Source organism: Macadamia integrifolia, unplaced genomic scaffold (assembly GCF_013358625.1).
Source record: "Macadamia integrifolia cultivar HAES 741 unplaced genomic scaffold, SCU_Mint_v3 scaffold944, whole genome shotgun sequence".
In the NCBI taxonomy this organism is placed as follows: Eukaryota; Viridiplantae; Streptophyta; class Magnoliopsida; order Proteales; family Proteaceae; genus Macadamia; species Macadamia integrifolia.
In genome coordinates, this window is record NW_024870589.1 from 101,611 (window position 1) to 173,699 (window position 72,089).

At 37.1% G+C, this 72,089-nt stretch overlaps 2 protein-coding genes and 1 pseudogene across 2 annotated transcripts; 2 read left to right on the forward strand and 1 right to left on the reverse strand.

Annotated features, from left to right (window-relative positions):
* Positions 1 to 17,233: 17,233 nt before the first annotated feature.
* LOC122070557 lies at positions 17,234 to 17,356 on the reverse strand (annotated as a pseudogene).
* A 21,363-nt stretch (positions 17,357 to 38,719) lies between these two features.
* On the forward strand, positions 38,720 to 39,091 carry LOC122070552. The gene has a single exon (XM_042634734.1). The coding sequence runs from the start codon at positions 38,720 to 38,722 to the stop codon at positions 39,089 to 39,091; it is 372 nt and encodes a 123-aa protein (XP_042490668.1).
* A 23,240-nt stretch (positions 39,092 to 62,331) lies between these two features.
* LOC122070541 (transcription factor bHLH96-like) lies at positions 62,332 to 64,262 on the forward strand. The gene is made up of 3 exons (XM_042634723.1): positions 62,332 to 62,955; positions 63,145 to 63,543; positions 64,005 to 64,262. Exons 1-3 carry the CDS (start codon positions 62,482 to 62,484, stop codon positions 64,098 to 64,100), a joined length of 969 nt encoding a protein of 322 aa, XP_042490657.1. The 5' UTR covers positions 62,332 to 62,481; the 3' UTR covers positions 64,101 to 64,262.
* The last annotated feature ends 7,827 nt before the right edge of the window (positions 64,263 to 72,089 follow it).

The window sequence follows — 72,089 nt, forward strand, 5'->3', positions numbered from 1 at the left end:
CAGCAGTTCCAGCAGAGCAGTTTTGTACCGGCAGAATTATGTTGCAGCAGTAGTGGGGTAAGGCAGCAGGTGCAGCAGTAATAACGCAGCAGCAGGTGCAGTAGTATAACGCAACAGCAGGTGCAACAGTATAACGCAGCAGCAGGTGCAGCAGTATAATGCAGCAGCAGAAAAAAAACAATAAGACTAAAAAGAAAGAGAGGGAGGCGAGACAAGCTTGCCTAAAGCCAAGGGGTTGATGCATGTAAACATTCTCTTCAAGATCTCCATTTAGGAAAGTTGTTTTGATATCCATCTGATTAAGTTCCAAATTAAAATATGCTACTAATGCCATGATGATTCTGAACGAATCTCTTGTCGAGACTGGTGAGAATGTTTCCTTGTAATCTATGCCCTCTCTCTGGCTGAATCCTTTTGTTACAAGTCTGGCCTTGTAACGCTCAATTTCACCTTTGGAGTTCTGTTTGGTCTTGAAAATCTATTTACAACCAATCGGTCTGTATCCTTTTGATAATTCAACCAAATCCCAAACATCATTAACAAACATAGAATTCAATTCATCTTGTATAGCAACCATCCACATTAATGAATTGGGATCATTGGCAGCCTGGTCAAAACTGATTGGATCTAAATCCAAAGTAATATCAAATTCATGTTCTTGTAAATAAATAACATAATCATCAGATATGGCTGGTCTACGAGTTCTCTCTGATTTCCTCAAGGGAACATCAGCTGCAATATAGTCCTGAATCTCATCAACAACAGGGGGTGCAGGCTCAGCCACTATATGTTGCACAGGTTCTTGAGTGTGGATATTCTCTTGTTCAATGTGAGGTTGTAATACAGTAGACGGTAGCGTCACAAGCATAGGTACAAGAACACGTTCCTCCTCAAAAACAAAGTTACATGGTTGAGCAGACTGAAAATCTAGATCATCCTCAAAGAAAACTGCCCGATTTGATTCCACTACTCTAGTAGAATGTGTAGGACAATAGAATCTATATCCTCTTGATCTTTCAGAATAATCGATAAAATGACCACTAATGGTTCTGGGATCAAACTTTCTCATCTGAGGATTGTAAGGTCTCACCTTTGCAGCACATCCTCATTTATGAAAATAAGATAAATTTGGCTTCTTACCAGTCCACAACTCATAGGGAGTTCTAGGAATAGACTTGCTAGGCACTTTATTCAAAATATATACTACTATTTTCAAAGCATCACCCTATAAGAAATTAGGTAAAGTTGAATTACTTATCATGCTTCTCACCATATCCATAAAGGGTATGGTTTCGCCTTTCAGCTATCCCATTCTGCTCAGGTGAACCAAGCATAGTGTACTGAGCGTCAATATCACATTCTTGTAAGAATCTAGGAAACAGAGTTACGCCCAGTTTCATCATATCTACCATAAAACTCTCCACCTCGATTAGATCTCACACTTTTTATCTTCTTTTCCCTTTTAAGTTCTACCTCTGCTTTAAAAACTTTGAAAGCATCTAAGGATTCAGATTTTTCTTGAATAAGGTAAATAAAAACAAAATGGGAAAAATCATCTATGAAAGTAATAAAATATCTGTATCCACCCATGGTAGTAGGAGTGAATGGACGACAAATATTAGTATGAATCAACTTCAATGCTTCATCCTTCCTGGTTGCACCCTTCTTTTTAGCTCTAGTGTGTTTCCCCTTAATGCAATCAATATAAATTTCAAAATCTGAAAAATCCAATTGAGGAAGTGTACCATCCTTAATCAATCTTTCTATCCTCTATTTAGAAATATATCCTAAATGTTTGTGCCAAAATTAGAAGAATTTTCATCCAATCTAGCACGTTTAAGATGTGTAACCACATAATTTACAACAAAAGAAGTGTTGGCATATTTGGAAGAACTAATATCCAAATCAAATTTATAAAGACCATCATATAACAAGGCAGATCCAACCATAAGAGAACCAGAATAGAGAGTAATTTTTCTTTTGTCAATATTAAAAGTATAACCACAACTGTCAAATTTAGATACCGAAACAAGTTTTCGTCTAAACGACAATACATAAACCACATCATTCAAATCCAAAACAAAACCAATGGATAAAAGTAATCTAACTACTCCTATGAATTCAATTTTGGTCTTCTCTCCATTCCCCATGTAGATCATCATCTCTCCCTCACTTGGTTTCCTCATGCTTCTTAATTCCTACAAACAATTAGTGATGTGAATAGTTGCTCCAGTATCGATCCACCACGAATTAGGGGAAACATCTACTAGATTTAATTCAAGACGCACTAGAGCTAAAGATGTACTTTTATTTTCAAGCCATTTCTTATAGTCATAGCAATTTGTCTTCCTATGCCCATCCTTTTTGCAGAAGAAGCACTTTCCCTTAAATGCCTTAGTCTTTGGTTTCAGATTCTGATCGATTTTCTGTTCTATTTTTCCTGATTTTTCTTGTTTGTTGCCTTTCAATTTTTCTTGAATTTCTTCTTACCCCCATTATTGGAAACAAAATAAGCTGAATTAAATTTTTTCTTCTTCTTTCTTTCCATTTTCAATACCAATATGGAAGTCATGTCCTCAAGATTTCACTCCAATTTTTGTGTATTATAGGAGGTCTTAAGAGTATCAAACGATGATGGAAGCGATTGCATTATTTGCCACACAAGGAAAGAATCAAATATCTTCACTTCCATCTCGCCCAATCTGGTAGCATAATTGGTCATTTTCATAATGTGATCACGTACTCCACTTGTGCCATCATATTGAGTGGATGAGAACCACTCCAAATATGTTCTCTTCTCAACTTTATCAAATTTGGTAAATTTTGTATTAACAGCTGCAAGGAAATCCTTAGTTTTTTTCGAAGGCACACTCTTCTTAATGGTCTTGTCCATAGTATGCTTCATAACAATCAGGCATAATTTGTTGGACTCCTCCCACTTTTCATAAAGTGCTTTTGCAATAGCATCACTCTCAATTGTGGGCTCAGAAGGCTTATCAATTCTCAAGGCATAATCGAGTCTCATGATTGCAAGAGACACAATAAGAGAGTCTATCCACTCCTCAAAATTGGAACCATTTAGGACTTTGATAGAAGACAATTGGGAAGTCATAGCTGAAAATAATAATTACCAAAATTTTACCAAAATATACAATATGCAATAACCAAAAGCATATCAACATCCCAATAATATAATGAAAACTGATTAATTAGGGCTTATTAATCAGATTTATCCCAGTACCAATTTTAACACTGTATGAAAAATACAAACTGAAAAAAGATTCGGCATTATTGAGGTCACACCTGTGGTGGCAAAATCACCTAACATGCAGTGGAATTTTTCACATGCAAGGTGAGATGCCTAAAATAACACCACATTGTAGATTCCGTCACCTGTGGTGGCAAGATAAGGACCTCCAAAATAGTGAAGCTCAAAATGTCACCCTCACATCATCAAGAAAAACCAACCAAACGAAGACTCACCTGTGGTGGCAAGAGCACATCGTTCATCATATAGTTTTCTTGACTGCAATCCATCCGGATGGTCTACAGTGATTCTACATCTTCAGAAATTAGCCTACTAAGTGGAAGTCTAATCTCTAAAATTATGAAAACTCTATAGACCTGGATTGCTACTGTATGCCCATTATATTTTAATAATTTTTCCATCAAAGAATTGCTGAATAATAATATGGAAAACAAAAGCACATAAAATTTTAATATATAAAATCATAAGTGTTCCTATTATGACAGATCAGAACAACATCATGGGTTGCATACTAATTTCCTATAGTGACTGAATCGAATAGCACAAGAATTAATATGAAATAACAAAATTATATATATAATGTACTAGTGACTAAACCAAATGTCACGAAAAGTAAATCTGTAAATAATTATAATTTATGGTTCTGTTATGAGTCAACCAATTAAAACTCGTGATACCTTTTTATTTTTTATTTAATAAAAAGATATAAATTTTTTGTACGATTTCTCAAAAGAGAAACAATCAGTAAAAAGTAAAACTTTTTTTTTTATTGAATGTACATTAATGCTTGTCAATTCCAAAGCTAATAAAAAAAAAAAAAAAATTGAACTTTGTGTTTTTCTTCAAAAGACAACCAAACCTAGTAACTCACTTTTTTGTAACTTTTTTTTTAAAATTTTAACGTTGCAAGTTTTGTCTTTTAATAATAATATATAATATATTACTTTTCTCTTTTCTTCAAAACAAAACATGGATAAGAGTAAGGGTTTCTTTTACTGCTACTGTTACTGACAGTACACTAATACATACTATTTTCCCCTTTCTTCCCAAAACAAACCGAGGAAAAGAGATTGATTTTTATTACTGGCGGTACAACAGATCTCGGTAGCCAATGGCACCTAGACTCCTGGCAAACGTGAATCCATGACTTTTGGATTCATCCATGGTCGTAACATATATTTATTTATTTGTCTGACCATTTGAATCAACACAATAATAATACAAAAATAATGTATATCAATACAGCCTATCGATTTTCATGAACGAGGCTCTGATACTATTGATGATAAATAAATATGAAACAATTCATGAAGATCGATAAGCATGTACGATAAACACTACAAAGATATGTTTTAGGCATACCTGAATCCATGGTTGAAGAATAAGAACTCCTCAAAGTCTTCTAGTATGCTCCTTGTACAACACGATCAATGTTGGTCTGGTCTACCCTCTTTCCCTTTTGCTTTAGGTCATTGGCATCACTTAATGGTTCAGTGATAACTATATATAGGGGTGATGGTAGGGACCAACTCTGCAATAAAATTAGGGTGGAAACAATACCTTAGGTCCTTACATAGTAATAAATATTTCATACCATTAAGGTGTGCTAATAGAATCTAATATCTCCATAGAGATCACTTTCCAATAATATTGGATTCTTTCTGCTTACTCCATCTGTAGTCAACACCACTAAACCGATTTTGAAAACAAATCTTTAACTATGCTAGCCCACCTAATTGGAAATCTTACATATCTTTTCCACCTCTTCTTCCTTAATCATTGTCTAATTGCTTGTATGATACTTGAAGCGCACCCTACAACATGTGGGGGGCTTACATGAATGATGAAGAGCATCCTATAACTTGGGGACCATGAAGTTGACAACATTTGTTACCTTCTTGACTCGATCTCTTTCCCAAACCCTCAAACCCTACTGCAATGAAGTGAAACTGCTACTCTTTAAGAGAGAGGAGAGGGTGGACCATGTTAATCACCTACATGAGAGTCAGCATGATATCCCACTCTCAACTAGTGATTCTGTTTTGGGAGGAGGGAGTACATGTCGACTCAACTGAACCGGGTAAAAGTGTCTTGTTCTTGCTATTTAGTTTCTTCTTTTTTACCAGTTTCTTTTGTGTGCTTCTTGTTTTATGCTTCTTAGTTCCTTTTACATTACCTGCCTTTTCTTTTCTTTGCTAGCTCTTTTTCTACTCTATTTATCCCAGTATCTTTTTCATATTTTTTTAACTGCACTGTTACATATATGATGTGGTTACTGTTCATTTCTATATAACTCTCATACTTTTTATTTTTTTGGTCTTTTATATTCCTCTGTTATTATCTCTGCTTGTTGGACTGAATTGCAATCATTCTTGTCTTTTACTACTCTATGTGTTCTTATCATTGGAGATTTTAATGAAATGGCTTCAGTAGAAGACAAATTCGGTGGCTCCCCATTCAAGCAAACCCCTTCATTTACTCTTTTAGGGGAAGTCATCGACTCTTTCTAATTGGGAGGAAATCAAAATTCAAGGGAATCACTTCACATGGTCAAACAAGTAAAAGCCTCCTCACATGATAAAAGAATGCATTGATAAAGCTTTGGCTTCTCTCTTCCCTCATACATTTCTTCCTAAACTCCCAGTGGCTATATATGATCACCATGCCACTCTTCTTCACACATCATCACCACAACCAAAGTACATAAAGCTCTTCCATTTTCAAGATGCATGGACTTCCCACCCTGATTCCTTACATTTTTGCAATAATTCTTAGCGGGATCTTGATTCGGTCAATCTCATTAGTAAATTGGCAATCTTCAACAAATTGCTTAACTGTTGGAACTACAATGTTTTTGGGCATATTGAATCGCTGAAATCTAGACTTCTTGACTTCCAACTCATTCTTGAAAATCAAATTGTCCCACCATTAGATGATATCTCCATATTATCCTCTATACTAGAATGGATTTTGGAGGCTGAGGAAAAATTCTGGTTTCAAAAGTCAAAACGACAATATATTAATGAGGTAAACAAGAACACAAGATACTACCATATTGTTGTCCGTGCTAATACCCAAAGAAGAAGTGAATCTATTCTATCCTCTTCTTCTGGTGATAGACTTACTGATCCTAGGGATATTGCTCATAAATTCGCCACCTTCCTTTCAAATATGTTCACAGTGTCAATGGGTCGGGTTAAGCTGGGTTTTAAAAAACCCAGCCCAACCTTAAGGCCTCTTAATTCAACCCAAGCCTTGCTAAACCCTATGTCGGGTTGAGATATCTCAGCACAGGCCCAATCCTGTCGGGTTTAGCCCAACCCAGCCCAACCTTGATGGCCCTGATTGGGCTGAGCTTAATCCAATCCAACCCAGCCCAATACTATTGGTTACTTAGTTGCTTGATCTTGATGCATTTTAAAGGCCAAAGATCAAAATTTTCGCATGTGTAGATTGTGGAAAACAAAAGACTTTTTTGCAGATTTTTTCTATAAGTACCAATTTATAATTATTAACATATTTATATTATTATATACTTAATATACAGGGCCTAAAATTCTCAACCTTAGCCCACCTTATGGGCTGAATTCTCAGCACGGGCCCTATTCGGGCTAGGGCGGGTTCGAGCTAACCGAGCTTTTTTTACACCCCTACTTCCAACACTCTTTACCACTCACTCATTGAATGCCTTCCCCCCTATCCTTGATAACCATGAACAAAATATTTTTTACAGAATTCCTTCTTTTGATGAAATAAAAAAAAAAAAATTGTCACTTTTGGGGCTTTCAGGGCAGTTGGCTCGGATGGTTTTCAAGCAGTCTTCTTTCAAAAGTTCTAGGATCTTATCAACTCTGATATTTACTAATTTGTCAGAAGTTTTTTTTATTTTTATTTTTATTTTTATTTTTATTTTTTGACATTTCCTTACCCTATGATGTCAGTCATACTTTGGTCTGCTTGATCCCCCAAAAAGATCATGCTTCTCGTGTTGATGATTCTCGTCCAATCAATTTGTGCAACATCTGTTACAAGATTATTGCCAAAATTCTAGCATGCATATTAAAATGAGTTTTGCATAAAATTGTATCCGCATTCGTCCCTGGGAAGAAAATTGCGGATAACATGATTATGGCACAAGAAATCTTTCATTTTCTTAGAGGTAAGAAAGGTAAGAAATCGGGTTTGTGGACATCAAATTGAATATGACCAAAGCATATGATAAACTAGAATGGGGTTTTCTTTGAGCCCTATTCGACTTTCTGAGCTTTGACATTTCTTGGAGAGATATGATTAGCTATTTGATTAGTAACTTCCTTTACAATCAAACTCCAAGGATCTGCTTTTGAATTTTGTGAACCCTCTCGAGGGATTCGGCAAGGGTACTCACTGTTGAAATAATGACACCCACATCGCCTCATAGCTTAACATGTCAAGACTCCAATCAATCAACTATTATGATCTCTCCCCAAATCTCTCCAATGGATACATCATCTCCCAATTCACAAGTCACGTGACAATCCAACATCTCTCCAATGAATATATCTTATTTTTTAACTTATTCTTCTCCCCAAATCTTGTAATCATGCAACGGCTCTCTCCTCTTGTCTTTATCTATATAAGTAAACACATTTACAATGTATTGATTGAGAATCATTTCTTATCTTCTTCTCTCTATCTTTTCCTTTCTCCTCTATCTCTTCCTCTCTCCACCTCATTTCTCCATTTTCTCTCTTATTACATCATGTCTTCATCATCATCATTGTCTTCTCCATCATATCCCTACCCAGCCTCTCTCAATATGGCTACCTTTGTCTCCATCAAACTTATCTCTAGTAACTTTTTTTCTCTAGAAAACTCAATTCATGGGACTGTTGGAAAGCCAGGAGCTGATTGGTTCTATGGATAGAACATATTCCATGCCGTCACTCACAATAACCAGCAAAAAAAGCCCCACTACTAATCTAGCTCATGCAACATGGAAAGGTCTGATCGACTTGTTCGAGGATGGATCACTGCAACACTCTTAGAAGAGGTATTGGGACTAGCAGTTGGTTTTGACACTTCCTTAGAGGTATGAGAAGCACTTGATAATTCCTTTGCTCAAGATTCTCAAGCGAGAGAATTTTATCTTACTCAACAGTTATCTGTTTTTCGGAAAGGTAATTCCACTATATCCAAATATATTCGTAAGTTTAAAAGCATATGTGACAATTTAGGGGCCATTGGAAAACTCTTAGATGATCGCCAAAAGGTCTTCTCTCTTCTCAAAGGCCTTGGCTCTTGGCTATAGCTATGAATCTTTTGTAACAACTATGTTGAAACCTCCTATTCCTTCTTATAAGGACATTGTCCCTCTTCTACAAGGGCATGAAACCATACAAACCTTTCATAGTTTAGCTGGTTATGGAGTCGTTGATCAAAACCAAGCATTTATGGGACAAAGGTACAATAATAAGAATTTTAATAGCAAGAGAAGCAAGCAGCCACAAACTGGGTGTTCATCTAAAGGACGTGGATTCAGTCAATCCGATCAGCCTCGAAATGATGGAATCCTTGGTGCAAAACCTCATACCAACAGCTAAAGCACCAATAGTGTGATAACTTGTCAGATTTGCAATAAGTCATATCACTCAGCTTCAAGATGGTGGTATTGCTACAGTTAGCCAAAAGAGTCAGAAATATGGCCCAAGCTATGGCAGCAATATTGATGGGGACATCAAAGTGTACAGGCGCAAGAAGAAGAAGAAGCAGCAATCTTTGTGGCTGGAAGAATAGAAAGAAGAAGATCTTGTGGGTCCCAAGCTTGATCCAGATTTTTAGAAGATCTTAGAAGATTTTGTGGACCCCACCAAATCTTATTTGATTCTAGTACTTTGCTTTAAATCTAGTGATATTTGATTATCTTACACAATTATGAAACTAGGATTTCTTTATATTGATCTATTAGGTAGTTTTTATTTCATGCAATTGAGTTTCTAAGTATCTTTTTATTTTTGGAAGTTTCTTCTCTTTAAGTGTAAGGCCATTGGCCATTGTTTATTTTGAATGAATGTTAATTGAAAAGAAAGCCAAGAGCAAATCCCCACCCCTCTCACTGTTCTCTCTCTCTCTCAATCTCGACTTTTCTCCCCTTCTGTCTCGCCTCTTTCTTCCCTTACTCTCTCGGCTCTCTCTTCTCTCAATCTTCTTGTGTGTAAACTCAAGAAATCTATTTATGATTTGAAACAGGCATCTAGATAGTGGTATCTTAAGTTCGATGAAGTTATCACTTCTTTTGGTTTCAAAGAAAATCTTGTGGATCAGTTTGTTAATCTGAAGACCAATGGGAGTAAGTTCATTTTTCTTGTGTTTTATGTTGATGATATTCTTCTTGCCAGTAATAATGTTGATCTTTTGCATAAGACAAAATGATTATTATCAAGTCACTTTGATATGAAGGATCTTGGTGAGGCTTCTTATGTTTTGGGCATTGAGATTCATCGTGATAGGTCTTGCGACGTTCTTAGTTTGTCTAAAAAAGATTACATTGAGAGGGTATTAAAAAGGTTTAATATATTGGCATATTCCCCTAATAAGGCTCCAGTTGTGAAAGGGGACAAATTTGGCAAGTCTCAATGTCCACAGACAGAATTGGAGCGCAATCAGATGAAGAACATACCTTATGCATCTGCTGTTGGTAGTTTGATGTATGCTCAAGTTTGTACATGGCCTGACATTGCTTATGTTATTAGTGTACTTAGGAGATATTTGAGCAACCCTGGTGAAGCGCATTAAGTAGCTGCTAAGAAAGTCATGAGATATTTGCAGGGCACTAAGGATTTTATACTTATTATAGAAGAACCGATTCACTTGATGTAGTCGGTTACACTGACGCAGATTTTGCTGGATGCCTAGATGACCTCATGTCTATTTCTGGATATGTTTTTATGATGGCAGGTGAGGCTATATCTTGGAAAGTGTCAAGTATACACTCACTGCATCTTCTACTATGCAGGCAAAGTATGTGATGTGTTATGAAGCCACTGTTCAAGCTTTATGGTTAAAGAATTTTATCTCAGGGCTACAGATTATTGACTCTATATCTAAACCATTGAGGATGTTCTATGACAACTCTGTTGTGATTCGTTTCTTTCATAATAGTAAAAGTACTTCAGGCTTTAAACACATTGACATTAAGTATTTTTTTTGTCAGAGAGAAAGTTCAAGAGCCATAGATTACAATGGAGCAGATTGTTACAGAAAACATGATTGCAGATCCTCTTACTAAGGGCTAGACTTCAAAAGTTTTTTAAGAGCATGTCACTAATATGGGACTTGTTAGTTCTTTTTGATGCATTTTATTAGTGGGAGTTTTACTCAATATGTTCGCATTTGACTTTCAATTTTATTTTATATATATGACACATTATTATTGTTTTCAAGAATATATATGCATTTTTATTATGGCCATTTGTTTATGTGTATACACTTTTTTATTTGCCTCCTACATAAAATTGAGGTTATATGTGGTGTATTTATCTCATTTGGTATCTGAGGTTCCAGTCAATATATACACATTCAATCGCTAGCAAAGCCTTGTTTGATTGAGGTCTAGTGCTAGTGTTTTGGGACACCCGGACCCAGTCCCAATGAGCTTCTTTGATTGAAACTTAAGCATTTGGGAGATGCTTGTAGTTAATGAGACATTTAATATCTGTCTCATAGGGCTCATTTAGTTTTTGAGCCAGGTCCAATTTGGAAATAGACATAATAATCACTATTGCATGTTATTTCTATACCACACTTTCATACTGTTCAGCCCAAGTCGGTGAAGTTATGAGCACTTTGACATGTTTGGTTCCATAACACCTTAGATATGATGATCAATACGGTTGGGTGTTTTTAATTTTCATTCGGATCAAGGCATTTGATTTAAGGTGCACTCCATTCAACACTATTTTTTGTTTGTGGCCATATTCAATTTATATAAACTGGAGAGTTGTTTTAAATAAATTTTAAAATCTAAAACTTGTGACATATGCTTCCCAAGTAGGAGATTGTAAGATTTCCAATTAGGTGGGCTAGCATAGTCAAAGACTTGTTTCTAAAATCGATTTAGTGGTGTTTACTACAGATGGAGTAAGCAGAAAGAATCTAATATTATTGGTAAGTGATCTTTATAGAGATATTGGATTCTATTAGCACACCTTAATGGTATGAAATATTTATTACTATGTGTGGACCTAAGGTATTATTTCCTTAATAGGGAGGAAACCCTAATTTTATTGCAGGGTTGGTCCCTACCCTCACCCCTATATATAGTTATCACTGACCCATTAAGTGATGCCAATGACCTAAAGTAAAAGGGAAAGAGGGTAGACCAGACCAACATTGATCGTGTTGTATGAGGAGCATACGAGAAGACTTTAAGGAGTTCTTATTCTTCAGCCATGGATTCAGGTATGCCTAAAACATGTCTATGTAGTGTTTATCGTGCATGCTTATCGATCTTCATGAATTGTTCCGTATTTATTTTTCATCAAGATAGAGACTTGTAGCCCCACAGGAGAGAAGCGAAAACCAAGGTTGAAACTGGCAAAGGGGGATTGGGAGATGGTGGGAGAAAAAGAGACTCTGAGCCACAATAAGGAAGCAACTCAGAGATTCTCATATGAGCTTTCAGGAAAGATCATAACAAGATTAGGATTTTGCATAGTTTGCATGAGAATTACTTGATCTTGATAACAAAGAGATGACCTTAGAAGGCACATTTGCAGCAACAATAACAACCTTAAATAACAATATAGGTAAGAATTCTGCCATTACATAGTTGTAGACAATAATAATATGAACCTTCAATCAATAGTGATATTATCTTTTAGACTGGGGATAGACCAAAGTCTAAATAAATAGTGGTTGACCAAAAACAAATGCCTTTAAAAAGCACCTGAAAAAAGGAAAAATTCCCATAAATTCCCAACCTAAAACTAACCCAACAAAAATTGGGAAAACAAGAGTTTGGTACAAAAGGCCCAACTCAAATTGCTCACCTTCTGAACAACGTTTCGTTGCCCTTCTTTGCCCTGAAAAGCTTTTCCATTACCTTTGATTTGGGTGAAGTTCCACAAGTGAAGGAAGAGTAGTGGTTACGATTCCACTGGTTAAAGGGCCACAAGATGAGGAGCAGAGCTAAGGTTAGGTTTGGCGATGCCCTCCTCTTTCTCGATGTCACACCTCACCTTCACTTACTTGAAGGCATATGACTTGAACATACTTCCATATCCAAATATCTAACACAGGATCATCAATGCAATACTTTAATATCACAATCATATGAAATGAACTAAGGTCCATTAAATATAAGAAACCATACAAATGGTGATCTTCTATTGTCAGGTATCATAATTACACAAAAAGAATCAATACATCAGCCAAAAAGTCTTACATGTAATTATCCATAATATTACATTAAATATTTATACAAAAGAATCAAAAGGTGAAAATGACTTTCATCATCCTTAAGGTTGGCACGTAGGCACAACCTTCACAAGCACAGTCCTACTCATCCTCCACAAGCTCCTTTACCCACAGTTCATCACTAAACAAAGCTGGCGTCAGAGGGGATACTTGAATCACCATCTAAAACACACAAAAAATAGGATGAGCTTCCACAAAAACCAGTGAGGGATGCGACATGCAAGTAAACACATCCAAATATGATGCAACATAAAATTCAATAGAATTTAAATGAATGTGATATGATACCAATTATTAACACAAAATCTTAATATCAAACTAAGTCTAGATGGGGTCTTAGTGCTACAACAACATTGGTGGTACCTTTGGTCCTAGAATTCACCATTAGTCACCCAGCGGTACAAGCTAGTTGCAATTTAGGAGCATACCGGTCCCTAGATGGGCACATCGATCATCGGAAATCCTCTATTAATAACTGGTAGTTTCCTCGACACTAGAATCACCATCAGCCACATCCTTCTCCGACAACAATCACTCGTACCACGGATGTGGTATTCCAGAATTGAATTATCAAACCTATCATAGGTGGGATTAGCCAATTTACCCCTATTGGCAAGGAGTTGTACATCCTAGTATGTTATCCTAGTCACATGAAATCTAATATGTATGCACATCACATCATATCAATAATAGTATCATGATTGGGAATGTAGTACCGAAAACACTCTTGGCCACACCGCACCCTCCTACAACCACAACCACAATCGCAATCACACACTCTCCACATTCTTCATATACTGTCCACACACCACACATTGTCCACAGACACTGCATACTCACACCATCCACACTCACACTGTATACATCACACCACACAAGTAGGGTAATAGTTTAACAGAATATAGAAATGCACAATCACATGAGCATACATGAAATAACAATTAAGTTAAACACTCCTTAAAATAAATGCTACACCCACTCACCTCTCGTCTCGACAAAGTGTGTCCTATCGATGATCTCGTGCCACGTAACCTCACTACTTAACGGTTCTATTCATTGGATATAGAGAGGTTTTTGGTTAGAGATTGAGTATAGAAGGGGTCTTCCTTAGGTCAAATGACCAATAAAAAACAACCTTAAAATTATTGTTCTGGAAGCTCACTGATTGATGGTCACCAGCTAAAGGTGACCAACCAGTTACAAGAAGTCCATTGGTGGGTGACCATGGGCATCAATCGGTGAAGCATAAAGCTGAGGTTTTCTGCCTAGATCCTCATATCTTGGCCCAAGGTCCAATCTTAGTGTCTATAACTCATTGTAATTCATACTCTATGGTGGGGACACTATCATTAATCCAATTTGACCCAAATAAGGTAGGTTTCCATACTATGGTTGATTTGCACATGTGCAGGTCATGCACACGCTAGGTAGCTTAAGAATCACATGTTTAGCCACCTAGGTAGCATAAATTTTAGTGGGTTTGACCCATTGTTTCAATTAAGGTATTGGTGACTTAAATGTAGGGAATTGTGTTGGGGCTTTCACTCACTTGGGTCCCAACTTCAATTATGAGCGTCCTAATTCCCTAATTTAGGTCTCCTACACACTTTCCCTCAATTATTTGGTTAATTAAAGAAGTAGGTTATGAGGATTTTGGTAGATTAATCTAGGTATGCTAGTGAAAGTGGAAGCAAGAGAGAAAGAGAGAGAGAGAGAGAGAGAGAGAGAGAGAGTCAACTGATGAGCACATTTATGTGTGAAATCTTAGGTAGTAAAGCATGCATTTTACATATTTAGAATGGAGCTACCTTGGGTTTTACTCTCTTTTTGTGAGTTTTATATTTTAAAGACCTTGAGGACTATCGGGTGTCGTATCTCCAATTTTATACATAAAGAGGTTCCATTTCTTTCCATGGCTGTGAAGAGGACGAAATTCTACGCAAGATGGATGTGTTGTATTAAAAGTATATATCCGTTTCGTCACCCGTACAAGTGATTATTCTTTTTGGGTCAGAAAGAGAATGATGGATCAAAACTGAACCGAGATACAGAACCAACCCATCTGCAGTTGTCCCAGGGGTATAAAGAATATTCTAAGATACCAACAAGGATGGATGGACCACACCCTTAAGTGATTGAAGATTTGTTTTCAGTAACAACAACTACCTAACGTAGTTGGTGAGTTGTGGCGTGCAAAAGCCATTGCTCATTAAGAGGTCTCAAGTTTGAACCTCTTGGCTGTCATTTTATTTGTCTCTCTCCTCCACATCATCAACAAAGATGTTCAAATCTTCAAGCAAGCAGAGAAAATCGTCCAAGGGTTGTGCGCAAGTTTGAAGAGAGAGAAAAAGAAGAAAATAAAAGAGAAAAAATAGGAAGTAAAGAGAAAAAATAGAAAAAAAAAAATATAGGAAAATCGTGGGCTACACTCTCTCTCCTCCACCTCATAATTATGGCCCCCCAAACCCTAGTCATTGGTCTCTCTCCATATTTCTCTATAAATAAAAAATGTTCAAGGGGAAAGGATGGCTAGTTATTATTTTTTATGCTCTCTTTTTCTCTCTCCTTAGGTGTAATTCTATTTTAAGGTTTTATCTCTTTCTCTAATTCTCTTCTCTAGGTTTAGTCTATTTCTAGTTCTTCTTACTTTTTAGTTAAACACTTTTGTAATAGAGTTTTAATTAATGAATGCAAGTTTTCTTTCATGTTTATGGTTTATGGTATTGTAATTTTAATTATCTAGTTCAAGGTTTAGATCTAGGTGACAAGATCCAAGCTTTGATGCATCTCTGTTCAAGTTCAAGTTTTTCTTTTAGATTTGTTTTCTCTAGTACTAGCGATTTCAGATTTGGTTTATTCTATATCTGGTTTTTAGAATTAGTAGTATTTCAAATCTAAACCAAGTTTTCAAGTTTAAATATTGAAGTTCAAGTAAGTAGGCTTCTACAGTAGTCTTCTCACTCCCCTCTCATTCTCTCTTCTTATTACCCTTTTATTTTTAAATTAGTTTTCAAATTTTCAGTTTTACATTATTGCTCTCCCTTTCCCCCAGGGTTCATGGCTAGATTATGCGTTGGCTTTGCCCCTCTCTAGCTATGGAACCATCCTTTTATTTTGATTATTAATATTGCATCCCTTCCTTAAAGACAAGTAGAAAAGCCCTTGTATTTACAAGAACAAAAAAAAAAAAAAAAAAAAAAAAAAAAAAAAAAAAAAAAAAAAAAAAGCCCTTGTAAGAGTACTCTCTAGTCAAGTAGGGAAACTCATATTATTTATGGTGCATCCTTCGGACTAAGTAGAGATACCTACTTGTGTGCCTCTCTCTAGCTTTATTCCCCTTTTTATTTTATTTATTTGCTTTTTAACACTTTTTATTTCAACACTTTTATTTTCAGTTATTTGCTTTTTAATTGTGTGGTTTGAGTATTTAAATTGCTAGATGTGAAAGGTTAGGTCGTATAATTTTTATCTCAATTTCAATTCCAATTTTCGTAGATGTGTTGGTTAGGACGCTTTTAGATGCATTTGTGTTAGGTCGGTAGTTAGAAATATTTCACCATAATTAATCTGTGCATTTTCGCATTACTAGAAGAAGCCTAAAATAAAGTGGCTGCTCTCCTTGTGTTCGACCCACTAGCTACATTAATCCGCACGTTTGTGGTTATTTTTAAAATTCAAACAAGTTTTTGGCGCCATTGCCGAGACGACAGTTCCATATTATTTTTCACTCTTTTTTGGTAAATCAGAGTGTTTTGTTTGTTTTTTTTTTTGTTTTTTTTTTTCTTTTATTGAATTCCTGAGAAGAACAACTTGCAAAAATAGTTGTATCGGTGGAGGTCGCCAAGCTTCATAGTATGATAAAGATAGGTTTCGCCCTGTAGCAGTACCTCAGGAATTGACCTGAGCAACCCTAGATCCCTGCCGGTAAGCTCACAAAAAAAATTAGAAAAAAAGTTTTTAATTTTTTTTTATTCTTTTGTGTTTGTGGTTTGTCTTATTCTAGTTGTGGATAGTGTTCTGTAGCATGGGTGCTGGGTGGGTACATAATAGTGCGAGTAGGTTAGAAAGAAGAGATCCAATAAGTAGTGACCCTATACATTTGTTCTCTTTAAAACCTTTCAATATGGGAGAACAACAACAAAACCCTCCACCTAAATCTCTGAAAGATAGATTCTACCCTACTAGAATAGCCCAACCTTCCTGTATAGTTCTACCATAAGCCTAGGGCAATAATTTTGATCTTAAATCTCACTACATCACTGTGTTGCTCCACTTCCATAGGCTGAACTTTGAGGATGCATACCTATTTCTAATGAAATTTGAAGAGGTATGTGTTCTAATTAAGATCCAACAACTTTTTGATGATACTGTTAAGCTAAGGTTCATCACTTTTACATTAAAAGACCAAGCTAAGAAGTGGTTATATGGATTACCCACAAATTCCATAATCACATGGGAGAAATTCACAGTTGCCTTCCTCAAGAAGTTTTCCCAAGTCACAAGACCAATAAGCTTAGAAGTGATATCCTTCAGTTTAGATAAAAGCCTGGTGAGATAAAAGCCTGGTGAGTCATTTTCTAAACTTATGGAGAGATTCAAGGATCTACTCCAAGAATGCCCTCACCATGGCCTAGACTTATGGCATTTATGTCAAATAATTTATAAGGGTATTGATTACCTAACTAAACAAATAATAAAGTCTATGTGCCCTGTGGGATTCATATCATTTACAGATGAAGGAAAGGCATGGGAATCCTTCCTTGACTTCGCTGACAAAACCCCTGAGTAAGAATCAACCCAAGAGAGTGAAAGAACTATAAGAGGAAAAAGATATTTTATGGATGGATTAGTAGCCAAGGAAGCCCACTTAGATAGCCTTATCAAAAGGATTGGAGCTATTGTTTCTAGAGAGCCATCATCAGTCAATTTGGTTAAAATGTGTGCTTGGTGCCAGACCCTTGGACATGTCATAGAAGAATTCCCCAACACCTCTGGGGGAACTTCCAATGAAAGTGTGAATGTCTTATATCAGAATAATCCATATAGTAACACTTACAATCCACGATGGAGAAATCACCCAAATTTCTCTTAGAACTAGAGCAATCTAGTAGGGCCTTCCAATTTCCATAGTCAAGGTCAATCTAGACCCTAAAGGCCTCACTTTGCACAACAACCTTTTGCCCCAACTACTTTTCCTAAGCCAAATGTAGGACCTCATGCTAGTTTCCCTAGGCCCCCTCTCCTATCATCTTATCAGCAAACCTTTGGGTTTACCAACACTGAAGAGGTAAGTAAGGTAAGTGATTTGGAAAAGAATATGACCCTCCTCATACAAGCTATCAAAATCTTACAAGAGGACTCTCCCAAGTTGTCTCAATTTTACGTGAGAGGGAGAAGGGAACTTTACCCAGTCAACCAAAGCCTAACCTTAGGCATCATCAGCCTGTTAGTTCACAAGCACAAACTAATGCACTACTAAATATAGTACAAGGTCAGACCCAATAAGGGCCCTCTAACCAATGTAATATTTTTATGCCCTAAGGAGTGGTAGAGAGTACCAATAGAATGTTCCTAAATCTTTTCCATCCATTATTCATGTTAACTCTCCTTCAGTTGAGGACACAAGTGTGCCTCTTGTTCTAGGTTCGTCTGATGAACCTAAAGATTCTTCTAAAACTAAAGATGATTTGGTTGAGAAAACCAAACATGATTCTTCTAAAAAAGAATAAATCCCTAACAGTCCTTATGTTCCCCCTGTCGCCTTTCCTAATCGGTTGATAAACTAAAGGAGACTGTTTCTATGGATAAAAATTTAGAAGTCTTCAAAAAGGTAGAAGTAAACATCCCTCTTTTGGATGCCATATCCCAGATCCCCGCCTATGCAAAGGTACTGAAAGATTTGTGTACTCACAAACATATCACTAGTGTGCTCAAAAAGGCGTTCTTGCAGGTAACATTAGTTTCGTAATTATTCAGCCTATAACCACCAAGTATAAGGATCCAGGGAGCATTACCATAGCTTGTGTCATAGGCACCACTTACATTGAGCATGCCTTACTTGACCTTGGCGTAAGTGTGAATCTTTTACCTTACCAAGTGTATAAATAATTAGGATTGGGAGAATTGAAAGTCACTGGAACTACTCTTCAGTTGGCAGATAGGTCTGTTAAGATTCCTAAAGGGATGGTTGAGGATGTCTTACTAAAGGTGGGAGAATTTATTTTCCCTGTTGATTTCATTATGTTAAATACCAAGCCCTTCTCAACAAATGATGAGATCCCAATAATTCTAGGAAGACCATTCTTGGCCATTAGCAATGCATTAATCAATCACCAGAATAGTTTCCTAAGGTTATCTTTTGGCAACCAAACTGTTGAGTTTAACATGTTTAGGATAGGCAAGCAATCACATATGGAAGAAGAGATCAATATGCTTGAGGATTTTTTAGAATTTTTTGATGATTTAATTACCAACTTTGATTTTGATTTTGATTTAGAATTCCAAGAGTGTATAGATGAGTTGGAAGATGATAGTGAAACTTTCTTTTCTGAAGTCTTGAGTCCTCATACACCTGTAGAGCCCTTAGGACCCATTTCCAATTCCATTGCCAAACCTTCTATAGTTGAGCCCCTTAAGTTAGATCTTAAAGAATTGCCATATAATTTGAGGTATGCTTTTCTAGGGCCTGACTAGACTCTTTTAGTAATAATTTCTTCAGATTTAACTTTTAACTAGGAAGAGGAATTACTCAAAGTGTTAAAAGACAATAATGAAGCCCTAGGTTAGACCATGACTGATATCAAGGTTATAAGCCCTTCTATTATGCAACATCATATACATCTTATTAAGGATTCCAAACCATCCACGGAACCCCAAAGAAGAGCTAATCCAGTGATGATAGAAGCCATTAAGAAAGAGATCCTAAAGTCCTTGGATCGTGAAATAACTTATCCTATTTCTGATAGCCAATGGGTAAGCCCAGCTCATGTAGTGCCCAAGAAATCTAGTGTTTCTATAGTTCCTAATGCCAGTGATATAAATGAAAAGTAAGAGTTGATTTCCTTATAACTAGACAGGGCATTGCGTCTCAGGAAGCATGGTGTCTTGATCGAAATTCCTAGGGAGAAAACTTCTGAAAGAACTCTAGCAACACTGTCTATGTGAACATATGCAAAACATAAAGTTACATAGTAACTTGGGTGTCTGGTGTTTGCTCTATCATGTCATTCAGGCCAACAGTAGTGGAGTATGATAGAGTTATTATAAAAAACAAAAAAAACAAAAAAAAAAACCACATAAAAGGAAAGTATGTGTAAATGTCATAAATGCTTTGGTAATAAGTTTGGTAAAAAACACTCCAACCCCTTAGTCCTGGGTTCCCTATTACTTCATAAGTGGTCTTGCCTTATGATAAGGATGTTTTAAAAGAGACAAGGTGAGTTCCGAATTAAGAAATATGCTTGTGCCTGAAATTGATATGGGGTAATAAAAATTCAAGTGTGGGGGTCCCTAGATCAAGTGTAAGAGAAATTATCTTTGCTCCAGATCGGTATGGCCCATAACTTTAGCCAAGGTTAGGATTTAATTTTTTTCTGAATTTTGGGTGTATATTCACTACAAACACCCATGAGACACAACTCGTCCACTAGGGTAACCTAGGGGTTTAAAGGCTTGTTGCACATGCTAAGTGCAACCGTAATTCCTAAGAAAGTGAGTTAGTTTTTTTTTTTTTTTTTTCTTTCTTTTTATTATTTTTCTTTTGTTTTGCTCTAGGACTAACAAAGTCTAAGTGTGGGGGAATTCTTATGAGTACATTTTTATGTGAAATCTTAGGTAGTAAAGCATGCATTTTGTATATTTAGAATGGAACTACCTTGGGTTTTACTCTCTTTTTGTAGGTTTTATATTTTAAAAGTCATAAAGACTATCGGGTGTCGTATCTCTAATTTTACACGTAAAGAGTTCTATTTCTTTCCATGACTATGAAGAAGACGAAATTCTGAGCAAGATGGACGTGTTGCATTAAAAGTACACATTCGTTTGGTCACCCATACAAGTGATTATTCTTTTCAGATCAGAAAAAGAATAATAGATCAGAACTGAACCGAGATGCAGAACCATCCCATCTGTAGTTATCTCAGAGGTATAAGGAATATTTTAAGATGCCAACAAGGATCGGTGGACCACACCCTTAAGTGATTGAAGATTCGTTTTCAGTAACAATAACTACCTAGCGTAGTTGGTGAGTTGCGGTGTGCAAAAGCCCTTTCTCATTAGGAGGTCTCAAGTTTGGACCTCTTGGCTATCATTTTCTTTGTCTCTCTCCTCCACATCATCAAAAAAGTTGTTCAAATCTGCAAGCAAGCGGAGAAAATCTTCCAAGGGTTGTGCGCAAGTTTGAAGAGAGAGAAAAAGAAGAAAATAAAAGAGAAAAAATAGGAAGTAAAGAGAAAAAAAAAAATATATATATATATATATAGAAAAACGTGGGCTACACTCTCTCCTCCACCTCAAAATTATGGGCCCCCCAAACCATAATCGTTGGTCTCTCTCCCTATTTCTACATAAATAAAAAACGTTCAAGGGGAGAGGACGACTAGTTATTATTTTTTGTGGTCTCTTTTTCTCTCCTTAGGCGCAATTCTATTTTAGGGTTTTATCTCTTTCTCTAGTTCTTTTCTCTATGTTTAGTCTAATTTTTGTTCTTCTTACATTTTAGTTAAACATTTTTATAATGGAGTTTTAATTAATGAATGCAAGTTTTCTTTCATATTTATGGTTTGTGGTTTTGTAATTCTAATTCTCTAGTTCAAGGTTTAGATCTAGGTGACAAAATCCAAGCTTTGATGCATCTCTGTTCAAGTTCAAGTTTCTTTTTCAAAGTTGTTTTCTCTAGCACTAGCAATTTCAGATTTGGTTTATTCTAAGTCTGGTTTTTAGTATTGATAGTATTTCAAATCTAAATCAAGTTTTCAAGTTCAAGTAAGTAGACTTCTACAGTAGTCTTCTCACCCCACTCTCATTCCCTCTTCTTACTATCATTTCATTCTTAAATTAGATTTTAAATTTTCAGTTTTACATTATTGCTTTTCCTTTCCCCCAAGGTTCATGGCAGATTATGCGTTGACTTTGCCCCTCTCTAGCTATGGAACTATCTTTTTATTTTGATTATTTATATTGCATCCCCTCCCTTAAAGCCAAGTAGAAAAGCCCTTGTAAGAGTACTCTCTGTTCAAGTAGGGAAGCTCATATTATTTATGGTGCATCCCTTGGGGCTAAGTAGAGATACCTATTTGTGTGCATCTCTCTAGCTTTATTCACTTATTTATTTATTTATTTTTTTTCAGAACTTTTTATTCCAGCACTTTTATTTTCAATTATTTTTTTTTTAATTGCATGATTAGAATATTTAAATTCCTAGATGTGAATGGTTAGGTCGTTGAATTTATATTACAATTTCAATTCCAATTTCTCTGGATGTGTTGGTTAGGACTCTTTTACATGCGTTTGTGTTAGGTCGATAGTTAGAAATAGATTACCATAATTAATCTGCGCATTTTCGCATTACTAGAAGAAGCCTAAAATAAAGTGGCCGCTCTCCTTGTGTTTGACCTGTTAGCTACACTGATTTATACGCTTGCAGTTACTTTTAAAATTCGAACATCCACTCACCTTAGTGTGGGTGTGAGTGAAGATTTGTAACTCCATTTCCTTAGTCCAAATCTCCCTCTCCTTCTTTCCTTCTTTTTGTTTCTCCCTTCTCTTCTTCTTCCTTCACAATGGTAGTTGTGGAATAAATGAGCCAATTGCTCCTTATATAGTTACTTACTTCACTAAGGCTAGGTTGGAAAATTAATGTGATTCAACATTAACTAGGTTAATTCCCCAATTGTCACTAGTGGGCCCACCTTTATGTGATCTAGTACATTAATCCACTCATTTATCTGTTGTACAAATTAGTGAAGGGGATCTGAGATGCACATGTGCGAGGGTCTGGCTCCATGGCCAAATAACCCATACTGTCAATTTATTCCCACTGGTGGATGCAAACCGGTTGGTGGTGATCCACTGGTGATCATCAACTGGTGAGGGCCAATTCTCCACCATGCTGCACTGATGGTCAATGGGGCATGGACAAGTCTGTAGGCCAGACCTCAGTGCATTTCACTATCTAGGATTCGGGTCAATCCCTTCGAAGGCAGAAAACTTACCTTGACTTCTTCGGTAGCTTGAACCCTTTTCAATGCTTTAGATATGAGTAGCACTTGCAGATGTGATCATTTCTCCCTTCACAATAGAAAACAACTGCTACCCAGGAGTCACAAATGATATCAATCTTAGGTGGTTCATCTGTAGTCAACAACACAAGGCATGTTAGGACTTAGGTATCACACTCGAAGCTTTCCTCTCAAATTCGTTTCTGGGAAAAAATCAAATGGCTTTTGTCGAGCTTCAAATGGATTTGGGTGGTTTTTCCTCAAATAATGGGTTAGTGGATAGAAACAATCAGAATTGTTCGGTTTAGTCAATCCATGTGTTGCTCACATAGGTCTCTATAGACACTATCTGGGAGATGCCCTCTATGGAGAGGAGCTGGATCCCCTGCCCTCTGCCCTCTACCCTCTACCCTCTACCCTTTACCCTCTACCAAACCAGTCAGAATGTGACATATGTCCTTAATAAGGCTATTTTATTCTTTTTCTTTTGATGAATCTGTGGTAATGTAGGAGAAGGTTATTTTATTCATTAGCTGAGTGAGACTTTGAGAGTGCGTTTTTCGAAGGATTGAAGGATTGAAGGATTGAAGGATTGAAGCAACCACAGAAAACAAGCCATCAACCCATTATGACAAGCCCGTCATTAGGTGCTGATAACTCCTAAAGCCCATAGCTCGGACCGCCTAGGGGCTTGGACTGGTGTTGCAAATGAGTTGAAGTAGGCCCGACCTGGCCAAGCTCACTTTCCAAGGATGTAAACGAATACGAATATGATTTGAATATGGATCTTCGAATCCAATATTACGTTACCTGTATCTGATTAATTTTTTTAATAGATTTGGATAGTTTTCAGAAATTGATTTTTTTTTTTGTTATAACACAAATCTATACAAATCTCCCTAAATAGATATGGATATGAATTAAGTTTAGATTTTTCGATTATTTATTTACATCTTTATTGGTGGCTGGAGAGTGAATTTATAAGTTTGGAGAGAGCAGCATTGCAACCTCGCTGTCTGTATTGTGCAATAGAGAATTGAAGAAGATAAGAAAGTGAATGGTTGAGTCCACCGTTCCACTAGGGTTGATGTTGAAATGTTATTTAATTTTTTTTTAGTAATAATATAAAAATAAATCTATTCAAAATACATTAGACAAGTGTAAGTTTTGGGGTCACTCTTAATTACAGATCTAGTAGATAAAGATAGTTGTTCTAAATTTTTGACAAAATGTACCAATTCGTTGGTAGGCCTGAACTTAAACCAAAAAAAAAAAAGTCGAATTAAAGTCTATGTAAAAAACGGAAGGTAGAATGCTCAAAGGCCACAATTTGGTATTAGGGTCTCGATGTTGAAGTGTTATATTTGAAATTACATAAATAGCGTCATGAATCTAATTTTTTTTCTTTAATTAATCAAATAGCTTATTTTCCATGTTATTTCCTTCAATGGGACCACCTGATTGTGCAGTTGGGATTCCTCAACCCGCATGATGACCTCTCCAACCCATCCCACACCGTCCTAAGGTATGGAGGTTACCACCTGGGGAGAGGAATGGCTTATGAGTCATACCATTAACATATATTGTCAAGTATGTAATTAGTGGACACTCATTTATACCCAAAAAAAAAAAATCTTGGGTCAAATTTGATATTGTTATAAGAAAAAAAATCTTCTTGGAATCCTTGAGAATTAAAAAAGTAAAAAAATAAAAAATAAAAAATTCAAGCATTTCCTTACTCTTTGTTTATTTAAATTTACTAAGATCAAACATTTGCTTACTTATATATCCTGGTACATATGGACTGAGACCAAGCATAACACATAGGCCAATAACTTCCCTGAATTTGAACTACTTAAGCCTCAGGCTATGTTTGGTTGCAAGGGGAATTAAAGGGAAGGAAAATGAAATTTTCATACTTAAAAAAGAAATATATGTAATCATTACCCCATGTGATTATATCATCAACTTCAAATCATTCCATATTTTATTCTAAAATTTCACTTTAATTTATCCAAAACCCTTTGCTATAATATGTAAAATAAAAATTACATGTAAAATGTATCATTATTAAATATAATTAAAAAAATCAAATAGTTTATACAATCACATTGGATCACATGGGGTAATGATTATAAATATTTCTTTTTTAAATATGAAAATTTCACTTCCCTTTATTTTAAATTCAACTTATAACCAAACAGAGTGAACGTTAATTTACGTGAGCCATTCAAATCGAAACAAATAATGGATTTTATTTTTTTTACCCATTTATTTTGGGCTTTGTTCATCAGTCCATGATTCTTCTGTAGACCTAACAATGAAGAGCAAGTCAGCCAACTGAGCTTTAAGGCTCGCCTACCATTAGGACCAGCCGGATTCACAAGCATCCCTAGGACCCTACCTTCTCTAACTTTAAATCCTAGAAATTCTTTGATTAAAAAAAAAAAAAAAAAAAAAAAAAAAAAAGAGGAAGAAGAAGAACAAGAAGGAGATGCAAACTGAAACCAATATCCGAAGTTGAGATAGACTTTTGGGAGAAATTTTTCTTCATTGTGTGAAGAAACTCACCATGCGATCTAAGGGTCGAGACCCCCCCTCGAGTGGCCGAGATGGACCACGGTGAATGGATTTCCATTAATGGCCTTAGGGAACTTAGTCGTAGACTTTATATTGGACTTTACTCTGCATTTGGTACACCCGCAAGGGACCATAGCTAGATTTGTACATGGGCCAGACCTGGGCCTTCGTTTGTTAACTTTTTGAATAGACCAGGCATATATGAAGCTTGAATTAAGTAGCGGTTCAGGTTCAAGCCCACGCTACTTTATGGATGGGGTCTTTCACTCATTTAAATATAGGAAAAGGCTGGGCAAGCTGCTGGGCCTTTTTTTCTTTTGTTTTTTTTTTTTTGATAGATTGTTGTATATGACGCAACAGTAATTCTTTTGCTAACGAATTAATACGTTTTATTAAGGACTTATGCTAATTTCATGCTTCTCATTTGAGTGCAAACTCTATCAAAAAAAAAAAAAAAAAGAAGAAAAGAAAAGAGTGCAAACAATTGTATGATATTGTATGCTATTGTGAGAATACTAGGTGGGTTGTGGGCTATGGAAAAATGGGTTATGTTCTTAGGCCAATCCAATCCTACTATAGCACATGATTGAAGTCTCTGAGGAAAAGATAAGGATATTTACAGATATCTTTGATGCAGTTAACAAATTGGACTTAAACAAAAGTGGTAAATAGTACATTGGAAAATACTTGTTTAACTTAAATCTATTATAGACATTAGACAAATTGAGACTGTAATAACTATATAATGTTTACATAAATTTGTAGTACTTGAAAATGATGTAGGGTAAAGTGTTTATGAATTTTTCAATTTGGAAAATGGTGTTGGATTACTGGGTTATGATTTCCTTTTAAATAAAATAATAGGATGTAATAATAGTTTAAACAATTTTTGTTGTAAGAAACGTTTCCAGAAACAACTGTTATCAAATAACAATGTGTGTGCAAAACACGATCCAAGAAATAAGTTTATCAAACACCAAAAAATCCGTTTCTATTCCCAGAAACGTGAAAAATCATTTCTGTGCAGAAATATTATCAAACGGAGCCTAATTAGCCATCAAAGCTGCTAGATGAGCCTCATGGGCTTAAGTAGTTACAGAACGAATTTTTTTTTGTAAACAACAAGGGAAGCGAAACCAAATATAAAAACAATAGTACCAAAGAATTGGCCCTCTAGTTAGATGGTAGTGGGTGTGGTATGTTTTGGGTTTTCAAGGGTACAAGCTAAGGAAAGTCAAAACTGCATTACTAGGGGTATCAATAAGTCTGATTTTGGTCTTTTTCTCTTCTTCTTCTTTTTTTTTTTTTTTTTTTTTTTTTAACCTTCTGATGAGACAAATAATCTACATGGCTTGGCACATCTAGATATGCTCTCATGTGTTAAGGCATACGCCTTCTAAGTATCGAGCCCCCAGCTCGGACCCCTGAAGGCCAAGCCTCCAGTTCAGACAATACGAAACCTTAGCTGATTCCAACCATCAGGCACAATTCCAAGGATCTCACACCACCCGCTCAGCAAATCCTATCCCATGCTGCACAAGGAAGCAATCTCCCTAAGAGATCAGTCCAAGCAAGGACTCTCCAAATAGGGATTCATTTCCTATTGGGGAGGGGGCTCTCCAAATCAGGGAACTAGCTCCTAATAGGTCTCTTCTCTGAGATTTCCTCCCCGAACAAGGAACTAGTTTTCTTGTTGGACACTTGCCAAACATGGGACACTCCATAACTATCTCAAGCCAACCACTATAAATATCAAGGTAAACCTTTGAAAGAGGGATCAATTCTTTACTATTTGGAATTACCTGTTATAAGTTTTCTGACTTAGGCATCGGAGAGTCCCCTTGTCGGATCAGCCTGACACTCTCTTGTCCGTTCTTCTACGTAGACACAATGAGGAACATCAGCTCCTACCAGAAAAACATACCGGTCATATTTCACCACATCAGATTGGCAGCACCCGTGGGAAACGCTTTACAACAAGGCGACCAACTCAAGAACGATGTTACTATGGAGTGAACACTTGGTTTCTCCCCCACTCCTCAAGGAGAACCAGTGCGTAGGGTGGACCTTCCACAACCAATACTATCATGAGGCTAGTCTGAGCCACCACAAGGGGAAAACCTCCAGCCAACTGGTTCAGGTTCCACCACTGTGGATGGCATTTGTTAGGATAGCCCTATATGATGTATTTGTCTATTTATCTCTCCCCTATCCACTTTTGTGGTTGTATCCCCTCGGGCAACCTAATTGGTGGATTGGTTTTCTGATTTTATTTTAAATAGAATGTACTGTAATTAGGATTTTTCATTTTATTTGATTGAGAGAGCACTGGAGACAATGATCCATTGAAGAAGGCAGTGGGAGATGTTGATCACTTGCAGAAAGCGATGGAGATTATTTCCTTTATTTCCTTATAGAGTGGGAATAGCTAATAAGGCTATGTTGCTCCCACCCATCTTAGAATTAAGTTGACTCTAGATGATATCCCATAACCACTAAGACTTTATTTTTTTATCATGTGGATGAATACTTTAATTTTTCACAGCATGTGATGTATTTTGATGTATTATTCAATTACCTTATTTAAATAGATGTATGGCACCCCTTACTTGATAGATGTAGAGGTCCTATTGACCTACTTTTGCAGATGTTAGGTCGATAGGACAATGCTCAAGTAGTTTTGTGGGACTATTTGCATTTATCTTATATGTGATAGGTAGAGAATATAGTCAGTGAGAGGTGTACTGTGATAGTAGACACTGGCTCATAATACTATGATTCACTCCGAGCAAAGGGTATAGACTTGACTCAAGTGTATGTCAACTGATAGGAATTAATATGACACTCAAGTAGCCAAAAATATTGGAAGTCTTTGAGATGGATAGAATAGTCCACTCAACTAGTATGTGTGTGACGAACTCTGATAAACTAAGTCATGTGCATAAGGGTTGATCTTTTTTTATCACACCTCATAGCTAGAGGGAAGCTTAAGATGTGGGTATCCATTGTACTTAGACTTGCCCTTTCTATTCAATGGTAATTATTATATTAATTTTATCTTGCACATCATATAGATATTCAATATGTCTAGCCAAATCAACTATGCTACCCTCATTAAACATCATATCCTAATTGGACCTAACTATGTTAATTGGATGAGAAACATTAAATTGCTCCAAACTACAGAAGGTCCAATGTCTGTCATAGAATACAAAGAACTTTTATGCCCTGAAACTATGAGTGGTGAGGAGAAAGTAGCCTATGAATTGTTAAGACAAAATAATTCTTAGGCCAAGCTCGTTATTTTGAATTCAATAGACAAGACCATTGAGGATTCTGTAAAGTATCTAGTTTTAGCTAAATATATGATGGAGTTGAAGGAGCTGTATGGTACAAAAAATAGATATGTACATCATCATCTTGTCACTCTCCTCCACAGCACCAAGACGACTCCAGGATTCTTGTTATCGACTATGTGATGAAATTACAGAACTTATTCCAAGAACTTGAAACCTTGGGGACATCTTTCAAGCTCAATTATAAAACTGATGTCATACTCTATTCACTACCTCAGGAAGTCTATGAATCTTTTATTTGCAAATTATAATATGAATAAAATCTCTATAGAGTTTTCAGAGCTAGGTAACATATTGCAAGAAATATATGCGGCATCTAAGAAGCAGAAGGTTGATGTCTTGTCCACTGAAAAGAAGCCTTCTTCCTCTAAATCCAAAGGTAAGAAGAAGAAGAAGACCAATAAGGATAATACCCGTAAGGTGAATAGTAAGGAAGTGGAGAAGAGCAAAAAAGCTGAGAAAGGAACCTTGCTTTTATTGTAAAAAGGACGGATATTAAAAGATAAATTGTAGCAGATGCCTGAAGACTCTAAAGGAGAAGCCAGAAGAAGGTATATCTGAAACTATGTCATTTATGAGTCTAATTTGTCAAAAGAACCATCAAATTTATGGTTGGACATTGGTTCTATCACCCATATTTGTAATATGTTGTAGGAATTTAGGATGATAAGAAGACTTAACAAAGATGAAGTTCGTCTCAAAATGAGAATCGAAGCTGAGGCCACAGTAGAGGCCGTAGGAGAATTTATTTTATATTTTTAAAAGGGCAGTTTTAATTTTAAAATATTATTTTTATGTTCCTTCCTTTGAGAGAAATATTGTGTTTGTTTCTAAACTGGTTATTCATGGATATTCATTTCGATTTGGAATCAAACTATCTATTCATTTGAATGGTTCATTTATAACATTTGGTTGTTTAGAGAATGGTTCGTATTTCTTGAAACCTATTTTAAATGCAAATGAATTTTCAAATGTCATTTTAAAAAGAAAATCGACTTTGGATAATTCCACTTATCTTTGGCACCTTAGGTTAGGTCATATTGGAGTGGATAGCATTAAAAGATTGGTCAAGGATGGACCTTTGAAAAGTTTAAAGGTAGAACCTTACCAAACCTATGATTCCTCTCTAAAAGAAAAAATGACCAAGAAACCCTTTTCATCTAAGGGTTAGAGGTCTAAAGATTTGTTGAAATTAATACACTCTGATGTGTGTGGTCCCATAAATGTTCAAGTGACTTATGGTTATGATTATTTATGAACTTCACTGAAGATTACTCTCGATATGGGTATATTTACCAAATGCACCGAAAATTGAAAACCTTTGGAAAGTTCAAAGAATTTTGAACTGAGGTAGAAAAGCAATTGGGGTAAGTGCATCAAGACTTTTCGATCAGATCAAGGAGGAGAGTACTTATCAGATGAGTTCAGAGACTATTTAAAGAAAGCTAGGATTCTTTCTCAGTTGACAGCCCTAGGGACACCTCAACAAAACGGTGTAGCAGAAAGACGAAATCGAACCTTATTAGATATAGTGTAGTCTATGCTTAGTTATTCAGAATTACCTATATCATTTTGGGGTTTTCCCTTAGAGACGCCATCTATATTTTGAATAGGGTTCCAACAAAATCTGCCTATAAAACACCTTTTGAATTGTGGTATGAGTGAAAGCCTAGCTTGCAACATATTAAAGTTTGGGGTAACATTGCACATGTAAGGAAGCAACAAACAGATAAGTTAGAATCTTGAAAAAAATAGATACTATGTAATCCCCCAAAACTTGCAGGCTCTAATGACAATGCTAAGGTGTAAACAATTATTATAGCATGGTGGGGTAGGTACATCACAGTATATGTTGTATATATATATATATATATATAGAATAAATATGATGTTGTTGCCGACAATGGCATGCACCCTCTCTTCTCATTTCTTCCATTTATACTCTTCTTCGTCAATTGCATTCAATAGCCATTAACTAAGTGGATATTTACTTTGGCTTCTTCTCCATTAATATTTAAGACAAACCAATGAGGTGAGAACGTAAGTTTTAACTTGTATTGAATCTCATTTCTAACAACAAAATTCAATTTCACATATGGGGAGGTGGATAGAATTAAAATGTGTTACATTTTAGGTGGAGTTTGATACGAATAAAAGGAGGGTGACTGGAAGGTTTAAAGAGGGAAGGTAGGGTCTTCTCCCTTTCTTGTCTTAGAGAAGATTTAAAGAACTTGAGAGCGTTAGGAGAAAAATAGATAAGAAGAGTCATCTCAGGGGTTTGTGAAGGGATTTGAGGGTGGAAATTGATCATCAAGAAGGCTTGAAGCCAGGAGCAAGGAGGAGTGAAGGGCCTAAGCTAGAAGAGAGGATTTATTTTCTTCAATAGGTAGGTCTTCTTCCCCATCTCTGATTCAGTGTTTATATTTAATGGAAGAGATTCAAAACTAGGGAGCAAAGATAAAGGAGAAAAAAAAAAAAAGAGAGAAAGAAACCGAGGGGGAGGGAGTATGCATATGCAACTCATCTTCAATCAATTTTGGATTTTAAAAATAAAATAAATGAAGAGGGAAAATTTGTGAGAGAAAGAGAGAGGGTTGAGTAAAAGGAGAACCCTCTACGTTTTAGAAAAAACTAAATATTATTAATAATAATAATAAAAATAGTAGTAGTGATAATAATAATAAAAGTACTAGTAGTAGTAGCAATAATAATAATAATAATAATAATAATAATAATAATAATAATAATAATAATAAATTGGGAGAATTGATTTAAAAAAGGACATTGAAGAAGGAAGAAAATTCCTAATATAAAGGGAGGTTTACAGAAACTATATACTCTTACGAAGCTTCTTTGCTGAGAAAAAAGAAGACATTTTTAGAGAAACTAGGAGATTTCAGACCTTATCTTGTAATTGTGTGTCAGAGAAATAAAAGGAATATATATATATATATAATAGGAGAAAATTGGACGGCTAGGAAAAGATAGAAAACAAATTAAATTAACGGAAGAAAAAATTAAAGAGAGTATGCAAGAAAGAGAATATGAGAGGATGAAAGTATGGTTTAATTAAAGAAAAGAAATTCAATTACATAGAAATTTAACACACTAATTATGCACTAACTAAAATGCAAAGAAAGAGACAAATACAAGTTACAACCCCTAGGATGAATAGTTTAATGGGAACACATAGAACATATAGTATAAAAAATAGCCCAATTATGATAATCCGAACCATGTAACCAAGTATAAATGCAATTTGGGGTGCAAAGCTATTGAGTGTTTCTGTACAACTATTAAATGGTCAGTTTAGTAATTAAATAAAATTGGGATTTTTAGTGAATGACATAATACTAAAAAGTAAGAAAGATTTTTAATTAAAATAACTCTAAAATGTAAATTTTAAAGGGGACCATTAATAATAAACTAAAGAAGTAAAAATGCCTAATCATTGGGATATACTCTTTTAGGTAATTGTTCTTACAAGCGGGACATCGATCAGGATCCTGATCATAGTAGAGGCACATGTGAGTGGAACTTTGTCATATCGTAGACTTTTTATCACATTTCACATATTGTTTTTATTAATGTGACAATATTGTTTTATATGCATCTCATAAGCATTTACAGCATTGCATGTTTTAGCATTTATGTTTTATGTACTTATGAGTATAATGACATCACCTCATATTTTCTTTAAGGAATGAAATATATGAATTTATAGAATATTAAGAATGATGAAATGGCCTCAAAGGAATAGCATTGAAGGTCCATCTATGTCCACTTCATCAAAGGGCTCGGATTCCCATTAAAGGGTTTGGGAAGGACAAAATAGACTGAAAGGGAAAGTAATGAAAAAAAAAAAGAAATAAACAATAGAAAGAACCCTATATGACTACCACCCTTTCAATAGGGGTTTAAGTACTGAATGAGGGCATGTCCACCTTGTAAAAGGGCTCGGGGTTCCCATCAAAGGGGTTGGGATTTCCATCAAAGGGCTTGGAAAGGATAGGAGGTGCCGGCCAACCTTGTCAAAGGACTCAGGGGTCCCGTCAAAGGGCTCGAGATAGGCAGCCGTGTTGATCAGTGGTGTATCCTCACTATTATGATGCATTGGGTAGTTCATATGATAATTGACTTACGTTAGGATTTTAAGAGTATAAATGACTTTGTAGTGATTTGTAATGACCATGTGAAATTATTTATGAACGATTCAGAATATATTCTTTTTATCTGTATTTACATATTTTAGAATGAAAGTATGTCTATTTTTTGTGTATTTCATGACTATGCCAATGTTATGTTTTCACTAGTATAGATGTTTTTGTATCTTTTTTTTGTTAGGGTGTGGTTTCCTCACGGGGCTTGTTAAGCTCACCCATCATTTTTCCCTACCGATCAGTAAATATATGTTGGTGGAGCACAGATGGATGTGAAGTGAAGACGAGTTCTATTTTATTTTAGTAGTTGAGTTAAAAACAATTATAATAGACTTTTTTAGGTTTTATTTGTAGCCAACAACATATGATGGTCAGTTGATGGAATATGGACTTTATTTTAATTTTCTATTTATAAGCACTTTCCGTTGTGTTTGTTTGGTCTATCTAGTAAATTTATGAATTTATATGGGTAATTTATGAGATATTAGTTTTATTTTTTTGATCTTTTGATCTACGCCCGTGAGGGCAGTACCTGTTACCTTATCTCAGGTTTGGGACGTTATAGATGGTATCAGAGCAATGATTTTACGACTTGTGAACCTAGTGTTTATTGGCTTAGGGAAAAAAAAGGGAGGAACAATGCATAAGTAATTGTAAAGATAAATGCACAAACAATTGACAATATACGAATCTTCCAAGGCTAGTTGAACTGAACTTAACATAAAAAAAAAATGTCATAATATATTGAAACTTATAGGGCCAAAGGACTGATACAAGATTTCTCAATAGAGTAAATGCCTAAGTTGTGAATCCTATTCAATTTGAATAAGTAATTGGGATACATTTGATTGTCTGAATGGTTTCCTTTCCTTTCATTGTCAGGATTTTGATGGCCCCAAGGAGGAGCGGAGGATACGCTCGACCCTTATCTGGCCTAGGAGATATTCTCAATTCCACCTCAGTAGCAATAGGCTCAAACATACCACCCCCACTTGAGGGTGTTGTATGGTCACAACCCTAGTTAGTTAATTCGCGTTTAAAACGCCATCCCCTTTTTTTGCCGTTTTAAATGCCGTTTGCCGAATTTTTCACAGAAAGTCGGTAAAAAACGGGAACGGGGCTATTTGAAGTTTTTTTGCCGTTTTAAACGCGTACCCATTTTTTTGATAGTAAAAAAATGGATTTTAAAAAATATAAACGTTTTAAAATAGAAACGTTTAAAACGGGGCTATTTGTTTTGATTGTTATCTAGGTATTTAGAGAATTATTATGCCAATTTATGTCTATATATTGCCCTTTTTTTGACACCGTATTATTTAAATATAAACGTTTAAAACACTTATCGTCCGTTTTTTATTTTTTCCCGTTTTTACCATATTTGACAGTATTTTTGACCGTCCCGTTCACGTTTTGATCCGTTTAAAACATACCCGTACCGAACAATGTTTTTTTGCCGTTCCCGTTTTAACTAACAGAGGTCACAACATCAGGTTATAGGAGCCATTGGTGCTATTGTCTGTGCCATACTCGAGCAGACTATGATAGTGGGGATCGACCATTGTACCCAGCATATTTAGGGGTCAGATACAGTTAGAGTATTGGAGCAATTTAAGAGGTTGGGACCCCCAACCTTTAGAGGTGTGGGGTCAAACCCTCTTCAGGGTGCGACTTGGATACATGAGGTGGAGAACATATTTGAGTTATTGGACATTATTGATCCCTAAAAGGTGGCATGTGCTACCTTTATGCTGTAAGGCGAGGCAGCATATTGGTGGAAATTACCTCGTTAAACCATTGAGAGAAATCGACAACAACTGACATGGGACCATTTTACTAAGACTTTCTACCAGAAGCACTTCCCTTTCAGCCTATGCCAAAAGATGGAGATAGAATTTCTCCGTTTGACTTAGGTATCCAAACCCCTATCTGAGTATATACAGAGATTCGAGGAGCTGTCCATGTTCGCTCCACATGTAGTTGACACCTAGGAGTGCAAGGCACAATAATTTGAGCAGGGTCTGTGTCCTAGCATCAGAGCGAGTGTGACTATCTTACGCTTGGGAACCTATGATGAGGTACTTGAACGAACCCAAATGTTTGAGGAATGTAGTGAGGTCCCCCTCATTTTGATGATAAGAGTCAGGGGAAGCATCCCAGAGCTACACACGATCCCAGTTCTACCCTTCCTCAAAGACAACAGAGGACTCAAGATTCTCGAGAGGCTCTAGGATTGTGCCCCAGGTATGGGAAACTACATTGGGGTCAATGTTTATCGTGCTATCGATGTGGATTAGCTGGACATATGACTAGGAATTGCACATTGCAAGGTAACCAAGGTGGACAACAACAGCGAGGTCACTAGGACCACCAGGGGTGTCAGGCACAACAGGGGCAATAGGCTTGACAGTGGGCACAAGGAATACAAGGAGCATGGAGAGCATAAGGAGTACAAGGAGCACAGGGGGAGCAAAGGCCTAAGGCTTAGGGCAGGGTCTTTGCATTGACCACAGAAGATGCTGAGGCTTCGCCATCTGTGGTGATAGGGACATTTATTATATTATTTCTTAAAATTCATCCACACCTATTTTGCATAAATTCAATTATTCTTTGTTTTTATTTCTTTTGAATATAAATATTATAAGTAAAAATCTCTAAAGCATAAAGGTGTCTAGCAGGAACCTTATGTATATCAGGACAACTTGCACATTTATTATTTGATCTTTGGGTCCACATATTCGTTTATCTCACACTCTCTAGATGCAAGGGTAAAAGTTACACCCAAACTCTTAGACCATCAGTTGTGTGTGTCTACTCCGTCCAGAGAAGCGCTAGTGACTGATACAGTATATAAGTCCTGCATTATTACATATAGAGGGTAGAGAATTAGTTGCAAACTTGCTTCTCCTGAATATCAAGGATTTTGATGTGATTTTGGGCATGGACTGGTTGTCTACCCATTGTTCAAGTGTTTATTGTTTTGAGAAAGAGGTGGTTTTTAGACCCAAGGATGAGACAAAGTTCAAGTATTCTAGTGTGAAACAAAGTGCAACGCCATCACTATTGATATCCGCTCTTCAAGCTAGTTGACTGATTCGACAAGGATGTCAAGGCTACCTTGCCAATGTAGTGGACACAAAGGTGGAGGGACCCATCCTAGCAAACATAGAGGTTGTTAAGGATTTCTCAGAGGTATTTCCAAATGACTTAGTTGTGTTGCCACCTGATCAAGAGATAGAGTTCTCTATAGAGCTTATTCTTGGCATGACACAAATCTTGAAAGCTCCATATAAAATGGCACCAACAGAATTGAAGGGATTAAAGACACAATTACAAGAACTTTTAGACAAGAGGTTTATCAGACCTAGTACATCTCTATGGGGAGCACTAGTTCTATTTGTGAAGAAGAAAGACGGCTCCATGAGGTTATGTATAGACTATAGGGAACTAAACAAAGTCACCATAAAAATAAGTAACCACTGGCTCGCATTGATGATTTGTTTGACCGGTTACAAGGTGCAAGGGTATTTTCTGAATTGACCTTAGGTCCAGTTATCACCAATTGAGGACAAAAGTAGAAGATGTCCCTAAGACAGTGTTTAGAACTCAGTATGGACATTATGAGTTCTTAGTTATGTCATTTGGATTGGCTAATGCCCCAGCTACATTTATGAACCTAATGAATCGGGTATTCTATGAGTTTCTAACCAGTTCGTCATTGTCTTCACTGACGACATACTAATTTATTCCAAGAGTATTGAAGACCATAAAGAACATCTGATGGCAGCACTTTAGAAGTTGAGAGGAGAGAAATTGTTCATCAAGCTTAATAAATGTGAGTTTTGGCTGAACCAAGTAAACTTTTTGGGACATGTCATTGCTGAAAATGGAATTTTAGTGGATCCTTGCAAAATTAAGGCTATACTTAATTGGACTAGACCGACCAATGTGACAAAGATCAGAAGTTTCTTAGGACAGGCTGGTTACTACATGATGTTTATAGAGGGATTCTCTAGAATTTCCCTACCTTTGACTAAGCTAACAAAGAAGAATCCACGATTCGAATGGACCGATGAGTGTGAGGGAAGCTTCCTAGAATTGAAACAGAGGTTGGTGACTGTGCCTATTTTGACTATTCCTTCAAGTTCAGATGGATTTTTGATCTATAGTGATGCTTCAAGGAAAGGACCTGGTTGTGTTCTCATGCAACATGGGAAGGTGGTAGCATATGCCTCCCAACAGCTGAAGCCATATGAAAAAAACTACCCTACACATGGCCTTGAGCTAGCAGCTGTTGTATTTGCAGTAAAGATTTAGAGACACTATCTATATGGGGAGAAGTGTGAAATCTTCACAGACCACAAAAGTCTGAAACACATCTTTACCCAAAAAGAGATAAACATGAGACAAAGGAGATAGCTAGAGTTGTTGAAGGATTATGATTGTACCACTAGCTACCATCCTGGTAAGGTTAATGTTGTAGCCGATGCTTTAAGTCAAAAATCCCAAGGGTTTTCGGCAACACTTTTGACCCATCAGCTAAACCTACTTGAGGATATGAGGAAACTTGAATTGGATGCGATAGTAAGAGATACTATGGCATTATTGGCAACATTAACAATGCAACAGACATTGATCGACATGATCAAGTCAAAGCAGGGCATTGATACAATATTAGTGAAGATAAGAAGAAAAGTTGAAGAGGGAAAGGAAGCAGACTTTGTCATGTCCACTGATGGGACCTTGAGGCTTAAGGGAAGATTGTATGTGTCAAATGATACTAAGTTAAAACAGGTGATCCTAAAGGAAGGACACTACTCACCATATGTGGTACATCTAGGTGGTACTAAGATGTATCATGATTTAAGAGAGACATTTTGGTGGAACAATATGAAGAGGAAAATTACCCTATTGGTTCAAAAGTGTCTGACATGCCAATTGGTTAAATCAGAACATTAGAAGCCATCAGGATTACTACAACCACTTTCTATTCCTGAGTGGAAGTGAAAAAATGTTTGGATGGATTTTGTCACGTCATTGCCCAGAACTTCCAAAGGGCATGAAGCCATATGAGTTATAATCGATCGAATGACTAAATCGGGTCACTTTTTGCCTGTTAGAATGAACTACTCAATAGAGAAACTCGCTAAGTTGTATATCGATGAGATAATTAGATTGCATTGAGTTCTAGTCTCTATTGTTTCAAATCGAGACCCAAGATTTACATCACACTTTTGGCAAGGCTTACAGAAGGCCTTGGGTACTTAATTGTACTTTAGCACTGTGTTTCATCCACAAACAAATGGTCAGACGGAGAGGACTATACAGACTCTTGAGGATACGTTAAGGGCCTGTGTTATTGACCTTAAGGGCAATTGGGATGAACATCTCCCTCTTATTGAGTTTTCATATAACAATAGTTATCAGGCCACCATTGGTTTGGCCCCATATGAGGCTTTATGTGGGAGAAAGTGTAGGTCTCCCATTTGTTGGACTAAGTTTGGTGAGTGCAAAATATTGAGGCCAAAGTTGGTTCAAAAGACTAGTGAGAAGGTGGAACTAATACAGGAACGGATCAAGACGGCTTAGAGCCGATAGAAGAGTTATGCCGATGTCAGAAGAAAAGCACTAGAGTTCGAAGTGAGTGACATGATATTCCTCAAAGTGGCCCCCCTGAAAGGAGTCATGAGATTCAGAAAAAGGGGCAAGCTGAGCCCAAGATACGTTGGACCATTCGAAATCCTTGACATAATTGGGCAAGTTGCTTACCAAGTTGCCTTACCACCAGCTTTATCAAATGTTCACAACGTCTTCCATATATCATTGCTCAAGAAGTATATGGCAGATCCTTCTCATGCGTTGAGTTATGCACCATCACAGTTGAAGGAGGACTTGTCCTATGAAGAGGTACTTACTCATATATTGGACTATAAGGAACACATTCTTCGGAATCATTCGATTTCATATGTGAAAGTCCTTTGGAGGAATCACTCAGTTCAGGAGGCATCATTGGAGTGCGAGGAAGACATGCGAGCTAGATATCCCCAGTTGTTTTAACATCTAAGGTACGTGCATATTTTGAGGATGAAATTTATATAAAGGGGGAGGATGTAATGCCCCAAAATTTGTAAGGCCTAATGACAATGCTAAGGTGTAGACAATTAGTATAGCACGGTGGGGTAGGTACATCATAGAATATGTTGTGTCATAGTATATATATATATTATGTATGTATATAATAAATATGATGTATGCTTGTGTATGATGTGCGCTAAGGAGTTGAATGGGGTAAGGGTTGTTGCCGACCATGGCATGCACCCTCTCTTCTCATTTCTTCCATTTATACTCGTCCTTATCAATTGTATTCAATAGCCATTAACCAAGTGGACATTTACTTTGGCTTCTTCTCCATTAATATTTAAGACAAATCAATGAGGTGAGAACGTAAGTCTTAACTTTTATTGAATCTCATTTCTAACAAAAAAATTCAATTTCACATATGGGCAGATGAATAGAATTAAAATATGTTATATTTTAGGTGGAGTTTACTACGAATGAAGGGGGGGTGACTAGAAGGTTTTAATAGGGAAGGTAGAGTCTTCTTCCTTTTTTTCCTTGGAGAAGATTTGAATAACTTGAGAGCGTTAGGAGAAAAACAGATAAGAAGAGTCATTTCAGGGGTTTGTGAAGGGATTTGAGGGCGGAAATTGATGATTAAGAAGGCTTAAAGCTAGGAGCAAGGAGGAGTGAAGGGCCCAAGCTAGAAAAGAGGATTTATGTTTTTCAAGAGGTATGCCTTCTTCCCCATTTCTGATTCAGTGTTTATATTTAATGGGAGAGATTTAAAACTAGGGAGCAAAGATAATGGAGAAAAAAAAAAAAGGAGAAAGAAATCGAGAGGGAGGGAGTATGCATATGCAACTCATCTTCAATCAATTTTGAATTTTAAAAATAAAATAAATGAAGAGGAAAAATTTGTGTGAGAGAGAGAGAGAGGGTTGAGCAAAAGGAGGACCTTCTACCTTTTAGAAAAACTAAATACTATTAATAATAATAATAAAAATAGTAGTAGTAGTAGTAGTAGTAGTAATAATAATAATAATAATAATAATAATAATAATAATAATAATAATAACAACAACAATTAGAAGCATGCATAAAAAAATGGGAGAAATAATTAAAGAAGGAAATTGAAGAAGAAGTAAATTCCTAATATGAAGGGAGGTTGAAAGAAACTATATGCTCTTAAGAAGCTTCTTTGCTGAGAATAAAGAAGACCTTTTTAGAGAAACTAGGAGATTTCAGACCCTATCTTGTAATTATGTGTCAGAAAAATAAAAGGAATATATATATATATATATAGGAGAGAATTGGACAACTAGGAAAGGATAGAAAACAAATTAAATTAACGGAAGGGAAATTTAAGAGAGTATGTAAGAAAGAGAATATGAGAGAGGATGAAAGTAGGATTTAATTAAAGAAAAGACATTCAATTATACAGAAATTTAACGCACTTATTATGCAGTAAGTGAAATGCAAAGCAACCCTTAGGATGAATAGTTTAATAGGAACACTGAGAACATACAGCATAACAAATGGCCCAATTATGATAATCTGAACCATGTAACCAAGTATAAATGCAATTTCGAGTGCAAAGCTGTTAAGTGTTTCTGTACAACTATTAAAGGGTCATTTTAGTAATTAAATAAAATTGGGACTTTTAGTGAATGACACAATACTAAAATGTAAAAAATGTTTTTAATTAAAATAACATTAAAATGTAAATTTTAAAAGGGACCATTAATAATAAACTGAGGAAGTAAAAAGGCTTAATCATTGGGATATATTTGTTTAGGTAATTGTTCTTGCAAGTGAGACATCGATCAAGATCCTGATCATAGTAGAGGCACAGGTGAGTGGAACTTTGTCATATCGTTGAATTTTTATCCCATTTTATATCATGACATGTTCTTATTTTTATCAATGTGACAATATTGTTTTGTATGCATCTCATAAACATTTACAGCATTTCATGTTTTAGCATTTATGTTTTATGCACTTATGAATATAATGACATCGCCTCATGATTTTCTTTAAAGAATGAAATATATGAATTTATAAAATATTAAGAATGATGAAATGGCCTCCAAGGAATAGCATTGAAGGTCCATCTATGTCCACTTCGTCAAAGGGCTCGGATTCCCATCAAAGGGATTGGGAAGGACAAAATGGACTGAAAGGGAAAGTAATGAAAGGGAAAGTAATGGATACTGAATGAGAGCATGTCTACCCTGCTAAAGGACTCAGGGTTCCCATCGAAGGGATTGGGATTTCCATCAAAGGGCTTAGAAAGGACAGGAGGTGTCGGCCAACCCCGTCAAAGGACTCGAGGGTCCCATTAAAGGGCTCGGGATAGGCAGTTATGTTGATCAACGGTGTGTCCTCACTATTATGATGCATTGGGTAGTTCATATGATAATTGACTTACCTTAGGATTTTAAGAGTATAAATGATTTTGCAATGATTTGTAATGACCATGTGAAATTATTTATGAACGATTCAGAAGATATTCTTTTTATCCATATTTTAGAATGAAAGTATGTCTATGTTTTATGTATTTCATGACTATGCCAATGTTAAGTTTTCACCAGTATAGATGGTTTTGTTTATTTTTTTGTTAGGGTTTGGTTTCGTCATGGGGCTTCTTAAGCTCACCCACCATTTTCCCCTACAGATCAGTAAATACATGTTGGTGGAGCATAGATGGATGTAAAGTGAAGATGAGTGCTATTTTATTTTACTAGTTGAGTTAAAAACAATTATAATAGACTTATTAAGGTTTTATTTGTAGCCACCAAACATATGTTGGTCAGTTGATGGATTATGGACTTTAGTTTAGTTTTCTATTTATGAGCACTTTCTGTTGTGTTCGTTCGGTCTATCTCGTAAATTTATGAATTTATATGGGTAATTTATGAGATATTAATTTTATTTTTTTGATCTTTTGATCTATGCCTGTGAGGGCAGTACCTTTTACCCTATCTCGGGTTTAGGGCATTGCATACTACTTCCTAGGATACCCTAAAACAACTATTAGTTTTTTTTGCTTCTATAACCCTGTTGATCAAAATGTTTTAGTTAGTAAATATGCGATGTTATTTGAGGAGGATTTGTTAACTTGTAGATTAGATCCAGTGTTCATAAAAGAAATATCTAATGACCAAGAACCTTCTACACTTTTTTTCGCTAGAAAATTATATGTATTAAATATTAAAAAAAAAGAAAAATGAAAGAATGTACAAAAAGAAACTGAAAGGAGCCCAGAAAGCCCCAGATAGCCGAACAAGGGGATTGAGAATGAGCCTCCTACTCCACCTTCGGCATTGCCATCAACAGAAGAGGGAGACCAAAACACTACCCCCACACAAAAAAAAAATTTAAAAACATCCCATTAAGCAATCCTAAATCTAGAACGGCCCAAAGCATCCATATCTATATCCATCTTGACCAATGTTGGCTAAGTAGTCACTGGGGCTGAAGTTTCAAATCTAGCTATAGTCTTTGAGAGAAAATCATCGATTGAATTCGCCTCTCAAAAACAATGACTGATTTTCCAGTCCAAGGTCTAGAAACCTCATACATGCCAGCCACCTTTGATAAACAATCCAAGGGACATTTTTATTCTGAAATAGAGTGACCGCAACAACCAAATCACAAACTAACCATAACCTTTGGACGCCCAGCTTTTATGCCTGTTCAATCCCAGATATAACAGCCAAGAACTCCACCTCAAAATTGATTTGAATACCAAGAAAATCCCTGTAGTTTGCCATAACCTTTCCCTTCTCATTTCGGAACACACTACCAGCTCTAGAGATGCCTGGATTGCCAAGAGAACAACCATCCGTGTTTAACTTCCACCATCCTCTTGGGGGATGACACCAAAATATTTCAGATAGGACTCTCTGCCTACCTTGAATCCTTGTGAAACCCAGCCTTCTAACACATCAAATCCGAAAGAGAGATAAAATTCCCAGTGTGAACCCATGACTGACAGCCAATTTCACTTCTGATCTTGGCAAAACATTGCTCCACAGGCTGAGAATCACCTTCATATCTTCTAGCATTCCTTTCCAGCCAAATGCTATAAGGAATCAACACAAAGCTTTTTTTTCCATAGACTTTGACACTTGACCACCTTCGCTTTGGACTTCCACCAAGCAATGAAGCTCTCTATCCTTGGGAAATTATTCCACAACACCCCAAAACAATCACAAAATTTCTGCCACATTGCCCTTGCAAAACTACAATCATAAAAAAGATGCTCTCTAGATTCCTCCTCTTGGTCGCAGAGACTACATTTAGAGGGCAAAGCCACCCCACGTTTCTTCACATTTGCATCTGTAGGAATTTTGTTTTTTACTAACCTCCATCCAAAAACAGCTTGACGAGGTTGGATTTTAGCTTGCCATACAAGGGAGAACCAGCCCACCTTTGGTAGATTGCTTTCTGATAGTTTCCCATGCTGATTTTATAGAAAAAACTCCAGATGAGGTAGGCTTCCAGTGACAGACATCCTGCTCATTTGGGATAAAGGTAGACTTGATCTCCTCAAAAAAATTAGCAAGCAAAACCAAACCCACATTCAGAAGAGCCCAACTGTTGTCTATAATTAAATCTGATACTTTTGCATGAAGAGGGTCAAAAGAATCAGGTCTAAACCCAACCTTTTCACAATAGGCCTATTCCCTAACCAATTGTCAGACTAGAAGTTGATTTTCTGTCCATCACCAACCGTCCACTGCTCCTAAGATCCAACAAATCCCCAAACCTTTTTTAGGCCTGGCCAAATAGAAGATGAAAAATGCCCTTTTTTAATAGAGCCATCAGCCATGAGGAATCAAGCACGAAAGAAAATTCCCATCAAGGAGTCTTCATGTTTTATCTGCCTTGCCAATTTACACAAACATGCAAAATTGACATCTCTCAATCTTCTAATGCCCAAACCTCCCTCACGCTTAGGCCTATAGATATCCTTCCATTTAACCACAATCTTTTTCCCCAAATCCATATCCCCTGACGTGATGAAATTATGCATCCACCTTTCCACCAGATTTATAGAGGACTCAGGCCACCAGTAAATTCCAAAATTATGAATTGGAACATTAGAGATCACTGATCTCACCAACTCCACCCTTCCCACCATTGAGAGCAACCTACCCCTCCAACTAACCAGTCTACCTTTTAATTTGTCCAGTAAAGGAAAAAGGAAGTCTTTTTTCACTCTCCCTTTGAATAATTCTACCCCCAAGTATTTTGTAGACAACCTGGCCGATTGAATACCCAGGTAGTCACTAATAAACTACTTCCTATGAGGAGCCACTTTCCCAAAAGATAAACTGCTCTTTTCAAGATTAAATTTCTGCCCAGAGAAGGCCTGATATTTAACAAAAAAATGCTACAAGTTCTTCACATACTTTGCAGAAGCATTCGTAAAAATAAAAATATCATCTGCATAAAGTAAATGAGAAGGAATAGGCACACCTCTGGGCCCAGGCAACGACTTCAGCACCTTCACTTGAGACATAGACCTCAGACCCCTACACAGCACCTCCTTAGCCAAAATGAACAGAAAGGGAGATTGGATCGCCTTAACGTAAGCCTCTTCCCACTTCAAAAAAACCCACTGGACCTCCATTGGCTAATATAGATACCCTGGATGACAACAGCAGATGATGAATCCAAGAAATCCATTTAGAAGAGAAGCCAAACTTATCCAGGGTCACAAAAATAAATTCCCATGATAAGGAATCATAAGCCTTCTGCACGTCAAGCTTTAAGCCCATTCCACCCCCCTCACAGCAGTGTGCATCAGATTCGCCAACTCAGAGGCTGAACTAATGTTTGTTGATATTATTTTTCCTTTTTGAAAAGCTCCCTGTTCTTCAGAAATCAGCCTAAGTAGCAAACACATAAGTCTGAAAGACATAACCTTTGAAATGACTTTACAAAAAAAATTTCCCATGCATATGGGGCTAACCTTCTACACCTATTGTACCTCATATTGACATATCCACTGAAATGAATCAACCCCAAGAGCCTCGACAGAGTGGGAGGTCCATTAGACCTCCAACTCGTCTGACACTTCTCATAAAAAATGATCCGAAGGTGAAAGAGTTCCATATGTTTTCTGACACCTCTAAGTCAGACCCATTTTCTTATAATGAGGCTTTAAAGGACATTGATTCTATTGAATGGATGAAAGCCATGCACTCTGAGATTACAGCCATGCACTCCAACCATTTTCGGAATCTAGAAGATCCACCTCAAGGCATCAAGCCCATAGGATGTAAGTGGATCTTCAAGAGGAAGAAAGGTGTGAATGATAAAGTGGAATATTTAAAAGCAAGGCTAGTTGTAAAAGGTTACACCTAACAAGAAGGGTTGGACTATGATGAGACTTTTTCACCAGTAGCGATGACAAAGTCTGTTAGAATTTTATTATTGATTGTAGCAAACTTAGATTATGAGATATGATAGATGGATGTACAGATCACCTTCCTTAATGGACATTTCGATGAGGTCATACATGCATCAGTCAGAACGGTATGCTTCCCCAGGGGAAGAAAACAAGGTGTACAGACTTTTGAGATCTATCTATGGTCTCAAACAGCCTTCTAGGAGCGGGAACATACATTTTGATCAAACCATCAAAGAGTTTGAGTTTGAACAAAACATCGATGAACCATGAGTTTATAAAAAGGCCAATGAGAGTGACATTTGTTTCCTGATTTTCTATGTGGATGATATTTTACTCACTGGGAATGATGTAGGCTTACTTTCATCTATAAATGTGTGGTTGTCCAAAACATTCTCAATAAAAGACCTTGGTGAAGCCAGTTACATCATTGGAATTAAGCTTGTGAGAGATCGGAAGAACATGATGTTGGGCTTATCCCAATCCACTTATATTGAGAAAAGACTGAGTAAGTTTAGCAAGATAGATTTCAAGAAGGGAAATGTTCCTTTCAGATATGGAGTCACTTTATCTAAGACTTAGTGCCCTCAAACTCTTGAGGACATTGAGGCTCTAAGGAGAATTTCTTATGCTTTAGAAATAAGTCTTATGTATGCCATGTTATGTATTAGACCATATATTTGTCATCCGATAGGGATTATGCGCCGATATTAGTCTAATCCAGGTCAGAAGCATTGGACTCTTGTCAAATGTTTCTTCTAGTACTTGGGGAGGACTAAGGATTACTTCCTAGTCTATGGTTGTGACCAGTTGTTAGCCACGGGTTACACAGGTTCAGATTTTCAAACTGACAAAGATTATAGAAATTCTACCTCTAGTATGGTTTTTGTTATGGGTGGTGGGGCCATAATTTGGAAGAGCGCCAAAAAAGGGGTTTGGCTCAAGAAATTCTTGACCGACCTAGGGGTGATGTCTGAGCTCGTTAAGCATCCCATTTCATTATATTGTGACAACCGGGGAGTCATCACATAAGCAAAGGAACAAGCGCTCATAAAAAAAACAAGCATGTGGAGCGAAAGTATCATTTTATTCGAGTGATTATTTAGTGTGATGATCTAGCCATAGCTAAGGTTGACATTGCGCATAATATATCTGATCACCTAACAAAGGGTTTGTCACCTTTTGTTTTTGAAAAACATGTTAAGAACATGGGTGTAAAGTTTATAGGGAATTGGCTATGATGTACGTGAGAGTTGGATATGTATTCATCAAGCTCTATTAATTGAATTAAAATATTTAATTTATTGTTTAGCATAATATAATATTGAAGAAAAATTGTCCATGAGTTTCTTAAACTCAAAATTGTTCACGAATATGAAAAGCACTGGACATCATATTTATATGGTTGTCACACTATATGTACCTAGGAATGGTGATTTTAGGGTATAAGTGTGTGAGTGCACATTGAATTGGATCATACGAGAATTTCTCATATAGGTTAATGTCGATTAATGGAAATGAAATTCTCATTAGTAGTACAATTAGTCCTTTGATCTAAGGGGTCCTTATCAATGTGGTTGTGCATTGTGAGTTTTTGGTGCACTAACGGTTGATGTTTTCTTAACTATATATTGGTGCATTGGATTCATAGTGTTTACTCATATTCAAAAAGATATCCAACATAGAATCCACTACCCTCTTGGGAGAATATCAAGTAGAGAGAAAGTCCATAAGTGATTAGACAAAATTCAGATCAGGTCGCATTTTGATAAAATATTTTTAAATATTTAAAATTAATATATTTATTATTTATTTTTACAAACATTTTAGTAAAAATTTCTTGGTCCAATCAAAATTATAGAATCTCTATAATATGAGTTTCGGTGCATTGGGGACTTAATAGTGATTTTACACATGCCCTATATTGTGTCACATGATATTGTTCAGTGGAGGAGTGATGCATATATTCATAAATATTACATTTAGAATGTACTAAATGTACATTGCATGATGAGTTACATCCCAATGTGGTCCAACTCCTTCACGTGTTAAATTCACCTTCTAAGATAGTACAATTTAGTTGACATGTATTTTTGAGAGGTTGTACGTTAGTTTGGGGTCTCTACATATTAGATTTGATCTAATGTCATAAGTATATGGATCTTGATTCCATAATCTTCGATGCACAAGTAAGAGATTGTTGTTGAAAGTTTAAATTTTGAATTTAAACTCTCATATGTAAAATTGTAGGGATTTATCCTCACCCACTTTAAGTGGTTACGTAGGCTGTAGGCTAGTCATTAGAGAGTTGGAACAGTTATGGTAACTACCCACCCCTCCCTAAGACAATGGTTGATCTGTTTATTTAGTGTTTAAGGAGAAGTGACTCCCTACAACAAGTGAACACACTCTCTCCTTTGAAAAAAAATTCCAAAAGTAGAAGTTCCTACTTCATTTTCTCTGGTGAGCTAAAAGAACGGATTCTCACTCCGTCACTGTTGGGAATTGAACGGAAAGCCAACAAGCTGTCGTGGAAGGTAAACTTTGCGATTGAAGGGCTAAGTCCACTTGGAGGTTTTGTGATAGCGAAACTAAAGCAACTATCTTCACCTCTCCATTAATGATTATTCAAATGTCGATTGGATTCCTGCCGCCAACATGACCCTACCAGTACGACGATCTAAATCCTTTTCACACCTTCACATACAATATCAATCTCTATCGTGTCTTCATTCTTATCACATGCAATATTAGATTTTATCTGGTAGTTACCTATTTCACATTGATTGTAACCTTCACTAGCAACAGCCGACTAGGGATCTTCCGTATATATAATATCCTCTACAGTTTGTAGAGAGAATCAAAGAAATCAAAACACAATATCTTGTGCGTTAACACAGTCTAACCAGATACATATAAAAACGAAAAAACCAACTGAAATCGAATTGAATCGACCGTTCGACAACTTATAGGGATTTGATAGAAATCACAAAGATTACAAAGATCCTAGACCCTAAAGCGAGATCTAAGGTCTTTATCAGTCTCGTTTTCAACTTAAGGATCACAATGGGCGCTGTGTGTGCGTGGTAGACAAACAAACAAGGGAAGCTGTTTTGAGGAGAGCGGTTTTGGAGGCCGCGGTTTCCTTACAGAGGGTTATTTGCGAGGTGGGGCCGAGAGACAAGAGCAGGGAGCAAGGGAGGGAGGGATCCACCGTGTCGGGTCCTTACTTGACTGGAAAAGTTTAGAATGGAAGACTCAGGGGCACCTCCAGATGAATCCGGACAAAACTACACCCCTCCCCGGCCCCCACTTTGGGTTGTTATTCACTTACTCACTTAGAGAGAGAAAGAGAGAGATACGTAGATGTGAAACACAGATAACGACGGAAGAGACACCACCTTCTCTCTTTCCGTCTCTTCTTTCTTCCCCCTTCTTTTTCACTGTCTTCTTCCTCCCGCTCCAAGAGACTGATTGGGAGGGAGAGCCGCACAAAATAATTTACCCATAAACATTCTATTTATCTTTCTAGAATGATGATAATTTGGGTTTCTTATTTTCGTGCCACGATTCTCACACTCTTATTTTCTTAGGGTCATTCACACGGGGTGTTTAATGTTTTTTACTATTTTCAATGAAAATTAAATGATTCTCATTCAATCTCGGTATGACCAGGTCGTGAGATTAGTATGAGCGCATGGGACTAATCAAGCTGAAGTTCTAGATACCCATTATTAGGAAAAAAAAAAAATCTTAAATCTCTGCTTGTAATTTTCATGAAGACCCTAATGCAGTACACTGATCCTCTCTTCAGCCATGTGATTCAGAGAGGATGTATCCTTAAAACCATCAGATTAGAATCTATTTACGAAGAAACAAAACCTGCATGGATAGGAAACTTGATTACAGAGAATGAGCTTTCATAGCCTAAAGGCATGCAATCCACACAGATTTTGAACAAGTGCCCAAAAAAAAGTTTATTGTTTCTGTGTTCTCTACTGGGTAAGTTGAGGTTTCTTACAAACACAGGCAGCGTATCTTGCATACGTAACCACAGTTATGTACTAAGCTGATAACGGATCCAATGCAGTCATATAAACCCTTTATCACCTCGTCGATCCCAAAGGCAACTCTTAGCTAATTAGGAACAAATTAGTGATACCAAGTTACCAACTCCAACTAACTCAAATCTCTTAACATTACATTACTAGCTTTCTAGCATCCTAGACTCCACCGAAACATCAAAAAACTCCAGAAAAAGAGATTGACCCAGAAGGAATAAGTAAACGGTCGGTGATTTGATTACTACTCCTGAAAATGCACTATAAGAGATGAATGAAATGAATCTGTTCTTAATAAATCACTACCATAATTAATATAAATTATCATCAAAACTTGTCCCAGAAAGCCAGGTCAACTTGAATTGGTCAACCAGAATTCTGGAATCAGTTTGAATTTCCATAAGATGAATCCTTAATACTTGCAGACTTTTAACTAATAAACCATTAAATATATATATATATATATATATATAGCATTGACAATCACCATTACCTAGGAATTATAATCTGGGTTAAATTTTTGGACTTGCAGAGGTGCAAGTGTTCACCTTGTATAGTAGGTCCAATGGGTCTTCCTCCTATCATGCCCATCTCTTCATCTAGCCAATCATAATGTGATCTTTGGCACCTGGGTTCCCATTCAATAAGGGTGCCATATTGGGTTCCCCTCACATGAGGATCTCCTGTTGAAGCCAATATTATGGAACGCCTCATGTATGTGAGGAAGTGAGAAGGGCACGCACCCATATATATCTTAGGGCACATGGCTTCCTTCTACTTGCCACTTGCCACTTGCCTCCTATGTAAAGGTTCTGGGTCTGACATCCGCATGGGACCTAATCACCTTCTACATAATTTGTATATTTATTGTGCAAATTAAAAGCCATACACGATTTCCAACACAACATAAAATCTCTTGGATTTGTTCCAATCATCTTGAAAAGTAAAAAAATTGTTGGTAAGAGCAAATACCCATATTTTAAAAAAAAAGGCTCGAAAGTCCAAGCAAAACCGCCCGGCAAAACACTTGGAATTGGAGAAAGTAAAATTTTGACAATATTTTAGAGAGAGAGAGAGAGTAGGAATTGTGAGTTAGTAAGGATCGTTAAGTCCATAGCAGCGGTCCAAGCTATAGCTTCTCCTTCACCACAGGAGAGAACGCTACACAGGACCTGCATGGAACTGAATTGGAACACTTGGCTAGTGCAAGTATTATATATATAAAAATAAGATAATTTGTCTTAACCTTTATAAACTCTGAACACATTTGGAACTAGGAACTATCCACAACTATATATATTAACCCAAGGACACATTTGTAGAAACCATATATTAAACTCAAGGACACCTTTGTAGAAATCATATTTAACTTTTTCATAAGAAAAAATAAATAAATAAATGTATCAGATGTGAACTCAGGAAGAGACACCTCTTAAGATATTTAAATATAGATAATGATGGATTAATGAGTAATTTAAGGAAAATAAAAAGGGTGGTAGGTTGCGTAAAGCTTATGCAAGGAGCTGGCGGGTAAGAGAGGGTAAAGCCAAGGATGGTCTAAGCTTAGCCGGGTCTATGCACAAAGGTCCAACGTATATTAATGACGGAAAGTGAGAGAAGACCTCCTCAGTCTTCACCCTTTTTTGTAGGCAACTCATGAAAGATCGATAATGATGATGATAACACTATATATGGAACTTTCAAGTAGTTTTCACCACCGCCCATTTGTCTGCAGTTGCCAACCAGACTGGAAGAGAAAAAAAAAATAAAAGGCAGAGGCCTTTTTGTGGGTTTAGTAATTATAATCTCATTTTCTTTTAATTAATTAGAGCTTCCCAATAAGCATCATCATCACTTTCAATTTTCAAGTATTTTTTTGTAAGGTTAGTATGCTGTTTTGTGGGGTTAGAAACTAATTAAAATACATCTTAGCTTTTAGACTTCAATAATTTTGTCCTTTGTTAGAAGTAATGTCAATAATAACTCTCACTAAAGGTGTTTTTTTAATTTTTTTTAATTGTTAATTGATAGGTGTTTATCAATTGGCCCTTTCTATAAGAGGGACATTTGAGGGTCCGATTCAATGCAACAAAATTAATCTCATGCAGAGCCAGGAAAGAAACAAAAAACCTAAAAAGTTCATGACCATGAAGATTATATATCCATCCATTACAACCCTCTCTCTTTCTCTCTAACCTGCATTTTTTTCACTAAAATATCATTTATATTAAAAAAAAAAAATTCAAGAAAGGAAGAAACTATACAATAATGATGCTAATGACCCTCTCCCTAACCCATAAGCAGGAGCCAGGAAGGAAACAAAAAACCTAAAAAGTTCACGACCATGAAGATTATATATCCATCCTTTACAACCTCTCTCTCTCTCTCTCTCTCTCTATGTGTGTGTTTGTGTGTTCAGCACAGTACACAATGTGTCGTGATTGCATCCTCCATAGGAGTACACAATGGTTGTCTTCCCTAGGTCAAATTACTTTATTTTGGAATCTTTTGTGTGCTTTTATGTCTACCCATGTAAGAACTGTTGGTTTAGAATCTTTCATCTCCACTGGCAGATTACAAAACCTTGGCTGTAGTGCCCTACCTATCAATCCTATCAATATCCCATCGACAAAGAGCTTCCTTTGATTCATTCCATTCCCTAGAGAATAGAGATGATCTGGTACACCTAATCAACTTGACTGTACCAACAATAAGATCATGGTCTGCATGTCTCCTCACCATACGATCAGATGACCAGATTAAGTTTATATTTACGTGAGCAAAGCCTTCAAACAGATGCTTTGTTTATAATATTCTTTCTGGTCACAGAAGAAGTGAACAAAAACTACAAACTGAGAGAGAGAGAGAGAGAGAGAGAGAGAGAGAGGGCAGAGAGAGATTCTCCTAACAAGCTTACAGGCGAGAAAACAACAATCCATAAAACGGTAGGTACCCGGAATTTGAGGGCCGCAATCCACGGTTTGTTTAATCATAGAATAACCCATTTGCTAGCTAATACGTGTTAAGGAAGCTAAGTAAGATATCCATTTTTTTTTTAATGGATTTTTGGATCCGATCCACATGACTTAAAATAACAAAAAGAAAGCAACCCAGTGCACGAGGCTCCAGTTATTGCAGGGTCTGAGAGGCGAAAACGTATCGGGTCTGATTTATTTTCTTTAAAGCCTTAATTAGGTTATTAAGGTTATGAACAAAGATAGAGTGAGATAGGTTGGTATTATAAAAGATGGGTTAGTTTTAGATTTTGACTAAGTGATGATCTGTGATTAAAATTAAGGAGTAATTTGAGAATGGGACAAGAATTGAAGATTAATAGAGACTGTAGTTACTAATGGGTTATATAATGTTCCCCTCTTTCCCCTGACTCGATTCATTCCCTCTCTCAGCCCACCCTCATCACCTCATCACCTTCTTTCAGGTTCAACTGATAATGACAAAACAGCCGGTATTTCTTTCACGAATATGGCTGGAACCTAATGGCTCCTAAAGCCTTAAAGGTTCAAACCTACCTATTCTAGATGCATGGACATCGACCCAGTGCGATTTTTGTGTCTCATCCTCTTCTTCTGTAATCTCTTTCTTTGGGTTGTTCCAATCATGCTGAGACACATTCTCTTTCATAATCCATTTTGGATTTGGGTGTCGATTCTTTTGTTTCAATGTCATTACTATTTACAATTATTTGAAAACCCACTACTAATTCCTAATTCCCAATTGGCTAGATAAATTTATGACCCATTTTTCCTTCAAACTCGTTCTAGGAAGACGGAGGGGTCCAGTTGGCGTAAAAAGGGCAAACCATTTACCAAGATTCAAGAATAATAATGTTGCGATAAGAAATCGTCCTAGGCTATCGTGGAATTTGCATAGAGAGGAAAATACAAGAGAGTGAGAACCGGACTGATTCGACAGGGGACTCTTTGATGCCTAAGTCAGATCTCACTACAAACAGATAATTTCAATAAGAAAGGAAAAAGTTTGATTCATTGGAAAAGGGATTTACCTCAGTATTTATAGCCTAAGATGGCGGCCATCGAGTCAGAGTCCCCTTCGGTAGTTTCCAAATACTGGTAGAAGTCTAAGTATAATAAGAGTTATAATAGGAAGATGAATGTGAAAGACATCCTAGTTATGGGAACTCCATGTCCAAAACATATCTCAGGGGATAGGGAAAGATATCTTTCTTTCTAGGGAAGATTCGATATCCCTTTGAGAATTCTTTCTAGTTTGGGGCACGTTTGCTATTTGCTCATAAATCACGTGTCGGAACCTGGATAACCTACTAACGCGTATCTTGGATGAGGAAACCCTTATGACTCCTACGCCGAGCGACCTGGGTCGAGTGGTCCGGTTGCCAAGGAACTTGGATCAATTGGTTCAATTGCCTAACTACTTACCTTGAACGATGGCTGCACTTGCTGCTTGTTGCTTGGCTGGTGAGGCCTTGGGCCTGCCGTTTGGTCACAGACTAAGTGCCGTTGAGCTTGTTAGCTATTTGGATTACCATACGATGGGACATTTGTGCCGCTTTCCTCATGCTGGTATTTGGCCAACTGCTCGGTTGATGAGGCTCATGTAGTGGAGTAGGTCAGCTGGTTGGCTCCTGACCTGGGTAAACTTCAAACCGGATAGGTGACTAGGTTGGGTCTAAACTGTTCACCTGGACTGGTTATTACCTCACACAAAGGCTCGCTATCTGTTTAGTTCACGTGATATGCCCTTGATGGTAACACATTTTTGCCATAATAATAGTAATAATAAGGGAGGAGGTTGTATATGCCACCAGATTTCCTGGAACTAGTGTTTCAATCAATGGAAGAGTTGGGATGGGTGGGGTATAGGAAATTTTTTCAAGAGAAAGGCTATGTTTGGTAGGCTAGAGAAGAAAAGAAAAGAAATGAACTGGTAAGAAAATAAAAAAAAGTCTATGTGTTTGGCTATCATTAGAAGAAAAGAGAAGAAAAGAAAAGGTTTTATATTTCTTATGTTTTCTTGTATTTTTGGCAAGATTTTTTTTGGGTTGCAAAAGAAAACTTTACCATTTCCAAGGTGAATTTTGAAATTCAAAAAAAGAATCTTCTCTTGATTGAGGACATGCCAAACACAAAGAAAATTTCTTAAACAAGAAAAAAAGTACAAAAATTGTAATTTTTTTTCTTCTCTTCTCTCTCTTGGCTACCAAACACAAATTTAAGTATGCCATTAACATACCAACCTTTTCTATAATAATAATAAGGGAGAGGTATAGGCATGCTAGCAGGATATTAGCCATAGGATTTGATCAACTTGAATTAAACCGTTGGATGGAAAGAAGATATACAAACTTTAAATCCACTGTTGCTACACCTTTCCTCTCCCTCAATCTCTCTCTTCTCTCTCTTTGAGTCGTCGAAACAGCTATTCCTTTTACCGGACCCAGCTGGAGAAAGTGAACTCCGGTGGGATCTCCCTCTTTTGCGCCAATTCACCATCTTCTTGCAACACCATTGCTGCCCCAATTCCACCATTTTCCCATTTTTGTTTGTTAATTTTCAATTTGTTTTTTCATTCGTGCCTTTTGAGATGGTAAATCCAAGAAGCTCCCAGTTGATGTAGCAGGATTAAAATCCTTATTATTTATTTTTGGATTGGAGATCCCTTTCATTTTAGATGCATAGGGCTCTTGTTAAGTCCCTCGGCCGAAACCACTTTTGCAATGTTAGCTGGTAGCAAGCTCTTCTCCCTTGAGATGTTGAAGATCAAAGCCCTAATGCAGGCTTTCCACAAAGCTATAGGGTCCAAATCAAGGAGGAGACTGAGGTCATCGAAGGAGAGGTTTTTGAAATTCAGATTGATCGGCCCACTATTTCTGGTGCTGCTTCAAAGACTGGCAAGTTGACCCTGAAGACGACGGAGATGGAGACCGTGTACGATCTTGGAGCAAAGATGATTGAGGGTCTAGGTAAGGAGAAAGTTCTGTGGTGGCAATTCAACCCTTCTCTTGAACGATGAAATCAAACGCGCGAGCAAGAAACAAAAACAGGACAGGTTCTCCATCTTTCCAATATGCAATGGATTTCGGTTCAATTGCTATTTCCATTTGAATGTCCTGAAATTTCCTGAGCAGTCCTACAATTTTATTAACAGTGCCTGTTGACAATTGGTCAAATATCTCAGGACCATTTGGTCTTTGTTTTTTTTTTTCCGCTAAATTTATATCATTAAATCAAAATAGAAGGAAAAAGAAACATCCAAACAGCATCAAGGAAACACAAAATCACACCCCTTCCCTAACTTCCCACCTGCTGCATCACCATCAGTAGGAAGGAAGGGAAGGTGTTAAAAAAATCTAAAGCTCGGTCTTCCCTCAGCATCTCTAGAGAGAATATCCCCAATGTTGGTCGGGAACATTACATCATTAGCCGAGACTCCGCTCTTTGCCGCGTCTCTAGCCAAGAAATCAGCCACCGCATTTCTTTCTATCTATATATGAGTGATTTTCCATGTTACACTTCTGAGGTATTGTTGAAGATACATCCATCTTTGCAGAGCAAACCATGGGACCCTCCATTGCTGAATTAGAGTAACCATCGCACTTGAATCTGATCCACCCATAAGAATTGGATGTCCATAGCCATTGCTCGCATCAGCCCCTCTATCAAACCTTCTATCTCTACTTCAAATACGCCTGTCACACCCATGAATTTTTTATATGACCCCATGACAGTACCAAGATGGTTACGAAAAATTCCTCTCGCTCCAGCCCAACCGGGATTTCCCAGAGTACTCCCATCAAAGTTCAATTTTATCCAATTAACAGGGGGCTTGCACCAACAAACCTCCAGGCTACCTCTGCGACTAGCAGGCTAAATAGATAGACCTAGACTTCTGCAACACATCAGATCTGCCCAAGTGTTAACCTCTCCCTTCGTCCTAGGTTCATTCCTTCTAATATCTTCCATCACCATGAGAGATAAGTATTTGGCCATCCGCTCGACACCCTCATAAATTCTGGAATTTCTTTCCCTCCAGAGATGATCCAGAACGATGCCAAAACTCATGCACCAAGCCTCCTTATAGCTTGCAATTTTAATCTTTGTTTTCCACCACTGAGCGAGCTCCAACAAAGAGCCTTGAGGGCACCAAGTGATGTTAAAGCAAGCACATAAAGAATTCCATATTTCCCTGGAAAATGACCATGTCAAAGATATATGATGGATCGTTTCTTCTTTCACTATACATAGGACACATCTTGAAGCAAGGGGCACTGCCTTATTCTTCACCAAGTCATCTGTAGGAAACTTTCCATGGGTCACCCTCCATGCCAGAGATGAGACCCTAGGTTGCACCTTTTTACACCAAATTAACGATGCCCAGTGGGCTATTGGCTTCTTTTCTCTAATTTCCTCCCAAGCCAATCTCAGATTAAAGTTTCCATCATAAGAAAGGCTCCAGACATACAGAATCTCGCAGATATAAGTTCATATTTTAATCTGCAAGATAGCATGAAAAATATTTTTCATGAAAATAGAATTCACCACTGGGATCCTCCATTTGTGATTTACAATGAACCTGTCCACTTTCCCATCAAATAGTGAACAATCTACTGAAAAATCCCCTAATAGCATTACAAACGTCAACAGAGATAATCTCCCAACAAGCTCTGTAAAACGTACCTGGAAATCCATCCGGACCTGGAGAGCTCTCCGGATCGAGATCCCAAATCACCCTTTTGATCTCCTCATTAGATGGCAGTGAGTCCATTCTCCATCTATCTATGTCTGCCAACACAGACGGAATGCATTCCAGCATATCCATGTGCTCAACAGTAGGGGATCTCTTGAGAAAGTTCTCATAATAACTCTTCACGAACTCCTCCAGTTGCATCTTCTTAGTAATGAGCTGCTCATCTCCAGCTTTCAAGCTCCTTATTGTATTTTTCAGTCTTCTAACCTTCACCGCCACATAGAAAAATTTTAAACTTCTATCGCCCTATAATTTCCATTTAATCTGAGATTTTTCAGCCCAAAATTTTTCGTATCCCTCCAGTGCCTTGAGGTATCTAGTTTTTGCATCAACGTCGAGAGCGAAGACCTGATCATTCATCCCATTCTCCTCTATTTCCTATTGGATCTCCTCAAGCCCCTTTAGCGCCTCCTCCTCTTCAAGATTCACATTAGGAAAAGTTTCTCTAGCTCACTCCTTCATCGCAATTTTTAGTCTTTTAATCTTCTGACTAAACACATAGAGGGCCGATCCACTAATCCAATCATCCCATGAATCTTGCACAATTTTATTAAAATTTTCATGATTAGCCCAAGATCGTTGGAACCGAAATGGGCAGTTTAAAGGATTTATTGAAGCCTCAGATGCTACCATCAACGCTGAGTGATCAGACGCTCCCATGGAGAGCACCTTCTGATGACAATCTTGAAACTGAGAGAACCAATCATCTGTGCAAAATTTCTATCCAGCTTTGCCATAACGTTACCGTTTCTTCTATTATTTGTCCAGGTAAACTTGCGACCTTGCGAAGGGATTTGAATAAGAGAACACTCATCAATCATTGCTCCAAACTCAGCAACAGATCCCATATTGAAGGTGCCAGGACCTCCTTTTTCGGGGGCCAACAAAGTGGCATTAAAGTCACCAGTCACCAGCCACCAACCAGGGCGTACCCTGACCAGGATTTGAAGCAACTAAATTAGTCCACAACTCTCTTCTATCAGCCCTAAAGCAATTGGCGTGAACAAAAGACAAAGCAAAGTGAGTGTTTTGCCACCAAACACTCATTGAAATGTGCTGGTCTGAGAATGTTATTCCATGCGGCTTAGTCATGCCCCTTCTCTAAACAACCCAAAGGTTTGGCACCTTGTCTGATCTCTCATTATGAATGAGGTATGCATCAAAGCCTAGCTTATTAAAAAATCTCTTTGGGAATTTTTGAACCTCTAGCATCGGTTCAACTAAACAAACTATCTTCGGCAAATGCATCCTCACCAAATTTCCTAAGGCCAATCTAGCAGCCTTCTTCTTCATGCCTCTAATATTCCAAAACATGATTTTCATAATCACTTTTTTAAAAGTGCCAATCTGTCAGACTTTTTGGAAGCCTGCTCATGAGGAAAGGTATTCATCCCCTTCTGTTGTCTTTTTTCCATCTCATGACATATTCTATCCACCTCCGCCACATCTTCATGATAGACAATCATCGCCCCATTTAAGTATTGCTGATGGGTATGAACATTATCAACCAGAGGTTTGCCTTTCTGCGACCCTATTCCAGTGCCCTGGATATTATGCATCCCATCCTCCCTTTCATTGTAAAAGTTATGTTTTCGCTACCCCATTTCAGGCTCATTTGAAGACTCCACCTCAACCTCATCCAAGTCGTTGGGGTTCCCAATCTTTTGAGAATATGTTTCCATACTAGGCGCCTTCTCAAGAGGAAGGAGAATTGAGATATCTCCCTGCCCCTGCATACCTTCCTTAGGCAAGTTATTATTTTCCATAGAGGGAATTCTTGATTGGGAATGATTTCTTTCCAAGTTGGAAAGAAATCCATCATCCGATCCACCACCATCTGTGTTTGATCTCCGCCCAGCACCACCATCGTTCTCCATGGCCGCCACCCCTTTGTTTCGATCCATGTTCTCCATGCCACGAGCGTAAGCCTCCTGCTTCTCCCTACATTGGAATAACGTATGACCAACTTTTTTGCAGAATCTGCATTTGGCCAAACCATCTTCATAAACAACCATTTGTTTAAACCAAAAAACCTCTCCCGATCCTGGTTGCTTCCTTCTACTTGAATCTCCTCCACCCTTTTGGCCCCAATCACAATCTCTACCTGAACACGTGCAAAATTACCTATCGTCGTTAATTTGGTGCGTCTATTCAGCGCCACTGGTCTTCCCACCCCCTTGGCCATTGTCAATAATATCTTCTCATGCCAGTATTCCAAAGGAAATCTGGAAATCGGATCCACACTAGTTTGGTTGGATTGTTCACCGCATGGACATCAAAGTCCAGTTTCCATCATTGAAAGCGGATAAACTGACCTCTAACTTTTATCATTTTTCTTCTCCAAATAGCAGCCATATCCAATTCTAATTCAAACTGGAAAAGAATGAATCCCTTTCCCATCAGCGACAAGGCAATCCTTCCCTTCAAATTCCATCCCTCCTTTGCCTCTTTCAGAACATCATTCAAAGACAGAAACCTGAAATTGGCTCAACCTATTAGGGCAAATTTGAACTTTTCTAATCTCTCCTCATACGCATCCTGCGGGATTACTATCTTGGTGTGTGATCTAGCGTATATTGGCTCCGGCAAGTTCTCCACATCCTGCAGAGACCAACCCACCACTGTAGAGTAGGTCTTCTTCACTGCCTCTGGTCTTCCCTTCTCTCTTCTGTTGTCATCCTTATTACCTCTTGGGACAAAATCAGAGGCCGGCTCCGATGCAGCCTTCGGTTGTGGCTTCCAGAAATTGGTCATGCAAAGTAGCCTCCCTCTATCTAGCGGTCTTCCTCCCCCCGGATCATGTCCAATCTCCTGAGCACAGGTCATCGAAATATTCTTAGCCATTATTCCGAACGGCATCAGTTCCATCCTTCCTTGAGACCAATAAATTTTCATGGGATATCATAGTTATGGAGCATCGGTTTGTGACTCCTTTGACCATTTGGACTCTGTAATTCCATTTTAAAGTTCTAAAATTGCTTGAACAGCTCCAGAACTGTAGAATTTTATTGACAAAGTCTGTGGAGAATTTGATGTCTGTAAAGCCCTCCCGTTTTGTAAATTGCTCGTCAGATTTGACCGAAGGAGGGGTTTACTCTAGGGTTTTGGGTTTCTTGGGCGAAGGAGGGGGAACTTTTTTTTGAGAAGCACTAGCGGAGGCCATAAGAACATCGTTGATGGAACGAGGATCGGACATTGAAGATTTGGGAGTTGAAGAGAGAGGGGAAGCCGGAGATAGTGAGGGAGAAGAAGAGTGACGGTAGAGCGTCGGGTCTAGATAGGTTAGGTAAGATAACAAGTATCCAACAGTGTAGATTTGACCCTTTTAATCCAACAATCAATGCTTGCTAACATACCTGATACCTGGGTATCCTGCTAGCATGTTTGTCTTTTTCCCTAATAGTAGTAATAATAATAATAATATATTCCATGTCATATCAAATTATAGTGTTACATATATAAGGTCATAACTTGTAGCTGGCATGATAGATCACTTTGTAGAGTATCTGGTTCTATAAAAAAAAAAAAGTAGAGTATCGTGATTAGAAACTTGTGCAAGGACCAATTAAATAATTAACAATAATAGCTGCCATGTAAGTATAATATGTCTTTTCGCAAAGAAAAGCTTCAATTAGGAACTGTACTGAGATTCTAAGTTGAACTCTTTAGAATTAAATAAACCAAGTTTAATTCTTTTCAAAGACTTTAATCTTTATCATATCACATAAATAACCATATTATTTGATAGATGATAACATTCATAAGGGTACTAGTTGGGTTATCCTTGTTTAATGTTTTAGGATCAATGGGTTAGACTATACTAACATTATCCGTACGTTTAAGTACACCATATTTTACTCTTAATAAACAACTAAAAAATTATTTTAGTGTAATAAACGTCATTCCTTTAGAAAAAGAAGAACTGAGAAAGGGAGGAAAGAAGAGAACTCAATTAGTTAAAGGAGATATATAATTGAATATTGAATATTCATAGATTAAGAAGAAAAAAAATTGATTCGAACACATAAGAAGACACACATCTTGGGAAAGAGAGTTAGTCTTTTATTTATTTATTTGGGAATTAGTTTTTATCATAGATGGGATCCGGCTCCTCTCCTGAGCGCCCATCGCCCATGTCTTGCTCATAACTATTTGGGCGAGCGTCGCATGTCCAGACGATGATCCATCGGTTCTTCACGCTTTGTTTTCCACGCCTTTGTCAGCGTCTTATTCTCCATGCCTTCTCTCAAAACGTTGGATCACTATCTAGACACGTGGCACTCGCCCAGGTAGCTATGGACTAACCTGGGCGATGGATGCTTAGGAGAGGAGTCATACCCTCATAGATGATTATTGCAGAGGGATCACATCTTCTTTAGAGAGTGATGAAATACAATAAATATCAGACGATCGAGAACATCTAAAAATTCATCTTAAAGGATTCTTAACCACTCGATGCTCACTATACCAAAACAACAACTTTATGATTTTCACACAATTAGAGAGTGCCGCTGTTTGCGTGGTCACAAGGATTCCCCTGCACATGTCCAGTACGTGAGCGAAGCTGCTTACCTTCTGCTCGTCTCTACTTAGAACACGGTGACACTTCACACACATTCTCTCTCTCTCTCTCTCTCTCTAGGCCCTTATCTATACCAGAATCTCTGACTCGTCAGCCTTTTCCCTTCTCTCTCCCTATTTCTTTTCTCTCGGGTCTTACGTCGGACAGTCATTATTATCAAATCAAACAAAACCCCTTAAGAAAACTTATTTTTACTCTGTCTTCACTTGACACATTATACGGAAAAACATGCGCTCTCTCTCTCTCTCTCTCTCACTCTCTCGCTCTTGGGTTGTGAATCGCACGTGCAATTCGCAGTAGAGGGGTTTGATTAAAGTCTCGACTTCTCCATCGAGGAAGTAAGGACCAAAACCAAAGGGCCAGCTGATGAGCTATATAGGTTGGTGTTTGGGGCTTTGTGATTGTGCTTAGGCTGGGTTTCTTAATGTGGGTGGGGCTAGAAAAAGACTACTCCCCTTCTTCCCCTAATTCTATTTAAGGGAACACATAGACGTCTCTATATATTTGTCTTCGTGTGTGTGTGAGAGAGAGAGAGTGAAAAAGAACACTAATCGATAAAACACAGAGAGAGAGAGAAAGAATGGCATTGGAAGCTGTAGTCTTCCCTCAAGACCTGTTTAGTTATGGCTGCAAGGACTTGTATTCCTTAGGAGGAGGTTGGGGCTACGATTTTGGTGTAGCAGAAGAAGAAGAAAAAGTTGGGCATGAGGTGGTTCTTGACAAGAATATAGATCAGCAGGGTCTATATGGTAATAATTGGGACTCTTCTTCTTCTTCCATGGTGCAAAATATGAAGGAATGGGAAACCAATTCCTCACCTGAGGCTTGCACCGGTGATGGTGGGGGGTTCTTTGCCGGTGGCTTTCCACCTGTGAAAACTCCAGCGACAACCCCAAGTCGGCGTAAGAGACGACGCGCTAGGAGTTCCAAGAACAAGGAAGAAGTGGAAAACCAGAGGATGACCCACATTGCCGTCGAACGTAACCGTCGGAAGCAGATGAATGAGTATCTGGCCGTACTCCGGTCTTTGATGCCGCCGTCTTACGTTCAAAGGGTCAGTTCCTCGAGTTCTTCTTTCTATCACTCCATCTTTAGATCTTTTTTTGTCGTACTGATAATTCTTGTTAGGGACTTGGTAGAACCCATCTTTAAAAGTAATATTTAAAAAAAAAAAAAAAGTGTCCAATACCTAATTCTCATTTTTAAGAACTCATAACATTTTTTATTTTATTTGGATGAACAGGGAGACCAAGCATCGATCATAGGAGGAGCCATTAATTTTGTGAAGGAACTGGAGCAACTCCTACAATCACTAGAGGCTCAGAAGCGAATTAATCACCGATCAGACTCCAGTTTCTCTTCCCCATTTGCAGATTTCTTCACATTCCCTCAATACTCCTCAAGCTCAGTTCACTGCAGCAACATCGCAGCCTCAAATGAATCTGCGGCGGAGAATAGGTCAGCCATTGCAGACATTGAAGTGACCATGGTGGAAAGCCATGCCAACCTCAAAGTGCTCTCAAGGAGACGACCCAAGCAGCTCTTGAAGATGGTTACAGGCTTCCAAGCTCTCCGACTCACAGTGCTCCACCTCAATGTTACAGCCCTTGATCAAATGGCCCTCTACTCTTTCAGTGTGAAGGTTAGTGTGAACAACTATTATAGTTTACTAATTACTCCACTAATCTCTTTGTTATCACTTTCTTCCCTTTCCTTAGTAGTGTGGAATTTCAAGAACTCCTTTTTCTTTTGTTTTATTATTTTTTAAGTAGTGAAAATTAAAAAAGTGTACCCAGTGTGCACGAGGCGTCCATCACTGCGGGGTCTTGAGAGGGTCTTCATGTATGCAGTCTCACTCCCGCTTCACAAAGAAATCGTTTTCTGACTCAAACCCTCACTCCCGCTTCACAAAGAAATCGTTTTCTGACTCAAACCCGTGACCAATGGAACAACCTTACAGTTGTGCCGAGGTCCACTTCTGCATTATTATGTTTCAAGAAATGAAAATACCCATCATTAATTTGGATTTTTGTTATTATGTTTCAAGAAATGAAAATACCCATCATTAATTTGGATTTTTGTTTTAAAATTAAACTGGAACAGGTTGAAGAAGACTGCCAACTTACTTCAGTGGATGAAATCGCCACAGCTGTTCATCAAATGCTAGGTAGAATGCAGGAGGAGTCTGGGTTTAGCTGATTACCTCAATTCCCTAATTATTTTCCAATGTAATTAAGGCCACCTCTTCCTCTTGTATGGATAAAAGAGGTGGACCTTCTCATATGATTCTACTTTTTCTTGTAGTCTTAGGGATCTCTTGTGTACCTGGAACAATTTTAATCCATCCAATATTTTCCCCCATTTCGTGTTGTTTGTTTGAAACGTGAATCATGATTGATATTCTTCATTGAAAACTCCCCCTTTCCCCACAAAGAAGAGAGTATCCAAGGGAGAATGTATAATCTATAAATGGAAGCACTTGTGTATATAAGCCATCACATTTCGGATGCCACTAACATGTTAGTAATAGGACCTTAAACTAAATTCATGCACATCTGATTGGAAATTGGTCATTCCTGGTCCTAGTCCAGCTGAACGAGGAGAGAGTAGGAAGAATGTACGACTGTATGAGATATTGAGGTGAGGTTGTGGTTTATAGGTGACAATTTTTTGGATTGATAAAAAAATAAAAAATAAAAAATAAAAAATAAAAAGAAGAAGAAGAAGAAGAAGAAGAAGAAGAAGAAAAGAAAAGGAAAAATATAAAAGCCCATTAAAATGCCATAGAAAACCACTTAATCACTAAGGTGGCATCTCATATGGGCGATCCATCTTTATGCATAGAGGGGTTTTTTTTTTGCTATGAATCAGCAAATGAATATGCATAGAGGGTTCATTCTTATATTTTTCTCGAGAAAGTTTTCCTTCACTACATGAAAAGAGTTCAACTACCATTCTAGAATCCTAAAATATCTCTTATTTACGAATAGACGAATATATGCTCCACCATCGCAAGATATCATCTGTAACCCATCAGAAAGCCGCCATCAAGGAATTTTCCTTCACCATATGGCATAAGGAAAACTCGATCCTACTTTTATTTTGTCATCACATGAAATGGGGATTCGGTTTAGCAATTAGGGATTACTGGAAATTTACTTGAGTTTCGCTAGTAAAGTTAACAAATTAATTTATTTTTACACTCAGATTTATGGTCTCCTATTGATTTGATGTGATGTTTCACGACTTGTTATGTAAGCAAAAGTTTTCTTTTTCTAAAAGATCGGATTGTAAAAATAGATACGGAGATTAAAGATGGACATACCCATATGAATACAACCACAAAGTAGAATAGAGATTCCCACTTTCGACATTGCCATTAGTAGGGGGATCCCACCCACTATCTAAAAAAGACAAATTTAGGCCTAGAAAGCGCGTTAACAGCTAACTCCTATTTGATGTGAAGGGGCATGTCAACTAAATTGAGGAAATGCCAGATTTTGCCGCATCCTTCGCCAAGAAATCAACAATCGGATCAGCTTCCCTAAAACAGTGACTGATTTTCCACAAAATAGAATTAATGCTATCCAATCTTGTAACACAAACTAATGAATAATCCTAGCTTGCATTGAAGTAACCACATGTACTGAATCTGATTCTATTCATAAACACTCCACGCCCAAATCTAAGTTTGAGTTATCCTTCAATCAAGTTAAGGAATTCTGCTTTAAAGTTAGACTTACGCTAAGAAATTGCTTGAATGAGGAAATCAAGCTCTCCTTGGGATTTCTAAAAAACACCTTGTTGCTGTATGATGTCTTGTATTTCGTCATAGTTTAATCTGGGCAGTACTGGTGTAGGCGCCTCAACAGGCAAGACGGCAGTGTATTGGTGTAGCCCCCTGCTCGAATTTTTTATTTGAGGGCAAATTTGTACTTTTTAGATTAGAGTTTTTCACTATATATTTGTAGCGAGGGTTTCTTTCTCTGTAATGTAAGTAATACTGAGAGGTGTGAGGATGAGCGTTGTAACCCTATTCTCCATTGATAGTGAAGCAGGATCTCATTTCATCGAGGACGTAGGCAATCTTTCCGAACCTCTTAAATTTGTGTGCATTGCTTGTTCTTGTTTTTCCATTATCTTCTGCATCATTTTAGAGTTGTATTTCTACATACCAGTCAACATTTAATTTTGTGCAATTTAGATGTAGTTTTCACTAGAAGATCTCCAATACATTATATACATTACACGGAAAGATTGGCAATCCCAATCTTCTACAAAAAAAAAAAAGATTAGAAACCGATCCGACCGCATCTTTCAGATTGAAATTAGCCTCTCTTAGATCCCTCATAATCATCCCATAAAAGTGAAAGAGCTGAGCTTGCCTTCCCTTCGTATTTTCTGGTATTCTTTTCCTTCAAAATAATTTGAGGTAATCATCCCAAAACTGGCCGCCCATGGCCAATTCAAGGCCATGTCAGTGGAAAAATATAAGAAAAAATTAAAAAATAGAAGGAAAGGAAAAAAAATTAAAAGAGAGAGAGAGAGAGAGAGAAACCCTATGACTCCAGCTGGAGAATCAATTTATGATTAAGGATTTAATGGGCATGATATTACCCATGAAGCGCTCCCACATGCATGGCCCTTGGACTATGTGCTAATGTAGCAGACGGGTTTGGGTGTCCAATATGAATCTTATTGAGAGCTTCGGATCCTAGTCCCCTCCAAGTTTGTGCCACAACGTACAGATAGTATGCAGTCATTCAGTCAAGTCTTCTCAACCTTCTTACATAAGCATCTTTTTTTCTTTTTGTTTAAATGCAAAAAATGATATTTCTGTCAGAATTCGGCTTCTCTCCTTAGTGTTGGATCATCGTTTGGACACGTGATAATTATTTAAATAATTGTCGATAAGATTTTGATTTAATAGGTGGGGGAGAGGTGCTGGAGAGTGTCAGTGAAGATTTTGTGTTTCTTTCTCTCTCCTCATTGGTCCTTCTCCAAATCCTCCAAACTGGGCAGACAAATCTAATAATCTGATCATACATCTGGGTTCAAAGAATTCTCAACACTTTCACTATTAAAAATAAAGAGAAGGGATTTAGACATTTACCACCCGAAATGATCTCACAACAAATCAATGGGCGCATGAGAGAGGAAATACCTCACTATTCACACTACAAGAAATCTGCGTTTCAATGACACTAGGGTGGAGCAATTCTGATGGTATTTTATTATTGTCTCAATATAAATAGAAACAAACAACAAAGACAAACTGATGATACACTAAAAAATGGGGAGAGACAAAATCAATCATCAAAGAGAAACCAGATGGTAACTAACTTTTTCTTTTCTTTCCGCTAAAAATCATTTGTATTAAAAATAAAAACAAATTGAAAGGTAAAAATTTACCAGATTAAATTTCTGTGACATAATCTGAGGCAGATTAGCAATTAAAAAAAAAAACCATGGTTTAAATGAGTTTTTTTTTTTTTTTTCTAAATCATCAGTGGCGGCGGATGAGCTAATTTCTTGTAGTGTCATATATGAGGAGAGAATGTTAAAAGGTGTAGAATTCGCAATGTGGACATCATTTTCCCTACAAAAATTTTTTAAAGCATCCCTCGAATCCGATTAAAGATGTAGAGGACCCAAAGCATAGAAAATAAATCATGCAATGAAAAGATGAGGTAAATTAAAGATACCACACAAGTCACATATTGTCCACCACCTCGTATAATCATGAAGGTTCTCTTCTTGACATGAAATTCCCAATGGAATGTTTCACAATTTCATGGGACTATGTAGGTAGTGGAGCTCACTGTTAACATATCCCTTTCATTGTAAAGCAAGTCAAATTTAATCAACAATAGGAAAAGACTAAAGAGAAAGAAGCAATCCATTCTGTTCAACCAAAAAAGGGGATTATCCCAATCTAATATGGGTCCATATGTTTTGCCATGTCATGTTTTCATTCTATGTGGCAAATTCTTTTTGGAATGCCAGATACAAGTGGCAAAAAAGATAAATTATTTGAGCACTGAAAAGAACTATTATTTATCAGCAATCATTAAATAAGTGCAATATGTGATGGGGATGGACTAGGACTCCATATCATTTAGATGGATGAGTTGCATTGATTTTTGGCTACTTAAGCAAGCAAGCTCACTGCCAATCACATCAAAGAAAAGAGCATCAGAAGGGTATTTCATGAAATAAACCATAAGTGTAATCCCTACATGTCCCATTGCAGAGATGGTTTTTGTATTCTTATGAGACAAATAAAGGAATATATGGTTGGAACCTATTGATTCATTGGGGCCTTGGGGGGCACAGTATGAGTCTACTTTTAAAAAAAAGCAACACACGGACCACAAAGATCAAATAGATTTTGTTCCTTCGAAAAGTTCATAAAAGAATAGGGAGAGAGGGAGAGAGGGAGAGAGGGAGAGAGGGAGAGGGGGGGGGGGGGATCTATAAAGCCACCTATGAAAGGTGAAGTACAACACATGGCTGCTATAGACAGCTTTTTGCTTTGTTTACACTTTAGATTCATTCATGGCTGAATTGATCTAATGGACAATATAATTTAAAGATGGGTCCTATCCAACAATGATAGGTTGATTGAAATTTGAAACAATGTGCTCCTTGCCATGTTACAGTACTTTAAAAGATAAGGTTTATGCTTTAAAAGCAGGAATCATTCTCAATTTGAAAATGAATGATAAGGAATATCTCTCATGCAGATGTAATTATGTAGTACTATGTACCAAATGTCATCTTACCTTCTCAAGGCAAAAGCAAATATTCTTGTTGGGTTATAGGGTCGTAAGAGAAATGATTAATAAGTAGAAAAAAAACCCGAACCCATAAGATTCACTTCTACATGGAACAAATTAAAGTGAATGTCGTTCATTGTTCCTTTCATTTAACCTCTTCTAGGTCAACTCACTCCATCGACTAGTTCCAATTCTTTAATCTTTATCAAATTTGATCAGGTGGGTTAGTCTGGTTCATGTACTAAAAGCTTATAGCTTTAAGATAGAAATTCAAATTTTACTCAAATGCAAGATGAAAACAAGGGTTCGGGAGCCATCTCTCTCTCTCTCTCTCTCTCTCACACACACACATATATGCATGTGTGAACAGTTCTTGGTATTAAAATGAGCTGGATAAGGACTTTAAGAGGTTGCCATTTTTCTAACGTTTAGGCCTTTTCAGCTCTATGGATATTTAGGTTACTTCTTTGGTAGCTTGACGAAAATCAGCTCATTTGATTGATCTGATTAAAAAAGAGAAAAGAAAAGGAAGTACTTCTAATTTTTAAATCACATGAAACAGTAAGTTTGGTCAAGTAAAAGAGAATTATCAAACCTTTAATGTTAACACATTTCCTTTCCGTTCTTTCCCTCGGATGATTGATAACTATTATATATTCCGATATGTATAGTCACATGTTGGGTTTGTAAAGAAAGTGAAAGTGCAAGTGGTTGCCCTGTGGGGCAATTCTATTCCTTTTCGTAGCTTTACAACGACAAGGGAGAAGTTTCAAAAGCCCAAAGTTCTTTCAAATAGAACAGTTCCAATTGTGGTTTAATTCAATCAGAGTTGCTTATATGTTGTAGTGTTGTTCCTTGATAGAAATACATAGATTTATAAAGTTGATTATTTTTGTTTTTGTGCATATAAAAGATTATAGTGTTGTTCCTTGATAGAAATACATAGGTTTATAAAGTTGACTATTTTTGTTTTTGTGCATATAAAAGATTATTTATGCACCTGCTTACACATACGAGCATTAGTAAAACCCGTTGCTTTGTTGCTTGGTCTAGTAGAAGAAAATGCCTAAAGAATCATTCAAACTTCTCGTGAGTTAATACCGTTCCATTATGGTGAGATATGAAGAAATATAGGACTTTAGCTATAGATAGTTGTCGATTACTGCTCTCTTTTAAGTTGATTTCATGGGAAGACTTGCTAATGATCAGCAAAAGAATATAATAGAAAAATATAATAGATACAAGCGATGAAAGAACCAAACACCATTGAAGAATCTTCCCACCTTCGGCATTGCCATCAGCAGGAAGACACTCCAATCTACAAGATAATTAAAGATTAACAAAATCTAGACCTGGGCCTCATTTGAGCATCCTAGCATACATCACTTGAAATAAATGGAGGGGAGTTCCACCAAGAGAGCCATGTATGCTGAATAAAATTTGCAAATTCATGTATTTAATTGAATAATTTATATGATAGCTATGAGATAAAGTTAAAAAATATCTTTCATTTCCTTCCCTAATACAATAAACTTGTGACTATATAACTAAGTAGTTAGGCCAATTTTATTTAGATCTATGTCAAGATGTTATTTTATTTTCAAGTATTCATATCTTCTTTATTGTTTTATCTATCTTTATGCTTTTTATATTGAGCAGCCCCTATAACAAGTTTTGTTTAAACTATCAATAGTCATCAATTCTCTCTCTCTCTCTCTCTCTCTCTCTCTCTCAACATGTGCATTTGCACACACACTTTTACTAGTAGAGTATATATATTTTATTTGATGAGAAGAAAATGTATTAGACAAAAATAAGAACTATACAATAACATCCAAAGGTGAATAAATACATCAAAGATCAAATAAGGAAAAAGTAAGACAAGTAATAAGATGAACTTAGAGGTAGTAGTGAATTGGTGCAGTTGGTTGCTAACTCTTCAAAGAATTTCACCTATGTTGCTTATATTAACCAAATTCTTTTTAAGATGGACTTTCCTCCTATTTTCATCAATTGGAATTAGTATTGCATTTCCACACCTCGCTTCTCTATGTTGGTTAAAGGTTGTCATCAAGGTTTTTCTTTTAATCTAAACTAGGGATTCGGCAAGGCTGTCCTATCTCGCCTGTACTCTTCTCCATTGCTATGGAAAGTCTTTCCAAAACCCTTTTGACCAAAATTGAGGAGAATTCTATCCAACCTATTCCAAAATGCAAGGCTTTGAAGATCAATCACCTCTTATTTGTAGATGACCTTATGATTTTCGCTATAGCGTCCATCTCTTATGTGTCTTCCATTTTTTATGCATTGTCCTCTTTCTCTGTTATGCTTGGGCTATATATTAATCCTCATAAGTCTCTTTCATTTTTTTGGGGAGTTTTTGAGTGTCACAAGGTGCAGCTTAGTGTTGTTTTAGGCAACCCTGATTGTCACCTCCCTATTACTTATTTGGGTTTGTCTTTGATTTCTTCAATGCTTTTTGTTCATCATTGTTCTCCTACCATTGATAGGCTCCATAAGAAACTTCAAATCTAGAAGAGTAAACTTCTTTCCTTTGTTGGTCACTTAATTTGAGCTTATTAGATCAGTCATGCAAAAGTCCTATATTAATTGATCTGGGGTTTTTGGCCTTCTATCATTAATCACTTCTATGATTGAGTCTCTTATGTCTTCTTTCCTTTGAAAATGTTAGGATTGTTCTAATTTTTTTGCCCCCATGAATTGGGTCAAGGTTTGCCTTCCAAAGAATGAGGGTGATCTCTTCGTAGAGTTAAGGAGTCCAAAATTACTGATATTGGCATATTTGGAAAATAGATTCAAAAAAGAAGAGCATTGGCGTTGACTAGTTGTATTCTAGATACCTTAAATTTAATTCCATCTAAACTGCCCCTTGTCCTACGGATGCTTCTTGGGTTTAAAGGAAAATTTTCAAATACAGACATCTTGTGCTTGAAAATATCAAGTCCTCCATTGATGATGGCTCTGAAACTTTCTTTGGCTTGAAATTGGATATCATGATGATGTGCTTATTTCAAAGTATGGTGGTAGAATCAAATACGATGATGGTTCTAATAGACTTGCTAAGGATTCCTCTATTTTGAGGAATGAAACTTGGATTTCTGGCCTAGGAAATTCCCTCTCTCTTATTGAGGTTTGGAGCAAGCTTCCAATTATCTTCTTTAAATCTAGAGGTAGTAGTGATTTAGTGCATGGGTTGCTAACTCTTCTAATAATTTCACCTCTATTGCTTAGAACACGGTGCGTTCTAAAGCTCCTATTGTCCCTTGGTTTAGAACCGTTTGGTTTAGTTCTTCCATCATTAGACCTTGCTTTCCTGTTTAGAGAGCTATAAACAACTCCCTCCCACCCAAGAGTTTCTCCTTTGTACAAATATGTCTATCCCAAATTG

Bases quoted from the DNA above. Each gene is read 5' to 3' on its own strand.
- LOC122070552 (XM_042634734.1), top strand. From the start codon at position 38,720: ATGAGATTCAGAAAAAGGGGCAAGCTGAGCCCAAGATACGTTGGACCA.
- LOC122070541 (XM_042634723.1), top strand. From the start codon at position 62,482: ATGGCATTGGAAGCTGTAGTCTTCCCTCAAGACCTGTTTAGTTATGGC. The intron at 62,956-63,144 runs GTCAGTTCCTCG...TTGGATGAACAG, and splicing joins CGCCGTCTTACGTTCAAAGG to GGAGACCAAGCATCGATCAT. The intron at 63,544-64,004 runs GTTAGTGTGAAC...AAACTGGAACAG, and splicing joins TCTACTCTTTCAGTGTGAAG to GTTGAAGAAGACTGCCAACT.